At 50.9% G+C, this 69,717-nt stretch overlaps 2 protein-coding genes, 1 non-coding gene and 1 pseudogene across 7 annotated transcripts; 3 read left to right on the top strand and 1 right to left on the bottom strand.

Annotated features, from left to right (window-relative positions):
• Positions 1-9,645: 9,645 nt before the first annotated feature.
• Positions 9,646-26,818, bottom strand: DIPK1C (divergent protein kinase domain 1C). The gene is made up of 4 exons (XM_065935110.1): positions 26,621-26,818; positions 16,692-17,363; positions 13,354-13,518; positions 9,646-10,267 (listed from the first exon to the last, which is right to left on the bottom strand). Exons 1-4 carry the CDS (start codon positions 26,816-26,818, stop codon positions 9,965-9,967), a joined length of 1,338 nt encoding a protein of 445 aa, XP_065791182.1. The 3' UTR covers positions 9,646-9,964.
• Positions 25,356-25,428, top strand: TRNAR-CCU (transfer RNA arginine (anticodon CCU)). The gene has a single exon. It is a non-coding gene; the product is annotated as a tRNA-Arg (tRNA).
• Positions 26,819-49,792: 22,974 nt separating the features above from the next.
• Positions 49,793-54,158, top strand: LOC136166240 (nucleolar RNA helicase 2 pseudogene; annotated as a pseudogene).
• Positions 54,159-54,808: 650 nt separating this feature from the next.
• On the top strand, positions 54,809-68,191 carry CNDP2 (carnosine dipeptidase 2). Of its 5 annotated transcripts, none has more exons than XM_065932293.1 (12): positions 54,809-54,870; positions 58,014-58,104; positions 59,200-59,343; positions 61,454-61,616; positions 62,403-62,491; positions 63,812-64,012; positions 64,214-64,298; positions 64,949-65,109; positions 65,839-66,003; positions 66,851-66,992; positions 67,142-67,289; positions 67,667-68,191. In XM_065932293.1, exons 2-12 carry the CDS (start codon positions 58,045-58,047, stop codon positions 67,734-67,736), a joined length of 1,428 nt encoding a protein of 475 aa, XP_065788365.1. In that variant the 5' UTR covers positions 54,809-54,870; positions 58,014-58,044; the 3' UTR covers positions 67,737-68,191. The 5 variants fall into 5 exon arrangements, with proteins under 5 accessions (XP_065788365.1, XP_065788366.1, XP_065788367.1 ...); XM_065932294.1 differs by lacking the exon at positions 54,809-54,870 and adding an exon at positions 54,894-55,196; XM_065932295.1 differs by lacking the exon at positions 54,809-54,870 and adding an exon at positions 55,290-55,308.
• Positions 68,192-69,717: the final 1,526 nt, after the last annotated feature.

The following is a 69,717-nucleotide window of genomic DNA, read 5'->3' as shown; positions in this document are numbered from 1 at the left end:
TTCCCGCCCCCTGACCTTCCCGGCCCCTCCTCTCAGGAACACCGAGTGCTCCGCAAGCACGTTGGCTCAAAGGCTCCGCCAGCGCGTGTAGGAGCACTTGGCACCTGGCCCGGAGAGGGTCCGTTCGCTGCTGATCTGTCACTTACACTCTCAGCGCCTCTGTGAATTTCCTTTCCCTGCAATAGCACCATTCACCCAACACTTTCAACCTCCGCACAAGCTATTAATATTTTTAAGGAAATACTATTGTAAGTATGATAGATAAATAGACAGATGATAGACAGATAGAGATGATGGGTGGTTGGACATGGTCCTATGGACAAACGAATGGTTAAGATAATACTTTCTTTCTCCAAACCTAACACATTCCAGCTATTTCCTTGGAGCAGGCGCCTCAGCCTTCTGGCGGCTTATTAGTTGAAAAGGGGCCTCCCATGTGAATCTTCAGACTCAGCTGAAGAGGAGCCTTCGTCAAGCTGGGGAGGAGACGGCTGCACTGACGACTTCATCAGGGGGCTCAGGCCTCCGCGGCCCCAGGAAAATGCGCGTCAGAATTTGCTTCAAGCCCACGTGGACCCTGAGAAGTAGCAGCAGGAACAGCTGTCTTCTGAGGCCCTTGCTAGCCAGCCTGTGTCTTGAAAATTTTAAGGAAAAGCTTCACGACCCCGGTGTCCTTGATCAAGTATATTGTAGCAGCAATCAGAAACTCGTTGCACTGCTGGCCTCTTCACCCACCACACCATGAACTTTCCAAGTCACCATGGGACGCTTCCTGTCCTCCGTGAGCCCCTCCCCAAAGGGTCACCCTGCGGGAAGTTTCCAGTTCTAGGAAGCTTTGAAAAACAGAGTCACAGAGACGGATCCAAGAAAAAGGCGTGGCCAAGACACAGATGTCTGGTGCTGTTTCCAGCAGATCCTGCTCACCAGCTAACCCTGGACCCCCGCAGATGCGCTGAGTCATCACTTCCTCGGTCCAGAGCCTTCCAGAGATCACCATGGTACAGCCTCTGTGTTCGGAAGTAAATATAGTTTCTTGAGAATCTTTAAGCAGGAAAATCATCATGGAGCCAAAGCAAAATAATATATCAAAGGCCCCAAAGATTCTTTTGGTGAATTACCTTCAAAGTTTTACAAGCCTGATTTCTTTGTCTGCCCTGATTTTTTTTCTCCCTGTGTCTTGAAAATTTTAAGGAAAGGCTTCATGACACCAGTGTCCTTGATCGATTATGTTGTAGCAGCAATCGGAAACTCATCCCATCTTTGTAGAGAGAGATGGGTTTTAAAGGTGCATCATTTACCTCTACTTATATTTAGTTATGGGACTTCCCTGGTGGCTCAGTGGTAAAGAATCTGCCTACCAGTGCTGGAGACGTGGGTTCGATCCCTGGGTCAGGAAGATCACATAGAGAAGGAAATGGCCACCCACTCCAGTATTATTGCCTGAAGAATCCCATGGACAGAAGAGGCTGGTGGGCTACTGTCCATGGGGACGTGGAGTCAGACTTGACTGAGCAACTAAATAACAAATAACAACCTATTTAGGTGTGTAGTCTACTTGTCCCCACAAAATAAAACAGGTTAATTACTTCAGAAAACCACAGAGCAATTTTTTTAAAAGGCAATATCAGAAGTAAAGTCAAATTTCATCCAGTCAAAATATTTGAGTATATACAATGACTTGAATTTTAAAGCGTTCAAAGAATGAGCCTTTCAAATGATGCAGTTTTCTCTCAAACTACAAACCTAGCCCAGCATAGATGCTGTGTTTATGTGGGATCGTATTTATAAATATAAATGCTAAGTTTCAGAAAGCATGAAATCAAACCCCTTGCATGAAAACACATATCCACACCCCCCCCCCATGTTATTCAAAGACAGGGAGCTCATATTTTGAGTGTGAGAACAGAACTGCTTTGCGTACTAACTCACAGAACTATTCTGTACTAGGGATAGGAGCAAAAATAACCTTGATTTTTATAGACTTGTATTTTTTTCCAAGGCCTTGGCCTGTAATCTTATTAAATGTAACAGTTCAAAATAAGATTCCCTGGGAAACTTTGAAAACTGGCTCTTAGAAAATGTTGAAAACCTTGACATATATGTTATTAATTTTTAACTATCAAAAATGATTATTATCCCGAAGTCAGAAATAGTGCAGAAGGGTATAATTTAAGAAGTGAATGCATGCATATTAAGTCATGTCTGAGTCTTTGTGACCCCATGGACCCCTTCGTGAGCCCTGTCAGGCTCCTCTGTCCAAGGGATCTCCCAGGCAAGAATATTGGAGTGGGTAGCCATTTCCTTCTCCAGGGGATCTTCCCGATTCAGGGATAGAACCCGCATCTCCTATGTCTTCTGCATTAGCAGGTGGATTCTTTACCACTGAGCCGTCAGGGAAGCCCAACAAGTTAATATGTATATATGTATAGATATGTATAGATATTGGGAGTTTGGGGGTCTCAGCTGCTGGACCACCAGAGAAGTCCGAAGAAGTGAGTATCTATCCTTCCTACACTCTATTGGAGATCATCACAAGCCATAGTTTTGTGTGTATATTTTCAGAGTTTTAGATAGATACATTTGTATACACACACACATATATATATTCAAATATACATATGTACCCACATGTACGTAGAGGTGCTTTTTTTTCTTTAGCAGAATTTGCTTGGTAAGAGATTAGATATTAATTGTTCCCACCATGAAAAAAGAAATGCTAACTATGTAACATGATGGAAGTGTTAGCTAGCACTATGGTGGCGACCGTAACCCAGTACAGACAAGCATCGAATCAACACGTGGTATACCCTAACGTGCCCACTGTTCTGTGCCAATTACAGTTCAATTTTTCTTAAGTGAAAAGCAACTGGGGTGTAATATACCAACTGTTCTGCCGCTTGTCGTTGTCATGTAAGGATCTGTCAAAGTGTCTCTCCCCGATGGCGGCTGGCAGGAAGGTGATTCATAAGGGGCCATGTGCTCTGTGCGCGGCCGAGTGCTCTGTCCGGGGCCGTGTCCTCTGTGCGGGGCCGTGAGCTTGCGCGGGTCCGTGTGCTCTGCATGGGGCCATGTGCTCTGCGTGGGGCCGTGTGCTCTGCGTGGGGCTGTGTGCCCTGTCCGGGGCCGCGTGCTCTGTCCGGGGCTCTGTGCTCTGTCCCGGGCCGTGTGCTCTGCATGGGGCCGTGTGCTCTGCATGGAGCCGTGTGCTCTGCGCAGGGCCGTGCGCCCTGTGTGGGGCCGTGCGCCCTGTATGGGGCCGTGTGCTCTGTGTGGGGCCGTGTGCCCTGCGTGGGGCCGTGTGCTCTGCGTGGGGCTGTGTGCCCTGTCCGGGGCCGCGTGCTCTGTCCGGGGCTCTGTGCTCTGTCCCGGGCCGTGTGCTCTGCGTGGGGCCGTGTGCTCTGTCCCGGTCTGTGTGCTCCATCCTGCACTCTGAGCTCCCAGGCCGCAGTTCCGTCTTCCTGACCTTGCACCCAGATCCGGACACCTAACTGAGTCCTGTCCTTCATGATCCCATCCCGACCAGGTGGCAGGGCCAGAGGCTACTGGAGCTGCTGTTGAGAGGGGCTGTGGCGGTGGCAACACGAGAACCTCGGCCTGCAAACAGCACGAGGAGGCCTGAGAACCCAGCCTCCGCGGGAGAGGACTCGGGCTCTGACACTGCAGCGACCACTCCCCTGGGTTCCCTCCGGCACCCTAACTCTGAGAGAGCAGGCAGCCCTCCAGGGGTATCCCCAGGCCTCACCCCTGCCTGTCACAGTCAGGCCCGTGATCCCTCCATTTTCCGATGAGAAGGCCGAACCCCGTCGTGAACGATTGCTGCTCAGTTCGAGAGCTTTGGAGCTGAACAACGCGGGGCCCAGGCACCAGCCACAGCGTGTATGACCCGCGTGAGTCCAGACAAGCTCTTGGCCTTTCTCCGCCCTGGGCTGCAGCTCTGCGTTACGTGCGCATTAGTCATCCCTCCCTGTTAGAATTGAGAGGATTAAATGGCGTAGGCCCCGTGAGGTGTTCACTGAACAGACTTGCAGTTAGCGCTGAGACAGCGGCAGCACTGTCCTCCTGTGACGGATCCTTCCTAAGAACCTGTGCTGCTGGGACTGAGGTGCAGAGAACTTGACAGAGCAAACAGGATGAAAGGGGCGTGATTCGGCGGGGTCAGACACGGTCCTGCCTCCTGCAGACACAGACCCCAGCCACGGACGGCCTGCTTCAGTGTCTTCACTCTTGGCCAGACCCACCCTCCCAGCACAGCCTCACGGTCACCCAACCTGCATCCTAGACCTCCTTGGAGTTTGGGTTCATCAGCAGTCCCCCTAGCATCCTATGCACCCCAAAGATCCCAGAGCTGCAGAGAGAAGGCCCCCTGCAGGAGAGGCCCCTGGGAGAAGCATTGACTCGCGGCCCATCTCAGGGGCGCCCGCAGCTCTCTGAAGTCCTGGCATCGTGGCCACCGTCGGCCCCACACAGGACGTGTAGGTGAATTCTGATGGAGCATTTTTAATCTTGGTCCAGGGGAGCTGAAGGTCAAGAGACCAGGGTGTTCTGCCTTGGGCAGAAATCAGATCTGACCTCACATGTTGCTTTCTCTTCTCTAACACGAGCTCATTCCAGCCTCAGCGTTGTGGTGAGAATTAAACAGACCCGGGTTCACAGAGCCCTGGCACTGCGCGGGAGCCTGCTCTGGGGTGGCTGATCGGGAGGGCCCCAGAGCACCGCCGTGTAGTGGGCACCCCCACCCCGGCCAGGGGCCCAGCGGCCCGGCAGCCCCTGAGCCGGCTCTGGTCTCGGTGTGCAGACACACAGATCGGAAATGGATCATGACATGGTCATACAGCCCCGTCAGGATGCATAAAGCCCCCGAACTATACACCGGAAAATGGTCAATTATTCATATCTATTGTCTTTACCACAAGTGAAAAACGCCCTGACGTGCCCTGACGTGACCCGTCACGTGCAAGCTACAGGTGCCTGCCTGCTCCGCGCCTCTTTCTGTCCCGAGCGTTGCTGGAGAAATCCACCCCTTTGCAGGAAACCGTGTGGCTACGAGGCGAGGCCCCAGGCACACAGAACTCCACAAAACATGCGTGAAAGAAACGCAATAAATCAGAACTGCTTATAAAAGCTTCATAGTTTGCCTTCTTAGAACTTAAAGCCCTCAATGTTAACACCCTTGGAGCAGGACGCCCGGCAAGAAAAAGGGATCGGAGGCCCCTCAGCTCCCCCGCTGCTATGGACGCCCTGATTCTGTGAAGCTGTGCTTGGGGGTGGGGGTGCTGCCCCCCAGGGGACCCGGCCGCTCCTCACTGGGCAGCCCCCAGGTCAACCCTGGCTTCTGCACAGCAGAGAAACCACAGGGTCTGGGACCCCAGCTTGCAAAGGTGCGTGTTCAGTTGCTCAGCCATGTCCAACTCTTTGTTACCCACCCCATGGACAGTAGCCCACCAGGCTACTTGTGTTTCAGGCAAGAATACTGGAGTGGGTGGCCATTTCCTCCTCCAAGAGACCTGCCCAACCCAGGGATTGAAGCCACGTCCCCTGCATCTCCTGCATTGGCAGGTGGACCCTTTACCACTGAGCCACCTGGGAATCCCCCGGTTTGCAGAGGGTTCAGCCAAATACTTTCAGAGGAAAGAGGAAAATTAAAGATGTGGCAGGAGAAGAGGTTAAGCAGGAAGCTTTTAACAGTAAGTCAAAGCGCAGATTAAAAGCACTCATTCATTTTGTAGCCTTCTCATAGGGACACGATTCCTGGTTAGACCTCTCCAGTTTCATCTCCTTGCCTTCAAAGGCCAGTCAGAAGCTGGATAGGATGAAAGGAAAAGTGATTAGGCAGAAGGAAAGTAGTGGGTTTGAAGTGCTGAGAGTCTGGAGAAAAGAGGCTTGGGGATGATACTCTGCCTCCGACTTGGGGAAGTGGTGTGATGACTGATGTGAAGCGGAATGAAATGACGGAGCCTTGCCTGCTCTTTCCAGGCTCCGAAATGGAGTGCAGTGCCTAGAAGACGTGGTTGGAAAGAAGGTGAGGATCGAGCCAGTCAGGTCCCCTTCAGCTAGGCAGATAGCTCTAGAACACCCACAGGGGTGCCCTGCTCAGAAGAGAAACAGGTGAGAGGGGATGGGGGTTCATCTCATCATCGCCTCTGGGAAACCAGGTCCAGAGGCCTGTAGTCTTCAGGAATTCGAGGGAGAGAGCACGCTCCTGCTGAGAAGGGGGGCAAGAGCCTCCAGGGAAGGCCTCCAGAGCCACTGAAAATGGTCCTGCAGTTTCTAAAGACGTGTTTTCAATGTGACGCCTAGTAAGTGGACTCTGGACTCTGCCCTAGACCAGAGATTTCTTTCAAGCTTTGGCAGCAAAGGTGGAGGGAGAGGAGTGAATGAGTCAGAACGGTCCCAGTGGGGTCGGGGGCACCTTTCTCACTTAGCAATCACACACCCAGTGGGTGCCTGCATGTCTTCTGTTCTTGCCCTGGGCATTCTTGCCAAGGGCGTTCTCTTAGGGCTGTGAGACGGAGCAGCAAGGAGCGGCAGGAGGGGGCAGTTCCCAGCGAAATGGGGGAAGAGTGGCACTTTCCCTGCTAAGACAGGGGGCTGAAGGGCCGGGGCAGACACACCCCTGGAGCACCGGTCGGAAGTCTGATAAACCGGCTGATGACAGCTGACTCTGACGTCAGGAATAGGAGTTGGGAGGACAGAAGTCCTTCCATTTCTACTATGCAGAATCGCTCGGGCAGCCATTCTTACGTAAAGATGATCCTTTATGGACAAACCGACTCTATGCCCTGCAGCTCAGAGGAGCTTGCTTGAGCAAACACCAGCTGGAGGCCTCACACCCCAGCCAAGGCCCTGGGAGCCAGGCGGTTAGAGGCCTTCCCTAGTGCAGACGCAGATGCTGTCCTCCAGATCTTGGAGTGCAGTCTCAGCCCCAGAGACTCTGGCTCCACACCTGGGACCTTCCCACTTCAAAGGTGCTTCCAGATGCTTCTGGGACGACCCACGGAGGACCCCTGCTCCACCGTTTTCTGTCAACCAGTCTTATTCATAGGGAGCTGCCATGATGGCAACGCTTCCAATGTCTCTGCCAGCTCCGTTTGTGACTGAGACCCCCGCTTTGTGCCTGACTGGGTCCGAGTAGCATTTGGACCAATTCCCTCCAGGATTATCAGGGTCAGTTCTCCACATCAGCTACAGCTTTTTGTTGTTGCTTAGGGCTCAGTTGTCTCCAGCTCTCTGGGATCCCATGGACGGTAGCCCACCAGGCTCCTCTGTCCATGCGGGTTCTCCAGGCAAGAATACTGGAGTGGGTTGCCGTGCCCTCCTCCATGGGATCTCCCCGACCCAAGGACTGAACTTGTGTCTCCTGCTTTGCAGGTGGATTCTTTACCTCGGAGCCACCTGGGAAGCCCTGTTAGCTACAGTACAAGTGCCTTTTGTAGAAGTTTTAATAAAGATTGACTCATACTTGGAACCACTGCACTTTTCAGCATATCTTCTATGAGCCAAGCCTTACTCTTGACACAAGAGAAAGGGTTCTACAGTTCTAAAATGAAAAGATGAGAGAAAACCTGACTTTGGGGAGTTCAAAAATTAGTGATAAGTAGAAAAGTTTTCTGTGCCGATCATGGAATATTCATGAGCCTTTCCCAGCTCTGCTCCAGCCAGCCCCACCCAGGGCCATTCCAGAGACCCCACCGGCCCCCTCCCTCTTCTGCTGTGTCCTTGCTCTTTGAAGAGCCCCCTTCAGTAACATGGGCCAGAAGGGGATTGACTTAAATGGCTAAGTGGATTAATACACACATATTTTAGAGGGGAACGTTTGCATCTGCGCATTAATTCTCTGGACTACTCAGCTCGTTTGATTCCCAAGGAACATTTACATCACATTTTGCAGGTGAGAAAACTGAAGCAGAGGCAATTGCCTCATCTAAAGTTACACAATTAGTTAGCTTGAGAACCAGAACCTTAGCCCCAGGCTTCTGGCTCCAAGTTCAGGAGCCTTTCAATAAGCGCATACTTACTATTATTCAAACGCCAGGTCAATCTGTATGTTCTGACATACAGCAGTAAAATAAAACTGGGACCAAAGACAGAAAATAATGTAAGTGGTTAAGAGAAAATTCACCCTTCTTGTGAAAACCTATCCAGATGACAAGCTGCTTTGGAACAACATAAAAATAAAGAGCGGAGTGTTTCTCAAGGTGCTTTTCTCCAGAAAGTTCTCTGAATGTGCTGTGTTTCCTTGTTCTCCAGAAATGTGCTGACCAACCACCTGGCAGTCACCAAGGCAGCTGTAATTTCCAGTAAGTATATCCCTTTCCATAAATGGGGGCTTCCCTAATGGCTCAGCTGGTAAAGAATCTGCCTGCAATGCAGGAGACCCTGGTTCGATTCTTGGGCTGGGAAGATCCCCTGGAGAAGGGAAAGGCTACCCACTCCAGTATTCTGGCCTGGAGAAGTCCATGGGGTCACAAAGAGTCGGACACGACTGAGCCACTTTCACTTTTCATAAATGATTCAGTAAAGGTTTTACTTGTGTACTTAAAATTGGGATTGACCATCTGTCCTGACGCTTGCTTGATAAGGATGGTGCATACCATTCTTCTCCTCTCCAGTCTCTGCTGGAGAGAACAAAGGGCAAAGCAGCTGTCCGTGCCAATCCACTCAGTTTCTGCCTCTGTTGTGACCCCATGGATGGCAGCCCATAATCCCTCTGTCCATGGGATTCTCCAGGCAAGAATACCGGAGTGGACTGCCATGCCCTCCTCCAGGGAACCTCCCCGACCCAGGGATCCAATCTGCATCTCTTATGTCTCCTGCATTAGCAGGCAGATTCTTTACCTCTAGCGACACTGGGAAGCCCACAAAGAAGTCAAGTCAGCCCAAATATTCCAACTTAGTTTCTTTTTCCAAAACACCTTTATGGGAGTATGGGGCTTCCCTGGTGGGTCAGTGGTAAAGAATCCACCTGTCAATGCAGGAGACACGGGTTTGATCCCTGGGTCGGGAAGATCCCCTGGCTACCCGCTCCAGTATTCTCGCCTGGAAAATCCCATGGACAGAGAAGCCTGGCTGGTTACAGTCCACAGGGTCACAGAAGAGTCGACACGACTTAGCGACTAAACAACAATGATCTTTTTTAAAACTTCAAATTAATTAGTCTTCTATTTGTAAATCTTCAACAGAATCCCTTATCCTCTCTTGGCGTCTTTCTGGATCAATCTTCAGGGTGGCCTGTGGTTGTTTGCTGAGCTCTCACGATCCCCATACGTGGAGCAGAACTATGTCTCCCCAGGATGGACAGACGTCTGGCCTGGCTTCAGCTGCCCGACCAGGGAGAGACTGGCATGCGGTTCCTCCCATTTGGTCTCTTGCAGCAGAGCACAGTGGTCGGGAGCCCACCAGAAGCAATTCTGCCCACAGATGCCGGATGTTAGGTCTGCGGCCTGGTCTCCACTGGAGCGGCAGAAACGGCGTGCACCCACCACCTGGCCCTCCCGCCCCCAAGCACACCAAGCCTGCAGGCCCTGCTCTGAGGGAGGACGGACTGAGATAAGAGGTGCTCCCGATTTTACAATCCAGGAAAGCCATGCATTTCTCACAATGAAAAGTACAATAAACTGTGCTTCCACACGCTCAGAGTAGAGACTACAGCTCCCAGACTTGTGTTTTTTAATGTTTTCAATTCCAAAACAAAGGTGACTCTGCTCGGGAGGCCCAAGGCTCCAGGACCCACCAGAGACAACGCCTTCCCCGCCCGGAGGAGCACACGCCCCAGGCACTCACCTGCTCACACACGTCCACACACCTGCACAGCTCTCACGGGCATGTGCTCGTGCACACTTGCACACCCTTGTGCACATGCATGCGCACACCCCTGTGCACACTGTTGCGCTGGGAGTCTGCAGGGCCCCGTGGACACTCCTGCTCCCGCACAGGGGAGACCCTGGCGCCAGACCCGTCCCTCGTGTCACTCAAGGGGGTGATGGTCGAGGCCGACTGGGGCCTTCTGGGCCGTGCCCGGGGTCCCACGGTGAGTGTCCCTGCGCGGATGGCTCCTCGCCCAGGGGTGCAGCTCCTCGCCGTCCTGCAGCTCCCGCAGCGCGGCCTGGAGCAGGCTTCGCAGCCTCCCGAGCATGCGGGGCGCACCCTGGGCGCTGGGGGCCGCGCACTCCTGCACCGCTGCCCGCAGCTGTCCCCGCAGCGGGCCCGACATCGCGGAGCTGCCACGGGGTGAGGAGAACCAGTGGCGGAAGATCTTGTCGCAGACCACCTGGGGGCGAGGAGGACGGTCAGCTCAGGGCATGGGGGTGTTGCCTCCAGCGCCTGTCCCTCCCCAGGGACCTCTCCCAGAACCCCACCCGCTCAGCAACACTGGAGACTAGAAGGCTGCCTCGCAGGGGCAGAGATGTCGAGGGGGAAGCTCCAGGTGATGCTCAGAGACTATGGAGGAGCTTGCAGCAGGAAGTCACAGCCGGGAACCGCCGTGTAAGGAGTAGGCCCCAGGTGGCCCTAGGCTGCCAGCCCTGCAATCACAGGCCTCGCTTTTTCATTCAAGGTTGGTCACAGTGACAGTCATCACCACCTGGCAGGTGGTCCCCAAGGCCACGGGACACGCTGGTGGCACGGGGTATGTGAATGTGATAGCACTTTCCGGCTCCCTGAGAAAAAGGTATATTGGAAGGGGAGGCTCCTTCTTTTAAGGAGCCTTCGTGTGCTGTGCTGTGCTCAGTCACTCGGTCATGTCCGGACTCTTTTCCACCCCTTGGGCTGTAGCCTGTCAGGCTCCTCAGTCCGTGGGATTCTGCAGGCAAGAATACTGAAGTAGGTTGCCATGCCTTCTTCCAGGGGATCTTCCCAGCCCAGGGATCAGACCCAGGTTTCCCACATTGTAAGCAGATTCTTTACCATCTGAGCCACTAGGAAGCCCACGAATACTGGAGTGGGTAGCCTATTCCTTCTCTAGGGGATCGTCCCAACCCAGGAAGCCCAAGGAGCCTTTAAGATGCTTTATTTTAGGAGAAGTAAAAATGAAGCCTCTCTCTCACAGTCTTTAATTCTCCTTGGGTATGAAATTTACGGGGCTGAAGATCTCTTTAAATTCTCAATTTAAGCATTCTGTTCTGCTGTTTTACAGCCTTCCTGATTTTCTCACTGTTGGATGGAGTACAATTCATACATAATTAATATTCTGCTCTATTTTTCTACACCACACTTTATATCGGACTCATTTAACAAATGCCTCAATTTTATAGATCTATTGTTTCATGGGAGACAAATAATTTTGACTTGCATTTCCTAATCTCTGCAAGGATGAGGATTCTATTTAAAAACAAATGATCTTATTTCTCTTTTGAATTGATAATGCATTTTCAGGTGCAAACATTGAAAATGTCCCCCCAAATAGGCTTTAATCTTAAGCTCCATCCAACTCCTAAAAACCAGACACTCAGCTCTTAGCTCTGAGAGGCACCCACTTCCTTGAATGTCCTTCTGGAGAGTTATTTTTTCATGCATTTCCTTTTTCTTTTACTTAACATGGATGGGAGTATATTACACACACTGTTCTATAGCTTTCATTTAACCAAATATCAGAAAGACCTTCCAAATCACTATAAAGCTATTCCATTTGTTTTAATGACTGTACCTCAAATGCATATCATAATTTATTTAGCTTGTTCTCTACTGATGGAAATTTAGGTTGCTCACTAACTTTTGCTATTATGAAAAATGCCTATCTTACAGATACGTCATTTTCATTTTGAACATGACTAAACTTCTGGAAATGAAATTTCTGGGACAGAGGGTATGCACATTTTTGTTCTGATAGATATTACCAGATTGACCCCATAAAAGGTGTACCAAGTTACACTCTCTCAGCAATGTACATGAAGAACGCCCCCAACAATGTGTGTTGACTTTCATTTTTGTCCATTGAAAAATGATCTGATTTGTCTCACTCTTCTGATCAGTCAGGTTGAAAGTATCTGTTCTTCCTTTCCAGTGACCGGTCAAATTGATAGACTTTGCCCACACTTCTGTTAGGTTGTTGGACTTTTCACATTGATTTGTAAATGCTCATTATATATTAAGGACACTGGCCCCTTGTTTAGGTTGGTTTCCTTCGGAGCAGACTGTAAGACGGAGGTTTGCATGCAGGAGTTTATTGAGGGGTGTTCTCAGGAAACATCTTTCCATGGAACTGAGGGAGAAGGTGAACTTCTGGTGGTGGGATATCCTATAGAGCTGTTCCTTATAGAGGTCAAGGGGGCTGGGTTTTGCATCTCCCCCTGCCCCCTCTGACCAGTCACTAGACTGATCCTGGGATGTGGAGTAACCACAGTGGAGAATGTCTGGTGGGCCAAGGATGATCCTGGGGGACACTGAATCTCAGCAGTTGGGGGTAAAGGCCACCTCTGTCCTCTAGCCTCATCTGTGAGAGCAGCTGCAGACAGTTTGCCAGTTTTCTCATTTTTAAATATATTCAAATTTTTTGTAATTTTGTTTTGCTTTTGCCAAAGAGATTTTTTAAGATGGTTAAATGTGTCAGTTTTTCCTCTTATAGCCTCTGATCTTTGTTCTGTGCTTCGAAAGGCCTTCCAGACTCTAGGGTATCTTCAATTCTCCTAGTTTTTTCTGGAATATTTAGGATCTCATTTTCTAGGTGTAAGTATTTGAGCCATCCGGAATTTAGTTTGATCTAAAAAAGTGCTCATTGTGTGTGCGTGTGTGTGTGTGTGTGTGTGTGTGTAGATATAGAAATTGGGCCTACAGAGAACAGACACCCCCATGCTTGTGGGGGACCCAGTAATGGCCTTGATGGGAGCACCATCCATTAGCCCCCTGGGGTCACTTGGCCCACAGCCCCTCCTCCCGGTAGACAAAGAATGAACGATCCCCACCCCAATCCCTGCCCTCACTGGGTGGGCAGAGCCCTCGTGGTGGGGAGAGGGTGACGGCATCCAGGTGCGTCAGCAGGAGCCATGGTGAGGGGGCAGAGGGCCCAAGGAGACAAGGGCCCTCCCTCGGAGAGGACAGGGCTCCCCACAGAGCACAGGGCTCCCCCCACAGAAGACAGGGTTCACTCCCCCAGAGAGGACAGGGCCCCCTCCACAGATGACAGGGTTCACTCCTCCAGAGAGGACAGGATCCCCCGGAGAGGACAGGCCCCCAGAGAGGATAGGGTCCCCCCAGAGAGGACAGGATCCCCCAGAGAGGACAAGGTCCCAGAGAGGACAGGGTCCCAGAGAGGACAGGGCCTCCCAGAGAGGACAGGATCCCCCAGAGAGGACAGGGTCCCCCCAGAGAGGACAGGATCCCCCAGAGAGGACAGGCCCCCGGAGAGGACGGCCCGCTCACCTGCAGGTTGCTGTTGGCTCTCTGGGCCCCGCACCTGTGCACTCTCAGATCACACTTCGAAAAACAATCAAAGAAATTGCAGTCTTCATCCCTCGTGCAGTTTTGCTCGAGAATTTCCCTCATTTTAGGTTCGAAAAAAGCCATGTCCACATCAATAGCCACCACCTGCGATAGAAACAGCACGCGGCTCTCAGGAGGACGGGGCACAGGACTCTGGCCGCGGCGAGGAGGGCCGGGCCGGGCCACAGACCGGGCTGCACGGCTTTAACTGCAAGAGGACCGCTCTGGTCACTGGGGGTCGGGAACATGCAACCAGGATCGCTCTTCACCATTGAACATTTTCTCAGGTTTTAACGGTGAATCTCTGAAACTCTTACAAATGAATTGACACCCCCTCCACTGCTTTACCACTTGGCTTCTGACATCCAAGGCTAGGAATAAAAAAGCTATGAGACACAGGTCATTTATTCCTATGAATATAAGCAACAAAAGAAAACTACATTCAAGGGGCAGGGCGAGGGTGTGATGGGGAGAATGAGGTGGGCAACGTATACCTCGTCTATTTACAGTCTGTTCTTTGAACTGACTGGTTTCCAACTGCCAGGGGCAAGTGGCAGGGCCAAAGTTGTCGAATTAGGATCAATACTTATGGACCCAGATGCAACAGCATCAAAAACTAAGTCCCACTATCAGCATGAAAATGTGATGACCCCCTGGAATTTCAGATTTATCTTCCTGGCTTCAACCCAAACAGGCTTCAAAACCAGAAAAAAAGAAGAGCATCTAAATTATGCAGATTTTCCTCCACCACCTGAATTAGGGGAAAAAAAAAAAAAAGATGAGCTCAAACCTGAGAAAACCTGGACTCTGCCCAAATCAGGTAATGTATAGCTTCAAGGTATTAAAAAGCTATTAGAAGACTGGATGAGTTTGATGGAGTCTGTGGCATTTCACAAGCCTTCACAGGTCAGCCTCAACACACCAGCTTTTTCCCTTTGGTAGCATCTCAAAAAAGGGTTCATTTTCTCCTCAAATCTATGCAAAGTCAGGAGGTGCATTCCCAGCTTGTTGTTTCTCTTCTTCCTTCAAGATTGATGCCAGAAGGCAGTAAAGTTTTGTGGGGACTATTCAGTAAAACACAGGAGGGAAAATAATTTATTTCAAGATATGTGGAGAATAAGGGGGAAAATGAACAGGGAACTTTTCCCTATTTGAGAGCTTTGCCTAATTACTAATTCAGGGACTGCAAACAGAAATTATCATTTTAATTGATTTTCTCTATCTCTATTTAGCCAAAAGAATAGCTCATTTCATTATTTATCCTGGTTAACACACTAAAAATACATCAGTGGTGGTTTATTCACTAAGTCGTGTCCAACTCTGCAACCTCATGGACTGCATCCCTCTAGGCTCCTCTGTCCATGGAAGTCTCCAGGCAAGAGTACTAGAGTGGGATGTCACTTCCTTCTCCAGGAGATCTGCCTGACCCAGGGACTGAACCCAGGTGTCCTGCATTGCAGGCAGATTCTTTACCAATAATGAGTCTATTGTCTTTCATAATTTATTTTTGGAGCTGTGAGACCCTTCTCTTCTTTTGATAATCCCTGGTCGTCTCTCCAGCTTCCTCCAGGACCTTTCAGCTCTGATTGTTCCCTTCTCATCTCCCAACAAGAGCCAGATTTATTTTTTAATTTTTAGTGTAGTCCACAGAATGGATTATAGCTACTGGAAGCATAACTCTAGGCACCTACAATAAGAACAGTAACAAAATGAGCAGAAAAACCTGCACGAGGCTTCTTAGATCACATCAGAATGAATTGTAAAGTTCTTCCTGCACAAAATTTCCTAACTTGCATCATCATCAGACTCCATCCTAGCATCAGACAGGAAAGGACTGGTGAGAATTATCTCCTTCTCTACTTAAGACTGTGCCTCTAGAGTAGGAAATCTGTTTGAAAAGCATGCTTTCTGGCAGCATTTTGAGAACAAGAAGTAAAGAGGGGTTCCTAGTTCATTTGAAACCACTGGACAAATTCTCAAGACCTGCAAGGGAAGACCTGAAAAAAGTGAATGACTGCGGGTCATCAACTCTCACAGGTTACCTGGGAGACATGCCCCCATCCACCTGGGCAACACTGCAACATGGCCCAAAGGGGGGCCCATCTGCTGGTCCCCAAGCTCACTAGTTCTCACACTGAGTGCATCAGTAACTGCCTTGAGGGCTTGGCTTCCAAACTCAGATGGCCACATCCCACCACTGGGGTCTGAGTCCTACTGCTGCTTCTGCGCCTTGGTTAATTCTTCGCACACCGGCACTGCCTGGAGTCAGGACGTCCCTGGCGGCTCAGCGGTGAAGAGTCTGCCTGCCAATGCAGGAGACTCCGGTTCGGTTCCTGGCTTGGGAAGATGCCCTGGAGGAGAGCATGGCAACCTACTCCACTATTCTTGCCTGGGAAATCCCATGCACAGAGGAGCCTGGTGGACTACAGTCCACAAGGTTGCAAGAGTCAGACAGGACTTAGTGACTAAACTGCACAGCCTGGAGTGGGACATAAAATTCACCTGCCACTCGAAGGCAACATGGAGGCTGACGTGTCCACCGGGGGGCAAATCTTCTCGTGTAAAGCAGCAAAGATTCATCTGTTCCTCTAGAAGAAGTCCTACCCAGGGAAGGGAACGGACTAGAACCTCTCCAGAAGAAAGAACTAGAGACCTGGCCTGTGGTCATAGAGTGTGGGCGGCTGGAAACCGGTGTCCCCATCCCCTGGACCTTTGTACCGAAGCCCCCAAAGGTCGGCCTTCCCTCATCTCCTGAAACTGCAGTTGCTCAGTCCTCTCTGACTCTTTCGTGACCCCATGGACTGTAGCCCTCCAAGCTCCTCTGTCCATGGGATTTCCCAGGTGAGAACACTGGAGTGGGTTGCCATTTCCTTCTCCCGGGGATTTTTCCCACCCAGGGATGGAACCTGGGTCTCCCGCATTGTAGGCGGATCCTTCACCGTCTGAAGCGGATTAGCCCGAAGGATGGAGCTAAGCTGCTGGGAGAAACCAGGGCAGCAGTGGAGGAAGACCCACTGAGCCTCTGCTGTGACGGCTTGCCTTACCATTCCCTTCCCGGGATGCCAGGCGCCTTCCTCCTTTAAATGAGCTCATTCCCACTCGCAAAGGTCCGGCGGGTCAGAGCTGTCCAGGCCAGAAGGCGGCATCACGCAGCAGGGTTTCCCCGGGGGGCGGGGGAGAGGAGGGGGACGGGGGCTTCAGCTCCCTCTGGTCTAGGACCCCCCCGGACATAAGTCCGCCCCCCGCGAGGTCCAGAGCCTCCCCCGGCCTCCCCTCACCGTGAAGTCGCTCCGGATGGCGAAGTTCTCGGGCTTGACGTCGCAGAGGTGCAGGCGGTGGGCGAAGTCGTGGTCGAAGTGGCGGACCATGTCCAGGAAGCTGAGCGCCACGCCGCTGACCGCGCGCGCCTGGCCGCGGCGCCCGCCGTCCGGGCCGAGCGGGAAGAGGGCGCGGTGGCCGGGGCTGCCGGCCGCCAGGTGCTCCACGGCGTAGAAGTGGCCGCAGGAGCCCAGCACGGGCGGGGCGTGCGGGCTGCGGCCGCGGAGCAGGCTGAGCAGCACGAACTCCTCCTGCTGCAGCAGTGCCCACAGGCTGGCCAGCTGGCCCCGCCGCCGCGGGCCCCGCCGCGCCAGCCCCAGCCGACCCAGGCCGCCCTCGGCCGGCTCCAGGCCCAGCGCGCTCCGGGCCTCCCCGGCCGCCAGCACCAGCAGCTCGGCCTCCGGCAAGTCCTGACCGCCAGCCCCGGGCTGCCCGTCCAGGAGGCCGAGCGGCGGGAAGCTGGAGAAGGCCTCCTCCTTGGACTTGAGCACCACGGGCCGGCCGCGCCAGTCGGCTTGCAGCACCTTCTTGCCGCGCTCGTAGTACAAGCAGCGCCGGTACCGCAGCTTCCCCGCCTCGCACAGGTCCTCGCACAGGTCTCCGCCCAGCGCGCCGCCCCGGTAGTCCTGGCACTGGAAGGAAGGGGCACGCGTCACCCCGCGGAGGCTGGGCCCCGCGCCGGGATGCTCCTGACAGTCCCGGAGAGAACCCTGGGGCATACGGACCACAGGGCTACTCTGGGCAGAGAAGAATTATGAAGTGAAAGGTTTGTGATAGAATCTCACGTGTTTGTTAGTTTCTCCATCAGGCCCAGGACCAGGTCTTAGGAAGCAGGTGCCCCCCACTGACCCGCCCCTGCCCCATCCTTTCTGCGGAGCTGGGTGATGCTGGCAAAGGCCATCTGCCTCTCGGCTAGGTGTCCTGGATCATCAGTGGAAGGACGGAGCCAGGCCAGTGGTTCCCCGTTCTCGGGTTCACGCTGGGTCACCTGGAGAACTTTTAATAGCCCCCAGCAAAGAACAGCACAGTCAACCCTGGAGAGTGACCCCAGGAACCACCCTTCAGGTGGGACGGCTCAACAGCACCTGCAGCAGGAAGCAGGGCTTAGAACTGGCCTGGAGCCTGGCAGCAGGGTGACGCGGGGTGAATCCTGCAAGCAGGTGGTGCTGGATTCCTGGTGGTGGTGAGGAAGGCTCTCAGGAGCCCTCAGGAGGGGAGTTTCTCCTAAGCTTTGGGGCTCACAGGCCCTCCTGTCCTGAGGGGGACTGGTGACCCCCAATCCCACCACACTGCAAACACCTCTCCTAAGAAGATGGTCCATCCAGGCCCTGCCCTTCAGACCTAGTAGAGGAGCTGGAGAAGCTGGTGTGAGACTGATTCAAAGGAGGACGTGTGACTGTTCTCTCTCTCTCTTTTTTTTTTATCTTTTTCAGGAAACCTAAACCTCTGGACCCACTTTTATGAGGGGTTGAGCATATTTTCTGAGCCCACCTGTTCCCCACAACTCATCTTCCTTCCACATGGGCAAAGGCGGGTCACATAGACTTGGTCGTTCTGTGCTGCTTGGCTTTATTAACCCAAGTGGATTATAAACAGATCCTTCAAGTCAGACAATACGCCTCCAAAAATGCCTGGATATGTGATTAATCCCAAAGTCCAAAAGACCCTGAAAACAAGTTTTTCACGACTCATTCACTCTCATGGAGTGTCAAACCCCATCTAGAAGATGAGGCTATCTATAGTCTGAATGTATTTGACCTGTGACTTTGCATATACTTTGATGCAAAATTATTAATTAATTGGATCTGTTTGATTCCTGGCATATCCTCGTGTTCACCAGAAGATATAAATATATATACTGCATATCATCTAACACCCAAAACAGTGTGAATTCCAAAACAGGCCTGGCTGCAGAGCACTGGCCAAGGGATGATGGATCTTTGTAAATACTCTCAGAGAACTGTTCAAAGCATATGACCAAAATGTTTATTAAAAAACTATACTCCTGGTTCTTAAAACAAGTATCTGGATTTTAGGGACCCTTTCAGGCAGTAACTGGACAACAGTCCAAAAGGCCCAAGTCACGCTATCTGACCTGACCCCTTACTGAGGGCGCTCCTGCAAGCCGATGCTCCTCTGCCCAGCATTAGATCTCCGAAGACTGTATTAGGTGGTGGGGGTGTCACACTTGCCAGACTCAAAGGTGCAAGTGGTGGAGTCCTGACCCTGGAGCTTGGGAACAACGCCACCCTCTTTTCCTAGAGCTGGTTTTTTTGTCTTTGGAACACCAACAGCCGTAATGCAGCTGTATTCATAAACACCCACGAAACTGCTCTAAATATTCGTAGTACAGTGTTCATCTTGCAATTTAATGTAACACAACTTCGGTCAAATGCCTGCCTTTTACTCTTCATCCTGGTCCCTCTTTCCAGGTTTGGGGTCCTGAAAGGAGCAGCTGAGGATCAAGACCCTGTGAATGGCAGACTCTCTCTGCTTGGAATCGCTTCCATATTGTGGTGCCTTGCAGGAAAGTACCCGCCCATTCCAGCTCCTCTGAGCCCTTTTAGGATAATCTTGGAAGGTGGGGATGGAGCTACCCGGTGGCTCAGCAGTAAAGAATCTGCCTGGGATGCCAAAGATGCAGGAGACACGGGTCAATCTCTGGGTCAGAAAGACCCCCTGGAGGAGGGCATGGCAACCCACTCTAGTATTCTTGCCTGGAAAGTCCCATGGACAGAGGAGCCTTATAGGCTACAGTCCATGGGGTCACAAAGAGTTGGACACAACTGAAGTGACTGAGAATGCATGCAAAGTGGGGATGAAAAGTGGGGATGGAGAGTCTCAGGAGTAGAAAGACGTGAATGACAGAAATAATATGGGGTGTTCATGTTACTCATTGCAACTTTTTCCTACTTTATTTGGTATTTACAGTTTCATACCTCTGTAATAAGCCTGATAAGAAAAGGCAATATTTTTTTCTTCTCGATTGCCTTATAAGGCCCCCATCCCCTTTGAGTAGATCCAAAATGGTTTAATGCAATCCCATAGTCATCTTTAGGGTGTCATCAAAGTTGTAGTGTCATCAACGGTGCTTTTCTATGAGGGAGAGAGCAGAACTGTGAAAAAGAAAGAAAAGTGGGTGATAGAACCAAGATGGGCAGGAAGAGGTGGGTCCTAACCGTCAGAATCCTGCAGGGGGGCGGGGTGGGGCAGGACATGGGGGAGGAGACACACGTGGCCTGGCCCAGCCACGGTGCTGCGAGTGGAAGCCCGGAAGCTCAGGTGTGACCGCTGGGGCCTTCACTCTCTGCATCTGGAACCGTGAACAAAATTGTCACTGCCCGTGAAAGATACCTGTGGCGGGGAGTGGCCATGGGCAAGCTGCTTCGGCCGCCCCTGGCCACCCTCCAGTTAGCAGTGCTGTGTATGAGCTGGGCCACGATCCGGTGACAGACCCGGGCTCGGGAATCACAGCGAGGTGACTGCCTCCAGGACTCCCAAATGACAGCAGCGTGAAGCGCTAAAGGAAGGTGGCCGGGCTCGGCTCTGGGGCAGAGCAGGTTTGCCTCCCACCTGCACCTGGGGCTGGCGTGTGGCTCGTTTCCAAGTCTGTAACGTGGGAGGACGACGCTGTGTCATGGGAGACCTGTGAAGGTCAACCAAGGTCACGGGTGCAGAAGCCTTGGCAGTTTGCATGAGTGTTGTGATAGCTCCCGCCTGTCCTTTCTGGCCCTGGTCATTAGAAGGCAGGGGACCGGGGATGCATCTTTCTGGGGGGACACACCTGAGCCCAGTGTTGAAAGGTGAGCTGCAAGTCTGCCTAGCGCATGAGGAGGGAGAGTTTGGGGAAGCAGCTGCACAGGGACCCAGACGTGCAAAGTCGCTCGTGTGTTCGGAGGACCAGACGGTTCAGGGGAGTGGAGGGCAAGGTTAGAGCAAGTGCCAGTTTGTGTCCTGCCAAAAGGCCACAGCTGACAAAATGCCTCCCCCCTGCGAGAGTCAACTCCACCTTGCCCAGGAGGCCGCCTCACCTGCCGCTGGGAGTCCTTGCCCCCACTCTGCCCCACGTTCCATCCAGTAAGCCCCCTCCCCGAGTCTCTGTGCCATCCCCACCCCACTGGCTCCCCACAGCACTGTGTTTTCAACAAAACTGTACCACGTCCATGAAATCAAATTCAAATAGAATCTATATGAGATTCACCCCTGCACATTTAGAAAGCAATTCCACACAAGGGATGCAGGAAATGTGGCATGTAGTCTACCGGTGATGATGGCATCACCAACTCAAAGGACATGAGTTTGAGCAAACTCTGGGAGATGGTGATGGACAGGGAGGCCTGGTGTGCTGCAGTCCATGGGGTGGCAGAGAGTCGAATGTGACACAGTGGCTGAACAATGATAACAGCTACTGATTTTGGGAGGGGAACATTAATTTTGGCTGTTTTTCTGAAGATCGGCATGTTGAGGTGTAAGCCTGCCTCCCAGATGCCTGGGGGATGCTCTGAATCAGGAAGGGACGAGGCTGGGCGGGGTGCCTAGAACCCTGCCTGGTCCGCCAGCTACTAGAGGGGATGAACTGGGTTTCTCCCTCATTTGTCGTAGGAGAGAGTCTACACTAAAGCAAGGTGTCCACGAAGTAGCACAGAGCTACTCTGTGTCTTCCTCCTTTATGATGAGGTATTTTTGGCACATCAGTCCCTGCTCTTCAGAAGCAGAATGTAGGATTCATCTCTTCTGTGGCCCATGTGGTTACCAGTGTTCAGCGAGTCTGTAGGATCAGGATGCGTGCCTGTGCTTACTAAACCCAGAGAAAGACTGAATTTAGCACTTAAAAAACAGTAAATTTACAGATTACAATTTTACAGGCTAACTAAAAACAATCATCATGTTAGAGACAAGAGAAATTATTTTCTTAGCAGCATGCCCTACTGAGATAGTTAATTTTTTAACTCAATAGAAGTACTTTATATACTTTAACTCCATTATAAAAAAAATCACTTTCCTCTGACTAGATGAAGGCCCTAAGAACCAACTTGAACAGGTATACTTCTGTACCCAAATGCACACAAAATCTGCAGGTATCAGATTTTAAGATAAGCTGGGAAAAAAACAAGTTAATAAAGTGTCATTGTAGTTAACTGGCATTTTTTTTAAATTAATGAAACAGTGAATTTGTATTTCTTATAGTCTTAGTCACTCAGTCGTGTCCAACTCTTTGTGGCCCTGTGGACTGTAGCCTGCCAGGCTCCTCTGTTCATGGAATTTTCCAGGTAAGAATACTGGAGAGGGTAGCCATTCCCTTCTCCAGGGGATCTTCCTGATCCAGGATCAAACCTGGGTTTCCTAGGTTGCAGGCAGATTCTTTACCATCTGAGCCACCAGGGAAGCCCATATTTCTTATAGATTGTGTACAACTGTGAGAATGCATACTCCTAACAGCCCCAGTTCTTGTGGGAAGTGTTGTTTTGGTGGTGGATAGTAGAAGCTCTCCAGCTTGTATCATGGTTCTCAGGCAAAAACAAAACCTGTCCTCTCTAGTCTGAGAAACCGGTGACAGAGAGAGTTCTCAGAGGTCACGCCTAAGGGCTGGGTTTTCTTTTGTGTGTTTGCTTTCTTGTTTTTCAGGAGCATCAAGTTCCTATGTGGTTCGTAGCATTCATCTCTCACAGTGGATTTCCCCAATGGAACGGTTACGCTGCGCAATTAGCCAGGCCACTCTGCAACCCTTCTTGACCCCTGACAGCTTAGAAAACAGACATTACAGACATGGCCAGAGTGCTCAGGGAAGCAGGCTCAGCCCCTGCGATATGATCTTTCTTGGTGAGTGCCCTGGATGCCGCAGTCCCGCTGGGCCAGGGTTTCTATCAGAGCAAAGACAGATAAGCCAGTCCTGTTGAAAAGAAAGCCCACATGCAGGCAACTAAATGAAAGTACATCAAGACCTAACTAGCCGAAAGGGACATAAAACCTTCTGAATAACAGAGTCTGTGGGAATCTTTCTGAGATGCTTTGAAAGTGACGTGCTGTGGGAGGGTTGTTCTTGCTGCTTGGCCTCTAGGTAGCGTCCATCTCTTCTGCAACCCCATGGACTATAACCCACCAAGCTCCTCTGTGCATGGGATTCTCCAGGCAAGAATACTGGAGTGGGTTGCCATTCCCTTCTCCAGGGAATCTTCCCGACCCAGGGATCAAACCCAGCTCTCCTGCATTACAGGCAGACTCTTTACCATGGAGCCGCTGGGGAAGCCCACGCCCAGCTGTTTCCGGGTTTTCAGCGCTGGGGAAGCCAGTGGCGTCACCCTGTCTCTACTATCAGAGTCACGTGCTGGCTCCATAGCACAGTCACTGTGTGATTCGGGACAAGTTACTCACCGCTCTGGGGCTCGATTTCACCATCTGTGAAATGGGGGAATAAAAGCACTTGGCTCCCAGGGGTTGAGATTAGACGGAATATTACCTGTGAACGGACTGAGCGCAGGGCCCGCCCCCTGTAAGCATCCGCGGCTCCACAGCTCACATCCTCACCGCCCCAGGAAGTGCTCCGCCTGCAGAACCGTAACCCAGGCCTACCAATGGCCGGACCCAACGCTCCGGCACAGCCTTCTGACTCAGTTCCCTGGGAAAGCGGGGCTATAGAAACCTCACAGAGATGTTTTGATTATGCGATGTGCTGAAAAGCCGCAGTAAAAAGGAGGGCTGCTGTCTGCCTAGAAAATTCCAAAGCTGGAGGACCCGAGATCAGCTCTGGAAGCACTCCAGTTGGCTCTTCCAAAACTCCCTCTTGAGAGTGGCATGTGGGGGCCCCCTCCAGGGATGGGGTGTGGCTCAGGAGCACAAGCACCCAGGGGCCTCAGCCCCTCAGCTTCATTCACAGCCTCCAGCCTGCCGCAGGCCAGCAGCGTCACCTGCCTGGTCGGAGGGTCCAGGAACTGCTCAGAGGCTCACAAGGCCCTTGGCTCCGCCCCAGAAAAGGGGGCTCCCGCTGGCTCAGCTGCAGCCATTCTTTTGGTGTCCTGGGACTCAGAGTGAAAGCTAATGAGAGTCTGGAGGGCCGTGAGAAAAATAACAGCCAGTTTATTATGAAGGATAAAAGCCAGGCAGGGTGAATTGAAAGGGCTGGGGGAACCAAGAGACAGAGGCTCAATTCAGTCCTGGGAGAGCACGGTGCCACAATGCCCGCCTCTGCATGGCAGCCAGGGCCCCGCAGAGTCTACAAGGTGGAGGGCAGGGTCCTGTTCAAACTCCTGCATCCTGGGCCAGAGGGAGTCCCGGTGCTCCGCTCAGCAAACCCAGGGTGGAGAGGGGACAGGGCAAGTCGGACCCTGAGAATAGCAGCCTCAGAGGGGCCCCTCCCGCTGAGCCCCCCTCAAATCAGGCCCCTGATTTGAGAGCAGGGCAGGTGAACTTGAATCAGACAGACAGACACACTACTTCAAGTTCTTTTGACAGCTGGAAAGATTGCCAGCCTTCAGAGGCGGAGATGAGAGCTTGCTGCTGCAAGCCATGTGTTCATGACCTCCGGAGGAGAGGGTTTAATCCTGGGTCAGAGACGAGGCTTGACTACTTGGAGCTTTTTGTGTAGCCAAGTTTTACTAAAGTACAACAGAGATAGGGAAAGCTTCCGCTGTAGACATCAGAAGTGGACAGAGTGCCCCTTGCTAGTTTTTAGCAAGGCATTTTATGTCTGTTAGTGAGCTTTTAATCAGATAAAAGAAACACCTCAAAGCTGAAGGAGCTTCACCAGGCCCCTCTCCCACAACGTGCATTTTTGAGATAGGATGGCACAACGCGTGTCATTCCTGGCCTTAAAACAATTGACATGAATAACGGTTTGTTGAGCCATTATCAGCCCAAAGTTTGAGAAAAGAAAAAGGTTAGTGTTAGGCAGAATGGATTTCTTCAACAGAGAAGGGAAAAAAACATCTGCCACTTGCAGTTTATTTCCTCCTACCGCTTGGGACCCTCTGGCCTTCCTACCTGTTACCCTCTCATTACGCATCTCTTCGGACTAAAAAAGATCCATCTGGCTGCCACGGGAAGTATACTGGTTCAGCCTCGAAACAGAATTGGTTTTAACTTATGAGCCGAAGTGCTGGGAAAGTTAACAATTAGTAATTACTAAAGTTATAATAGGCTATTTAATTTCCATTAGGCCTTCTCTCACTTAACCAAACATAAAGAAATGAAAAGAGTGTTTGCTTTTCATTTTAACCTAAAAAGGCTGTTATATTGTTTTTGCAAATGAGTGTTCCATCCTGGCTAGACTATTAATTTTTTACTGTAATTAGTCAATCTGTCTCCCCAAAAAGGAGGGGGAAAAATCTTTACCAGTTAAAGGAATTTTTAGATGAGTTACTGAGAAAACTGATGAGCTCTTGCAACTTAAAGAAAACTTGATAGAATGCCAGTGTAAAGGTGAACAGATAATTTGATAGATGATAGATTATTGATAGGTAGGATGGAGGGAATCAGTGAGTATCTCACCTCTCACCAATGTGAGATGATCCATTCATGATGACACGTCAGGCTCAATCACGGAAAATGATTCGGTTCAGCCTGCCCATTTCACCTCATTTCTTTAGTTTTTACAATTTCACTTTTAAAAAGCCATTTACTTCAGGACTTCCCTGGTGGTCCAGTGGCTAAGACGCTGCACTCCTGATGCAGGGGCCCTGGGTTTGATCCCTGGTCAGGGAACTAGATCCCACAAGCCTCAACTAGGAGTTCACCTGCCAAGCAACTAAAGATCCTGCATAACAGGTGATTATGTCCTGAAATACAGCTGCTGCTGTTTTCTAAAAGAAAGAAAAACAGTCCTGCATGCTGCAACTAAGACCTGGAACAACCATAAATAAAATTTTAAAAATTACTTCAAAGCCTTTATGCTGCCACGTTTTCAAATCCTGCAGTTCCCAAAGGCTCACCCATATGTAAACAACTGGGCTGAAAGCTTCCCGTGCGTTTTGAAGATTTCTTAGAAAACAGATCCCTTTTCCCACCAGAACAGGTTACTGTTCTGGGAAGTGAGTAATCAATCAATACAACAATAGTTGCCTGTTACCTTCATCTTTTTTGGCGTTCCTTCTAGGGATTCGTAGTTTTATCCAAGTCTCCTAATGCGCTTAATCTTCCCAACCAGAGAGACCAAGGAGCAGCCAACGTTTGGAATCAACCAAGAGCGCAACCGGGCCGGTGAGCTCTGCGGCCCGCCAGCGGGGGCGTTTCTTTCTCTCCCTAATTAAGGGTCTTGTCTAAGGGGCGCGCCCGCCCTCGCCTCTTAGCAGACGGCAGGCAGGACCCCAGCACCGAAGTCTACGGGGGTCGAGCCGCCTCCCTCGCGCTCCGCTCGCCGGACCGCGCTCTGCCTTGGGTCCCGCAGACCGCGCCGGAGAGAGCCTTGGCTCTGCGGCGCGCGGAGGAAGGGGCCCCACTGGCCGTCTGCAGGGGGCTCGGCGAGGTGCAGCCCAGGTCGGAATCACAGAACCGCGGCTGAGAGAGAGAACCGGGACCCCAGGGGCCGAGGCGTGGTCACCGCCCGACCCAAGCGCCGCGGTCCGAGTCAGAAGGCTGGGAGCGGACCCGTAAACTTTACTTAGGAGCGGGGTCTCGGGGCCGGCGGGAGAACAGTCGGACAGGAAAAGCATCTTTGGACAAAGGACCAGTTGGGCGACATGGGGGAAGACGTCCCCCCAGGCGCTCAGAGGACTCCCGGACAGAGTCCCGGGCTGGAGACCGGGTGGGACGCGTCGGGCATTCCACGCCCGGTGTCCGGACCCCCTCCCAGTGGATCCACGGCCGCGCCCGAGTCCCCGGCTCCCAGGACCCTCAGAGGGCGCCCCACCCCGGCCCCGGGGCGCTCGGCGCGGGGCAGTGCGGCCACAGCACCTACCAGCGCCGCCAGGATGCGCCGGCTCTTCTCGTCGCTGCAGCGCTCGGAGGGGACGCCCGGGTGCGCGCGGAGCAGCAGCGCGGCCGCCAGCACCCAGCCCGCGGTCCACGCGACGCAGGCCAACAGCGCGCGGCGCCCGCAGCGCCCGCCCAGCCCGCAGCGCCCGGGCCGGCCCCGCGCGCCCGCCGCCCGCGCCATGGCCCGCCCGCCGAGCCCGCCCCACGCCGCCTGCGCCCCACGCTCGCCTCCGGGCTCCGCGGCTCCACCGCGGGGGAGGGGGTGCGGGGGAGAGGCAGCGCGAGGGGAGGGAGGGGAGGCCGCCGGGCGGCCGGCGCCCGGCCGTCAGCGGGGTGGGTTGGGGTGGGGAGTCCTGCGGGCACAAGCCGCGCTGGCCCGAGCCCCGGGGGGCCAGGGGTGTCCGCGCGCCCTGCTCTGCGCGCCGCACCCCGCCACCATTTCCACTTTTTTTCTTTGCACCTTTTCCCCAAGAAAACCGGTCCCTTCTTGAGCAGAATTCAGGCTTTCCCGAGTTTAGACTCCCGGCTCCTCTGTCCACACAACTGTAATTCAGACAGATGCTGGCCCCTTCTCCGGGCGACTGTTCTTTTTACGGATTCCCCCACCTCTTAGGTCCCTGATTGCTGTGGCTGCACCCACTTTTACCTCTACTGGACTCCTCCGTCCCCTCTACTTGGGTCTCCTCCGAGCACTCCCCGGGGTGAGGTTCCGAATCGGGAGTCCAGGACAGTCTGCGAAGGTCGTGGAGACCCCCGCCCACCCTTTCCAGGCAGCTCCTGAATCCCACGGCCGCCCCCCCAAGGCTGCCCAGAACTCCAGGACCGCCTTTCCTGGGGTGAAAAAGCACCGCACTCTCTAAACGATTCCCTTAGCCAGTCGAGAAGAAAGTGTTCCCCGAATGTGTCCCTAAGTCTGTGTGTATGTGTATTTGCGGCGGCCTTTGGGGAGCAAGCTTCAACGTCCAGCGGCAGTGGTTGACATAGAATGGGCAGGAGTCCCTGGCCTGCAGAACTGTCCTTGGTTCTTGCCAGCCCGCCCCTACCCCACCCCGGCTGCTCTGGGCTCCCTGAAAGCGTTTCTCCCCTAAAGAGACAGGGTCCTGGGCGGGTCATCTGTCACAGCTGAAGGCCCGTGAAAGCCGCCCCGCCCCAGAAGTTCAACAGAAGCTTATTCACCGCCCGTTGTACAGGCAGCGCGCCCTGGTAGGTCAGACCCCACCTGACTGCTGCGCCTGAATTTCACCTATTCCCCGCCCCACCCACAGCGAGGAGCTAAGAGAACTGTTTTCACCCTTATGAAGAAGCATCCTGTAATTACCCCTGAGAAACTGACTTCTTAATGTCGTCTGTTCTGCAACTCTCTGGTTTCACTCTGAGTTTCATGGCTCACTGGTGGAGTCTCCAGGAATTATGAAACATCCAATTAAATGTTCAGCCCTAAGGAACACTTTGGGTACACCACAACTGTTCCATAATGCAATAGACACTTGGCATTTGGGTTCACTCCCCTGGTCGCGGTAGTGCCTGTTCTAGTTCCTTCTTATTTTTGTCCAACTGTTTGTGACCCCATGGACTGTAGCCTGCCAGGCTCCTCTGTCCCTGGGATTTCCCAGGCAAAAATACTGGAGTGGGTTGCCATGCCCTTCTCCAGGGGATCTTCCCTACCCAAGGATCAAACCCACATCTCCTGCATTGGCAGGCAGATTCTTCACCACTGAGCCACCAGGGAAACCCACCCACCAGAAGAACTTTCTCTAGGCTGCTGTGTCAGAACTTGGTCTCGTCTTTCTTTCAAAACAGTCGTGGAGCAAAGGAGGCATCCTTTAAAATCCTTTAAAATCTCTTTGATGATGTAAAGCTGATTGTCTTTCCCAGGAATTTTATGGAATGCGGCAAGGATAGGAAGAAGATTCAGATAAAGAAGTGTTAACACGTATCCTTTAAAATCTAGGAATGAAAACCACAGGGAAAAGCAAAACATGAAATCAAAACTAACATTAGGATTTTCAAGGTAAGTTCTACTTTGGTAAGTTTTTAAAATACATTTTTAATACTACTTCTTTGGGCATTTTATAAAGAAAAGTATACCAAAGAAAGAAAAGGATAATCCCCCAGTAAAGAGAGTATTTAAGCATTCAGCATTCTTTAAATGGAAATATAGTTGATGTACATGAGTGTTGTTTTAACACAGAAGTGATGGTTCTCTCTAGAGCCTGCAGTACAGAACCCAAGCCAGCTGTCACGCTGTTGTGCACTGCGCACTGCATGAAGCCAAGGAGGGCTGGATGGGGCTGGGGTCACCAGAGCTCAGGCCACCGGACCCTTGCCCTGGGGCCTCCATCTGACCAGAGGGGGTGCCTTTTTAAATGACCTGTGCAAAGGGGGCTTTTCTGGGGAGTCACATGATGGTGCCTCACAGGCCAGCCGTACCCTTGGTGCTAGATATTCCCCTGGAGCAGCAGGCAACTAAACAAATAACCACACAAACAATGAAACACGAAGCTTTGGCTTGACCAACAAGGAAGGACGAGTCTGGTCTCCTCTCCCCTGAGTCCTGCCTGCCAGGCGCACCAGCAGGAACTCCCAGTGCCCGGCAGCCTGAGGGGGCATGGCGGGGGTCTGCAGGTCAGGGTCAGGTGCAGGCAGAGCTGTGCTGGGAGGGACTTGGCCCAGTGCGGGCTTCATGGTGATCTGCATAGTGTCTGACTCCTTAAAAAAAAAAAACAACGAATGAAATCCAAGAGCCGCTTTCCCCCACTCCCTTACCCAAACTATGAAAACTGAAGTCAACATGAGAACAGGCTTGAGGGCAATGATCCTGCCAGTCACACTCTGTTCACAAGAAATGCACAAGGTGGTTTTCCTTTGTCTTGAAGGAGATGGAAGCGTGGCTTTTTATAACCAGACGAGGCAAGAAGTCCTTCCAGCCAAAGAAAGGGACCCAGGTCGCAGGGCCCTGTGCCCACACTCAGGCAGCACCAAAGCAGGCTGACAGGTGGCCCATAGAACCAGGTGTGTCTGTTTTACCTCTGCAGTTAGATGGCACTGTAAGTATTCATTTAATGTCCATTACACCAGAGGCTACTTGAGGGTCCAGCATCTGATCGGGTGCCTTAGTCACAGGAGGTGCTTAAAGAACTGCTAAAAAGTGAGTGGAATGTGCATCCAAGCTTCTCCTCTGAAAGATCAGAAAACTTTGAGCTCCCTTGTGGAATTTTTCTTGAGAAAGTGCTTTTAACACAGAAGTATATCTTTCTGATTTCCCTAGGCTAAATGGAGAGATCCAGACACGTCATGGGGTTAGGAATATGTTTGAACATATCTTCTGGGTTCTGAACTCATCTACTGACAGTTGAACTTGTCACTGAGAACAGAGTATGAATATTTTGCTTATAGGCCTTTCCTGGAAGAAAGAGTAAAATTCCACAATTTTGGCTGTTATTGTACTAGGTATATAGGTTTATTAGTGCTCACTTCTGGGAGCTGGTGATGGACAGAGAAACCTGGCATCCATGGGGTCGCAGAATTGAACATGACTGAACGACTGAACTGAACTAAACTGAACTGAGTGCTTAATTCTACTACATCTTGGGGCTTCCATTGTGGCTCAGCTGGTAAAGAATCCTACAGGAGACCTGGGTTCGATCCCTGAGTTGGGAAGATCCGCTGGAGAAGGGACAGGCTACCCACTCGAGTATTCTGGCCTGGAGAATTCCATGGACTATATAGTCCATGGGGTTGCAAAGAGTCGGACCCGACTGAGCGACTTTCACTTTTCATAAATAACTCGACTAAGCGGCTTTCCCTAGTACATTTTTATGAGCTTTTTAAAGTATTTTTTTTCCTAAAAGGACTTTGACAACAACAAATAGACCTCAGAGTATATAATGCTTGACATGTTCCCACACATTAACTCATACAATTCTCCCAGTAACCTGGCAGCATGTGAATGTTGTTATCTAATACTTTACAGAAGAGAGTAATAGACTTTAAAAAAAACTGATCTGTTAGTGGGAGTAACAGGGTTGGAGGCCAACTTACCTGCTTCTAGGTGTGATATTCTTTTTCTAAAACAATATTTATGGATTCATATTTGGCTGCACTGGGTCTTCACTGCTTCGTGAGGCTTTCTCTAGTTGTGGCGTGCAGGGCCGCCCTGCCTTGCAGCGCCCGGGCTTCTCATGGGGCGGCTTCTCATGTGTGGACCACGGGCTCCAGACACACGCGCTTCAGTGGTGGCAGCATGCAGGCCCAGTATTTGTGGCGCATGGGCTTAGCTGCCCCGAGGCATGTGGAATCTTCCAGACCAGGGGCTGAGCTCATGGCCCTGCATCCACAGGTGGATTCTTATGCACTGTACCACCAGGGAAGTCCTAGGTGTGATTTTCTAATTCCTGTTTCCATGTTGGAATTGCCCACTTTGGGAGTCAGCGGGTGGAGTGTTTGTACATCTCACCATCATTTACTGACGTATCCTGCCTCAGGCCAAGAACATTTCAGATATTTATCTGCTTTACCAGCCTTTTGCAAAACTGTAAGAATAAGATTTTAGCTCATGCCTAGCTTGGCCTGAAATGCGGTTCTATCATAAAAGGACCAAACTGCAGGACAGGAAGGAATTACCACAGAATCTGTGGGGCCACTTCTGGCCTTTGGAAGTGAAATGACAGCTCTTCATGAGGAAAATGCACTTTCAGGGCCCTGAGTGCGGCTCCTTGCCCTGCGGTCTGGGGCACCAGTGGTGCTGGTTAAGTCCATGAGCTGGAGACCTGCACGCTCGCGGCATGATTTCCTGTGCAGTACTGAAGAGGAGACTCTACAGCCTCCCTCTGCAGCCTTTGCTGTGCTGTTCTGCTGATGCCTTTGCTGTGTATTGAGTTTGGCCTGAAATCCTCACACAGAACGCATTGCCGTGTTCCTTGCAGGGTTCGCCTTGGTGTGTAAAGCCCCTGGGGTCTCCTGCCCACCCACACACTTGCACTGCACTGTTTGGGACAAGCTTGAGGAGCTTTCCAACCATTTTTGGCCTCCTTTCTTGCATTTTCATTTCGGTTGGAGACACAGCTGCTAGTGGGGATTTCCTGCCAGTGCAGGAGGGAGATGGGGGTGATCATACCTGCTCCCTGTCCGTGGACACCCCTGCTCCAGTCCATGCCCCGGGTGCAGGGCAGTCATCACGGAGCTTGCGGGAAAGAGGAGATCAAGTCCATTCCGTTCCTGTGAGAACTTCTCTCAGGGAAAGAATGCATCCTGAGATTTGGCCTTGGGACTCCTACCCCAGGGCTCTTAGGAAAGGGTGACGTGCCATAATACTTCCCTTTCGGCACATGACAAGCTGCGCCGCATGGAACGTGCTGAGAGTAAACCGTGCCGGAGTCATCTGCAGCTCCACCTGCTCGGCGAGCACGGAGCTGGGTCCTGTTGGTGGGTCTCTGTCACCAACAGGTGAAAGCAGAAGGCCGTCGGCTCTGGGGGGCCCGGGCCCTTGAAGGCGGGAGAGCCTGAAACCTCAGCTGCTGCTGCTGCGCCAAATACGCATCCTGAAAATACTGATGGTTTTGGAATCAGGGTCTTCTCAGCAGATTATTGGGTGTCAGCCTATGAGAAACCGTGGTGTTGTCCATCACCCCGTTCCCCTCCCCGCCATGAACCTTGGCTGTCCAAGCACTGACAGACGGGGTGGCCTCGTGAGAGAAAAGACCGTGCAATTGCATCCAGGAGGCTGTACGCCCTGAGCCTGCAGCCCAGACAGCGTCTCCCAGCCTTAACCTCACACAGCTTTCAGCTCCTTGGGGCAGCGGGCTGGATGCCAAGGAATTCAAGAGGAGGAGACACTGCTCTTCCCAGTCAGGGAGAAGCAGGTCTGTGAGACACGCATGTGCTCGGCATTCAGATACGGGCAGGTGGAGCCAGGGGAGGGGCATCGGGTGAGACCCTGAGGGGCCGTCCTGGAGGGGAGTCTAGACGGCTGGGCAGGGGCCATCAGTAGTGAGGGAGGTCTCAGGGCCCCAGGGGTAGGACTCAGAGGTGCAGACGGTGGGGTGGGAGGGGTGGGGGCCCTGTGTCAGAGGGCATGGGGCAGCCCAGCATGGAGCCATCCGGGGGCCCAGGACCCAGAGCGCGGCAGTCGGCTTCCTTGCCCGAGACGACAGCTCTCAGCGCCGTGCGGTGGGGCTGGATGCAGCTGTGGGGCGAGGATGGGCCGTCATCCTGGAAGCGTGGCTGAAAGGCCTGAAGGGCCCGCGACTGGAAGCGCGGTCCCGTCCCCTAGCTAAGGGAGCATAAAGATAACCCTCGGCCCTAAGTTAACTGCATGGAAGCCTAACAGATTTAGCTTTCCCAGTGATGAGTATTCTCCTGCTTCTCATGAGCTCTCCAAAAGAAAATTAAATCACATTCGACAAATATCTTGAGTTTTCGTGTCATTCAAGCATGTGCTCACAAACTTCACTAAAAAATACTCACTCCACATCACGTGTCCTCAGGGGACTGCAAGCTAAAACAACAGTGAGATATCACTACACACCTACGAGAACGGCCAAAACCCAAAACACTGACAAAACCCAGTGCTGGTGAGGATGCGGGATAACGGGCACTCTCGTGCACCGCTGGCGGGGACGCAAAGCGGTTCCATCCACTCGCATGACAGTTTAGCAGCTTCTTACAAGAGTAAACATATTCTGACCACATGGTCCAGCAGTTGTGCTTCTTGGTGTTGACACAAAGGATTTATTTCCACACAGAAATCTGCATGTGGATGTTTATGCCAGCTTTATTCCTGATGGCCGACACTTAGAAGCAACCAGTATGTGAAAGGATAAATTAACCTGAAATGTATATAATTCTCAATTGGAAACAAATTTTTTTGTATGGTAAAATATATAGAACATTAAAATTTACCATTTTAGCGATTTTTGAGTGTATAGTTCAGTGGCATTAAGGACACCCATTTTGTTGTGCAAACAATACCACTAACCATCTGTAGAACTTTTTATTTTCCTAATCTGAAACTCTGTCCCCATTAAACAATAAAACCCCATCCCTCCCTGTCCCCAGCCCCTGGCAACCACTGTTCTACATTCTGTCTCTAAGAGTTTGACTACTCCAGGTACCCTATCGATGGAATCCTGCAGCATCTTTCCTTTTGTGCCTGGCGAACTTCGCTGAGTGTGATGTCTTCAAGGATCATCCACGTTGCAGCAGGTGTCATGACCGAGTCATGTTCTGTTGGAGGGCTAGCCCACATCTTGCTTGTCCATTCATCTCTCCACAGACACCTGGATTGATTCTACAACTCAATGGCTGCCGCGAATAATACTGCTGCGAACATGGGTGGACTAACATCTGTGCGAGTCCCTGCTAAAATGCATGATTGTTAATAAAGGAAAACATCAAACGACAATGAAAGTGAGCCCTCTGATAAAGCGCGGCGGCTTTTGTGAAATCAGAAAACAGATTCTCTCCAAAGCACAGTTTAGGGCTGTTCTGATTGCAGCTAACAGATACCAGCAATGTTTTATCTTAAGTTACAAAAACTATGTTTCACATGCTTGCCAAGGTACAGGATTACTCAGAAAGAAAATCTCATACAACAAGTGCCGGTTGATGCACATAGTCGAGTAACTCTGGCCAGAGGGGAAGGAAAGTTGTCTTTCATCACGCACACCAGTTAACTCACCTCATTCCCTCACCTGCAGCTTCCGCAGCATCCTGGCTCCCTGTTCAGTCCCATGTCAAGGTCATCTAGTCCTCTCACGTCATTTTCTTCCCTTATTCGCGCGCTCCTTCTGCCAAGGGCACTTACCCTTTTGCTTCTACAGGTCTCGGTTTTAGTGCGGAAGATCTAGGCTCTGAGACTCGCCCACCACTCACATCACAGTGGTCTTAGACTGTAAATTCCAAGAAGGAAGGGAAGGCACTGGTCTTGTTTACTGTGAGCTGGGACATTGCGGCGTCTCCTGTCTCTCTCGGCGGTGGACGGTGGATGTAGTGAAGGCGTCCAGGGTGGGGCGGTCTCAAGTCTTGGCCCCAAGCTTTTGTTGCTTCCACATCTCCTCACCGTCTCCTCACCGTAATGAATGGGCTTGTCCCATTCAGAGCAATCAGCAAGCTGATTTCCTGGTCTTTTTTTCCCCGCATAACATGTGGTGTTTTCAATGTTTCTGGCTCCTGACCATGGTCTGGCAGTTCTCACAGCTTAGTCAGTTTCGGTGCTAAAACAATAACCTGTTTTCTAAGTAGTAAAGTCTTTCATCCTGTTAAACACAAGGGTCCAGAGGTCATCCACAGATGCCCTCTTTCTTGGCTCAGATCAGCCTCGGTCCAGAACATCTGCGTTGAGGAGGGGGTGCACCCCTTTACTGTGTGTTTCTTAGCCTCCCTCCCCCCGACTTGCAAATGATGATAATTTGCTTTCTTCCCTTCCAATCCTTCTGTCTTCTGTTTTTTGATCTTCCCATCAGTGTTGTTCAGAAGCAGTAGTAATAAGTATCCATGTCTTGGCTTCACTCAGTTGTGTCTGATTCTTTGTGACCCACAAACTGTAGCCTGCCAGGCTCCTCTGTTCATGGGATTCTCCAGGCAACAATTCTGGAGTGTGTTGCCATTTCCTATTCCAATCCATGTCTGACTCCTACATTATTTTTTTCCCTGTGAATAAATCAAATTTGTATAACTGAAGAAAATAGATAACTGATATTGGGCACTTTAAGGAATTCTGCTATAATGAGGACTTTGGAAATACTTATATCATTGAAAGTACCTGGGAATAATCATCGGTGCAAGTTCCAACTTGCACTCTTAGCTTCTTCTATTTGATTTTTAAACCAACTTACAGTGGAACTGACTTTTGTGTGGGTGTGTGTACCAGTCTGAGAATTTTCACAAGTGTGTGGAGTCATGTAACTGTGTATGTGGAATAGTTCCACCATGCAAAAACCCCTCATGCTGCACTTCCCCTCCCACCTCCCCTGGGAATTGTTAAACTTTATCCTTTTGCTCCAAAATCACCGCAGATGGTGACTGCAACCATGAAATTAAAAGACACTTGCTCCTTGGAAGGAAAGTTATGACCAACCTAGACAGCATATTAAAAAGCAGAGACATTACGTTGCCAACAAAGGTCTGTCTAGGCAAGGCTATGGTTTTTTCAGTGGTCATGTATGGATGTGAAAGTTGGACTATAAAGAAAGCTGAGCACTGAAAAATTGATGCTTTTGAACTGTGGTGTTAGAGAAGACTCTTGAGAGTCCCTTGGACTTCAAGGAGATCCAACCAGTCCATCCTAAAGGAGATCAGTCCTGGGTATTCATTGGAAGGACTGATGTTGAAGCTGAAACGCCAATACTTTGGCCACCTGATGAGAAGAGCTGACTCATTTGAAAAGACCCTGATGCTGGGAAAGATTGAGGGCAGGAAGAGAAGGGGATGACAGAGGATGAGATGGTTGGATGGCATCACCAACTCGATGGACATGGGTTTGGGTGGATTTTGGGAGTTGGTAATGGACAAGGAGTCCTGGCGTGCTGCGGTTCATGGGGTCGCAAAGAGTTGGACACAACTGAGTGACTGAACTGAGCTGAACTGATCCTTTTGAGACAGTCATAAGAGTGGAACCGTGGATTTTTGAGACTAGCTTCTCCCATGCAACATAAGGCTTTTGAGGTTCATACAAGTAGTTGCTTGTGTCAGTAATTTATTCTTTTTGTTGTTGGTGTTCAACCTCATGGGGACAGAATGGATGAGCCATCTTGGCTCATATTTCAGGCTGGCATTTATTTTATTTACATTTTTTATCATTTTATTTATTTATTTTTGGCTGTGCTGGGTCTTCATTGCTGCATGGGCTCCTCTAGTTTCAGGGATCGGGGGCTATGTCTAGTGGGTGTCACGAACTTCTCAGTGGCCGTGAGATGCAATGGCTGGTCTTGCTGTGGGCTCCAGGGTGCTCAGACTTGGGCTCAGCAGTTGCAGTTCCTGGGAATCCCAGGCGGATTCCTCACCACTGAGTCACCAGGAAACCTAGAAACTTATTCCTGTATATTACTGAGTCATATTCCACCGTGTGGATATATCGCTGCTTATCTGTACACCTGTGGAAGAAGATCTGAGTTGTTTTCCAGTTTGGGGTGAATATGAATAGACCTGCTGTGAACAGTCATGTCCAGGATTTTGTGTGAACATGAATTTTTATTTCTCTAGGAAAGTCATACCTAGGATTGGGATTGCTTAACTTTATAAAGTGAAGTGAAAGTCACTCAGTTGTGTCCGACTCTTTGCGACTCCATGACTATACGGTCCATGGAATTCTCCAGGCCAGAGTACTGAAGAGGGTAGCCTTTTCCTTCTCCAGTAACTTTATAAGAAACTGCCCAAATTGTCTCCTGTGGTGGCTGCACCATTTCCCATCTCTGCTAGAAGTGCCGAGAGTTCTGGGGGCTCTGCATCTCTGCTCAGACCTGCTGTGGTAAGGATTCCTGTATTTCAGCCATTGTAGAGGGAACAAGTCCCCTGCCCTCCTGGAGTTTACAGTCTGAGATGACCTTGCTGTGAAGAGGCCTGCAAGGCTTGTAGACCACACATAAGGCCTTAGTTTGCATGTCCCTAATATCTCGTGATGTCAAGCATGTTTTTATGTGCTTATTTGCTGTCTGTAGATCCTCTTTAGGGAAGTGTCTGCTCAGAGTCTTTCCCTAATTTTTAGAGTTTTCTGACTATTGAAGTTGAGGCTTCTTTATGTATTCTGGATAAAGTTCTTTAACGGGTATGTGGCAGGTATTTTCCCACAGTGAGGAACTAGCCTCTCATTCTCCTAACCACGGATTTCAGTCTTGCAGTTAATTTTTTAATAAAGCCTCACGATAAGGTCCCTTTTCTGCATATGGACGTCCGATTGTTCTAACACTGGTTTCTGGAAAAGACAGTCTTTGTTCCATTGAACTGCAGTTTTGCCATTGTCAGAAATTAACATGGCTGTATTTATGTGGGCCTAATTCTAGACTCTGTTCTCTTCCATTGATTGATATGCTTACCCCTTTGCTGATATACACTGATGTGATTTATTACTGTAGTCTTTACAGTAAGTCATAGAGTTGAGAAATGTGATTCCTCCAATTTTCTTCTTTTTCAAAACTGACTTTTCTAATTCTTTTGCCTGTCTATATAAATTTTAAAATTAAATTGTCTATATCTGCAAAATAATCCTTCTGGGGTCTTGCTTGGAATTGCATTACATCTGAAGACTGTTTGGGGAAGATTTGACACCTTTACTATTTTCAGTCTTCCAATCCATGTACATAATACATTTCCTCGTTTATTTGGTATTCTATGATTTCTTTCATCACATTTTCAGTTTGCAGCCTACAGATTCTGTATTTTCAGCACACACATCCTGTTGTTTCTGACTTTGTTGTGTCTGCCTTTAAAGGGAATAATTCTATTAGTTTCCCATTTATAATGACTTATGTTGTACGGGGTTTTTTTTAAGATTGTTTTTCGTCTGTGGTGGTGTTGCTGCACAGAGTGGCGTTCTCCAGTTGTGGCAAGCACGGGCTTCTCCCTGCAGCGGCTCCTCTTGTGCCGGAGCACAGGCTCTAGGCTCATGGGCTCAGTCTCTGTGAGACGCCGGTTTAGTTGCTCGCCAGCACGTGGGGCCTTCCTGGACCACGGATCGAACCGGTGTCCCTCGCATTGCAAGACAGATTCTTAACCACTGGATGAACAGGGAGGCCCCTGTTGTAAGTTTTTAGACATATTCTTTATCAAGTCAAGGTGCCTTTTTATCATGAATGGATGTTGAATTTTATCATGCTTTTTTTTCTGCATCTGTTGATATGATCATATATGGTTTTACATATATGTATATATATGTATATATATATATATATACACATATATATATATATATATATGTATAACCACTTAGGATCATTTGATCTCTTAATATAATAAATAAAATGTATAGATATGAAAATATTAAAGAGCTTTTGAATTCCTATGACTCCAACTTGATTGTAGCATGTTATTTTTTTTCATGTGAAGTTAGATTCAGTTAATATTTTATTAGAACTCATCCATATTAATGAGTAAAATAAGGCTCTAATTTCTTTTTTGCCTGCTGTTTTTATCTGGTGTTGGTATCAAAATTATACTGGCCTCCTAGAATGATTTGGAGAGCATTTCTTCTGGGAGAGCTTCTATAAGATTGGAATGATCTGTTTCTTGAAAATTTGACAGAATTTTTTGGATCTGCCAAAAAATTTTTGTATTTTCTTGGGAAAAATTTTTAATTACTCCTACTTTTCTATAATGGCTTTAGGATTATTTGAGCTTTCTATTTTTCTTGCCACATGTAGTAAATTTTTATAGTTTCTAATAGCTGCTCTGTTCAGTTACTATTATTATTATTACTATTTATTTAGTATTATTATTAATTCATATATTTTTTCACTATTACTCTTCTTTTTTTTAAGGAATCTACCAGAAGTTTTAAATGACCAATGTTTGGCTTGATCATCCTTCTTATAGCTTATGGTGACATATGGTTTTTCTTTTTTTCTCTTCCTTTTTAGATATTTTGGAGTTCTCTTGTTCTTTTCCTGACATCTATTTTATTTTCAATTGATCTATAGATAATTTTTCCTAATGTCTTAAGTCTGAAACTTAGTTTACTGGTTTTCTACTTTCTTCTTTTTAAAAGATGCAAGTAGTTCAGGCAATAAATATTTATATAAATGCATATTATAGTATACACATAAAGGCTCTGAAGCATCTTGTTCATTCTACCCACAACCTTACTTGGATAAATCCCACTCAGTCATGTGATATAATTCTTTTTACATATTGCTAGATTTAGCTGGCTAGCATTTTGAAGGTTCTTGTGTTAATATGCCTTATGCTATCATAAGATATGTTGGTCTGTAGTTTCCTTTTCTTATGATCTTTGGTTTTGGTGTCAAGGTAATACTGGCTTATGATACTGGAAGTGCTTCCTCCTCTTCTGTTTTTCGGGAAGAGCTATGAAGTTTTGGTATTCATTTGTCTTTTAACACATGGTTGAAATCACCAGTGAAACCAACTTGGGCTTGTCTTTGTGGGAAGTTTTAAAATCACTAATTCAATCTCTTTACTTTTTATCAGCATATTCAGATCTTCTATTTCATCTAGGCTCATTTTCAGTGGCTTCTGCCTACGTAGGAGTTTATCCATTTAATTTAGGTTGTCTGATCTGTTTGCATATGGTTGTTCATAGCATCCCCTATGGTCCTTTTTATTTCTGTAGAGTTGACAATGGTGTCCCCTCTTTTATTCCTAACTTAATAGTTTACATCATCTCTTTTTATCTTGGTCAGTCTAACTAAAGGTTGTTGATTATACTGGTCTTTCCAAAGAACCAGCTTTTTGTTTTGTTGATTTTCTCTGTTGTTATTCTAGTCTTTATTTGATTTATTACACTCTAACCTCTAATTGCTTCCTTTCTTGATTTAGATTTTGGATTTGCTTTTCTTATTCTTATTACTTAATGTAGAAGATTAGATTATTCATTAGAGATCTTTTTTCTTTTTTAACATAGACATTTGCATCTATACATTTCACTCCTTCCGTTGCTTTATTTCAGTGCTTAAGTTGCAGCCTGTAAGTTTTGGCATGTTGTGGTTTTGTTCTAATTCATCTCAGAGAGCTTTATAACTCTCTTATGACTCCTTTGATTAATTAGAAGTATGGTGTTTAATTTCCACATATCTGTGACTTCCCCAAATTATCTTCTCTTATTGATTTCTCATTTCACACCATTGTGGAAGAAAGGTGAGAACTGTGGCTCAGGTTGTGCACTGCACAACTCCTTGGGGTGGCTTTCACACATATATGGCGGCCATGGAAGGAAGAGGGCTCCCTGGATGAGGACGGTTGTCATCTGACACTGGGGCCCTTGTGATGTGGTGAATTTCAATGCTGATTTCTTTCCTCAAAAGATGCTTTATATTCAGAGATAACTCTCCCAGGGCTGTGGAGGTGGGGCTGGTCTCTGACCCATGATTTCCTCCGCTGTCTGAGACTCCGTCTGGCACTCACACTCCATCCTCTGCCCTCATCTGGAAGCTCTTCCTTCTTTCCTGCCCGTGGAGAAGCAAGTCCTCCTGGCCTGGTCCTTGGCCTGCTCCCCACCGGGGCTCAGAACACATCTACACTCAGCACCCTCTGTCTCCTGCCCCATGCCCCCACCTGCTCCAAATCCTCGCTGGATCCACAGCTCCTGAGGAAGAAGGGCCTTCCCTAGGGATCTCAGCAAGGAGGAGAAGGATGAGACCATCCCCACCACCTCCCCGCCATCACCCTCCCCAAGCGGACCACTCTCCCAGAAACCCCCCACTGCCCCCCACCAGCCTCTCCTGATGACACCGCCACAGCAGGTAAACTAGCTTGGATCCTATCCATGCCCTCAACCTAGGAGCCTGGGGGCTTTGGGGGTCCTGGGGCTCCCATCCCAGCCCCCACCCGCTGCGTGAGGACCCCCCCCCCCCCGGGAGACAGCTGTGTTTCCTAAGGTTTCCCAGGGAATGTTCCATAGGCTGAGGTCATTCTCGAGGATCACCAAGAGGCCAGGCTAAACACAATAGTGGAACTTTGGGCACCTGTGGTTTCTCTCTTTTTATTTTCTGTAAAATTAAGTAGAGTGAGAAGATAAATGAGTTTTTTAAAAAAAAAAACAGACAGGACAGCTTGAGTCAGGAGGAGCCGGCAGATGCCTCCGGAATGCAGCCCCCGTGGCGTCCGAGTGGGGATCCGAGGCAGCAGCTGGGATCCAGGCTGGGGGCCCGAACGCCTCACCTGCTGGGTTTGGGCGGCTCTGCCGTCGCTCCTTCACCCAGCCTGGACCCAGGTTTGAATTTAGGTCTTAGAATTTAGGGGATCTCCTTAGGAAAAGGAACAGAGAACTGGGAATAAAAACTCAGCACAAAAGTGGATACTTATTTATTTAGCAGGCGCCTGTGGGAGAGGAGCCCTGGGCTTTGCATGTCACTAACTCCAAGGTGATCTTCTCAGGTTTGGCCCGGACACCCCATCATGGCTCTGCTGGTGGCAGCCAGCCAGGTGCGGGCACAGGGTCCAGGCCTGACTGCCTCCTCCCTGTGATGCCTTGCATCACCTGTGATGCCTTGCAGGGTGGCCTTAACTCTCTGGGGAAGGACTGACATGTTCGGTGTTTACTGCATTCTAGAAAGTGGATGGTGAGAGGCTTATCTCCCAGGAGCTCCTGGGGCTGCTCCCAGTACATGTGGTGGGATGTGAGGAGGAGCAGAGGGCTCTGTTGAACAGATGCCCCCGTCTGAGTAGAAGCTCCACCCTGGGGAAGCTCCACCCTGGGCATCATTCGTCTTGCACGTCCGGGCTCCAGAGGCTCGCCCATCCCCTGGGCCTCCCGCCCAGACACTGCGGCCACTGCAATCCCTGCTCTGCGCTCTCCTGCCTCCATGCCTCCTCTCCACTAGACAGTCCCTTTCCCCATTTCTCTTCTTCTTTCTATTTCTCTTCTTCCTTCTGGAGGTTCCAGCGGGGGTCAGAGACTGCTCGAGACCCGGATTGTCAGGGTGTCTATGGGATGACTCAGTGGACGGAGGCCTGGCAGGGTGGCATCGAGGGGCCACAGGTCCTGGGGGCAGCAGCGGCTTCCTGTAGGAGGGGGCCTGCCAGTGGGGGTGTCCAGCCTGCGCGTAGCCCGTGATGGTGAAACGCACGCTCACTGGTGCGAGTTGTGTCCTCTCAAACTCACGTCCGCCTGGACCCTCCGAGCCAGGCCTTACTTGGAAACATGACTTTTGCAGGTGCAATAAGTGAAGATGAAGTCTTATTGAACTCAGGTGGGGCGCCCTAAATTGGTGTCTGGAAGAGGAGAGGAGAGGCCACTGGAGGGCAGAGCAGACCCTGGAGGCTGGGGCTCCAAGCCTGGGCCCCCAGGGGCCACCATAGTGGGAGGGGCAGGAGGGGTCCTCCCCACCGCCTTCAAAGAGACCACGTCCCTGCCGAGGCCTTGACACCTTGGCCCCCGACTTCTCGCCTCCAGAACTGGGAGATGACCCGTTTCTGCTGTTTGTCAACTGCTCCGATTGCTGCAGCAGCCCCGGAACCTAACAGGCACGTATGTATAAAGAGTCTCGGGGCAGCCGAGTACCCGTGCAGCAGTGTGAGAGGAAAAGCCCGACCTGTGTTGGTGCCTGGAGCTCACGGACACGGTGTGTCCGAGAGCCCGTGAGCCCAGGAGAGGTGCACACGACTCACTCAGGCCAAAACCCTGTTCTGCCCAAGCAGCCATCTGACATCTGCCCTCTGACACCGGAGGAGGCAAATGTCTGAACGCGAGCAGAAATGTCTGTCACGTAGCTGGACGTTTCTCTGTACGTTTGGTTATTTCGCTTGTCCCAAGGAAGAAACTGAGAATTTCAGCCTGTGTTTGCAGAGTTTGTGCAGTGGATACAGAGAACTATTTAGCAGACTTGACCTCTCCCGCATCATCTATTTTTCCAGCTTTAGACAAATGGCAGTTGTCCAAAACACGCAGAATTCTTGGTATTTGCTAGAACATTAGATCACAGTTCTTGATATTTGCTGAAATGTTCAATTCCCCTTTGCTTGTTGAGGGGCTTTAGACTGCTTATATTCTGAAACAGGATAGGTTTCGTTGCTTTGTTTTCCCTCTCACTTAAAAAATAAGCTGGGAAAGTAGCCTTAAACTGCCAATGAAATGTAAATAAATCATGAATTTTTACAAATCCCCAAGAATATGTTTTGCTTCTCAAATAGGAAAATGAAAGGTATGGAGAGTCAGTCAAACAAAAAAAAGGAAAATGGAAACCCTTATTACCTAACTGTACTTACTTAGAAACAGGTGAAAATGTAACAGATCATGGACCACAAGATAGAACGTGTATTTAGAGAATTGTTTTGGCAGAAATCTACTGTGAATTATTGGTAAATGGGTATACGTTCTGGTGAGCAAACATACTTCTATCATGCTTAATACTCTTTATTTTAAATCTGAAGTTACAACAAGTGTTGTATGCTTTTAATTAGACTCAGCATCTGGATCCTTTCTAGGTTAATCTGTGCAAGATGGGGCATGCTGTAGCAGGCTTAAACATTAAAAACTTTTTTCTTGATTAATTAGTAAATGTAATCCCTAAATATTTGGGTATTTTAAAACTATGATTCAGAAGTTCATACTAGTCTTCTTTCAGCCAAGAGAGATGATATACACCCAGAAGGCTCATCACCAGGTCACAGGTGAGTCCTGACAATTTATCATTGTATCAATAATAAATCTCAATTGGTATTATTAGTGGCAAATCTCCAAAGTCAGTATCAAATTCCCACAGTGGTGTGGAAATTGACACACCTGGAGTGGAATAAATGCAAAAGACCAAGATGAAAAATAGAGATCATTTTTATTGAGGTTAGTGTCATAATAAAGGGAGAGGTGTAAATAGAGCCCAGGCAGGTAAACTTGACGAGCAGTTTTTCCAGACTTTTACACCCTGACCTGCTGTGATCCGGAGCCCCGAGTCTCTAAGCTCACCCCTGTGCTGGCAGGCGGGGCGGGCGCTGCTTACATGTCAGTCCGTCGCGCAGTCGTTTCCGACTCTTTGCCAATCACAGACTGTATCCCGCCAGGCTCCTCTGTCCACGGAATTCTTCAGGCAAGAATACTGGAGTGGGTTACCATTCCCTTTTCCAGGGGATCTTCCTGACCCAGGGATCGAACCCAGGTCTCTTGCAGGCAGATTGCTTACCAGTTGAGGCACCAGGGCACCTGGTACTGCTTAGGGTTCCACTTCCAGACCTCCAAGTGTTTTCGAAAATTTCCATCCATGTGATGGCCCACAATGACTTCAATTTTCTTTTTTCTTCTCCAGATATCTACTTACAAATGCTGGGCCATTGTTTCTCTCTACTGGATAAGAAGTTAATGTTTTTCTCTGAAGTATAAAAAAGTGAACGACTTTGTGAAGTCTTTACTTAAAAAGTGCCAAATGGAAATTGAAATGCTTTTTGAATTGTTTCCATGTCTTGGCTGTTGGGATTAATGCTGCAGCGAACATGTGAGTACAGATATCTTTCTAAGATCCTGATTTCAGTTCTTTTGAATAAAATACCCAGAAGTGAGCTTGCTGGATCATATGGTAGCTCTACTTTTAATTTTTTGAAACAAGCTAAATGTTCAGTGACAGATGAACAGATGAAGAAAATGTGGTGTGTATATATATATATACATATGGGAATATTTGTTATTTAGTCACTAAGTCATGTCCAACTCTTTGCAACCTCATGGACTGTAGCTGACCAGGCTCCTCTGTCCATGGAATTCTCCAAGCAAGAATACTGGAGTGGGTTGCCATGCCCTCCTCCAGGGGATCTTCCTGACAAAGGGATTGGACCCACATCTCCTGCATTGCAGGTGGGTTCTTTACCACTGAGCCACCAGGGAAACCCATAAGGGAATAGTATTCAGCCATTTAAGAGGAATGAATCTTTTTTATGTGTGCAACAAAGGATGAACCTTGAGGACACTATGCTAAGTGAAAGAAGCCAGACGCAGAAGGACAAATGCTACGTGATTCCACTTACATGAGGCATCTAAAATAGTCAGACCCATAGAGAGTAGATGGGTGTTAGGCAGGGGCTGGGGAGGGGAAGGTATGGAGCTATAATTCAGGGGGTGTGAGGTTTCAGTTGTGCAAGATTAATCAGCCCTAGACATCAATGTGGTACCTATTTGTGCTCTTACAAATCTGTCCAGAGAATAGACTTCATATTAAATGTTCTTACAAGTAAAAAAGGAACTTTTTGGAAATTCTGGCAGTTAACTCTTTTAGTATATTAACAGTCATACTTAAAAAAAAAAGTGAAGCCCTGGATTCCATTGCCTTTCAGGGTTTCTATAAGAATCAAGGTGATGCTATCATTACTGTAGACAGAGAAATCCCTTCTCTTTGTCAAGCTAACCCCCCACCCCCCAGCCCCAACCAGCTTAGCTCATTATAAAGTTTGAATGAAAGTAAGCAGAAAGGTAGCAGGACATAAAGGGGAAAAAAAAAAGCTGCCTCTATGTCTGCTCTGAGGAGCAGACATCCAATCAAGAATGTAACTGTGCTTTGTGAGTGTGTAAATATTACAGGCTTTGGAAATAGCGCTTTTAAATGAATGTTTATGTACTTTTCCTAGATATAATTAATGCAAGACCTGAAGGGATATTACTACCTATTGAGGTTTAGACTAAACCTGGAGATTTCATTCAAGGATTCCTGATAATGTAAAACCATTTGGAGACTCTTTAAATAGATGTCACATACCAAGCTGGTAATAATTCATAGCATCTCAAAATCTGTAAAAGAATTGAGGAGGAGGCTTTTTTCCCCTTCTGTCCAATGACCATGTGTATGGCAGAAGTTTTGGTTTGTGTTGAAATTTTGCTGGAGGGTGAAGCGGGAGTGGAGGGAATCATACTTTTTATTTTTTTACTTTGGATGCAGTTTCCAAGGCATTCGATTGCCTGTGGACATTTGTAACTTTTAAAAGTAGAATTTAATACATTTATTCAGAGACTTAGCCTTGGATGATGAGTAAGACTGAGTATTCAGTGCCCTGCATGTATAATTTACCGTATGTATAATTTTGCTGCCGATGCAGGGTATTTGGGGGGAGGGACAGCATTGTGACTTTCCTTCCAGGTCACTCCACCTGTAAGATACACCTACTCAAGAGGACCATCCCAGGCAGGGGAGGACAGAACAAAAGGAAGAATAGCTTTATCTGTCCATTCCTTTGTCCACTCACTCTCCATGTTTAGTGAGCACCCGCTGCGTGCCAGGCACTAGACTAATTCAGGGCTTGTGACCCACATTCGGTGTTCTCAGTTACAGCTTTGTGTGGTTGTGACACAGCTGTGATTTTCAGAACACTCTTTCCAAAAGTGTTACAACATGAAGATCTGTGTGGCAATTGAGATCATCAACAAAACCATCTCTGAAAAGGCAAACATTAAAAAAGAAAATTCAGAGCTTCCCTGGTTGCTCAGTGGTAAAGAATCCCCCTGCCAATGCAGGAGACACAGGTTTGATCCCTGATCTGGGGAGATCCCACATGCCACGGAGCAACTAAGCCCATGGGCCGCAACTACTGAGCCTGTGCTTGAGAGCCCTGGAGCTGGAACTTCTGAAGCCCGCGTGCCCCAGAGCCTGCGCACAAGAGCGCGATGGGGAGCCCGCGTGTCACCGCTGCACTGGTCGCAGCTGGGGGAAAGGGCACGCAGTGAGGAGGACCCGGCACAGCCAGAAAGTGAGTTAAATCATTTAAAAGAAAGCAGAAAATTCAGCCCTAAACTGACACACCCACAGCCAAACTCGGTCTCCGGTGAGAACTACGTGGCTCAGAATACATTCCATAAAGCACAGGAGACTGCCCTGAGAATCTGGACATGACGGCACGAGGCAAGAGCCAGAACCGTGGCTCTGAATGTAAATGTGGCACATGGATACTGTTACAGTTCCCCATGATGGTTTCACTGTAGAAAGCTCATAAATACTAGTGGGAACCGGAGAGTCTTACATTTTGAAGCTCTTTCAAGCTCTTTGACCTTGAAAATCTTTGGCATAGTCAACGTAGATTTCGTTGGGTTAGAAGAGCAAATGGCAGGGGTTTTTATGAATTCACTAAAATGATATTCTTAAATATACTCCTAGTTAAGGTGTCATATCGTTACAGGTCAGAGAGCAGGAAATGCTGATTTAAAAAGTGAAGACCAGGTTTGGCAGCTGCTGCTGCTGCTCTAACTATTGTTTATTTGGGGCTGGAGTCATCAGAATAATTGGAGTGTCCTTCAAAGCAGTGACTTAAAAGCTGTCGCTTCCACTTCTGCTCATACCTCTCTACCCAGGTTGGCACCTCTAGATTCTTGGATGAAAGTGCCTTCTTGGAAACCATGAGTCAGGAAGTTGGTGCTAAGTCAGGGGGAGATTTTGTCCTGAAGAGAAGGGCAGTTCTGTGTTTTCAGATGCAGAGATGGCATCCTGACCTGACCCCACATGGGATGGAAACTGCTGCCACTTCTGCCAGAATCACCGGAGAGCTGGAGCAGGCCGCCCCAGAGTTCCACCGGCTAAAAGGTTCTCCTATTCCGTGCCTGTGCGCTGGGAGCAGGACGGGCTGGCGGGGCCCCTGGTGATGCCCCATCCACGGTCCTGGGCAGACTGAGTCCATCTCAGCCCCTGCAGCACAGAGCACCCTGCTGAGCTGTGATGTCGCCCCTTGGCCAGGCTGGGGTCACATCCGGTGGGGTGCACAACCCAGAAGCAGCCATCAGCATGCGGGCTGCTGGCCTGGATAGAACCTGGCCGGGCCTTCTTCCTGGCAGAGAAATTGACTCCTCGTGGTGGCTTGCTAAACCAATCAAATGCTGTCTTTTGAGAAATTCCAACTTGAGACAAAGGAAGTGAATTCTCAGAGTCCAAGAAGAAAGTGGATGCAGACTCACGCAGAGCAGGAACCAAAGGCATGAGTGCTGTGGCTCAGGTAACTGCTGGGCCGTCAGGGTGGATGCCAGCATCCAGGGGCCGTGGCCGTGCATGCCCCCAGCAGTCTGTGGGCGCCCCCTCTACAAAGCCCCTTCCATCTTAACACCTGCGTGTTCTCCCGCCCCCTCGAGCTAAAAGCCTAACCCAGGGCTCAGAAGACACACCAGCCATGGCCCTTAACCTGGAGTGATATGCCACTGGTGGGTCAACAGAAAATTGTGGTGATTGGAAGCAGGATCTAATGTTTTATCAGTGGATCTGTAATCGACAGTAACTTTCATAATGCTTGTACTCCCTGAGTTCTCAGAAGTCACATCATTTCTCTTCATGAAGTATCCCTCCACATACCTCATTCTTTATTTTCTCTTACAGTGTCCCTGTTCCCCCAAAAATCCAGCAGAGAAGAGAAACTTGCTTACTTAGCTCCTCAAACAAAGATCAGAGTTGTCCAGACCAGTGAGGTCGCTCAGTCGTGTCCGACTCTTTGCGACCCCACGGACTGTAGCTACCAGGCTCCTCTGTCCACGGGAGACCAAGCAGGCCGCAAAGCATCCTTTACCAAGGGCGGGATTGCAGCGCCACCTGCTGGAGATTCCCAGCTGTGCGCCCTTAGATTTAAAAACTAGCTCATCGCAGTCTTCAGACTGAGACCCCCACGGGCACAAAAGGTTTAAGGGCACGAATTCCCAGCTGCCCCGATTCCACGTGTTCTCTCTCCTAGAGCAAGTAAACCTGGGACGCCGCCGGCAGTGGCGCCCTCTGCTGGCCTTCCTTCTTGTCTTCCTGCTCTCCTTTACAAGACACTCAGAGGGACCCAGACCGAAGGTTTGTGCGTCCCCAAAATTCATGTGTCGAGACCTAATACCCCAAGGGATGGTATTTGGACGTATCTGGGCCTTTTGTAAGGTGATAAGGTCATCAGGGCAAAACCGTCGTGAATGGGTTTAGTGTCCTTAATAGAAGACCCCAGAGAGCTTTCTGCCATGTGAGGTTATATCGAAAAGATGGCATCTATGAACTGGGATAGGCTTCCCAGGCGGCGCAAGAGGTAAAGAACCTGCCTGCCGATGTGGGAGACAGAAGAGACGAGGTCAGGAGGATCCCCTGGGGGAGGGCACGGCAACCCACTCCAGTATTCTTGCCTGAAGAAGCCCATGGACAGAGGACCCTGGCAGGCTACCCTGGGGACACGACTGAAGAGACGCAGCGCACACGTGCACCAGGAAGTGGGCTGTCAGCAGACACAACCTGATGACACCTAGAGCTGGGACTTCCAGCCTCCAGAGCTATGAGAAATGAATTCTTGTTGTTTATAAGCCACCCAGCCTGTGGCATTCTGCTACAGCAGCCGGAACAGACCCAGACACTCAACACCAGGCACTGTTCTAAGTGCTAAACTGCTCCAAACAAAGGGACAGCTTGAAATACAGTTTGAAAGTATGTTATTGGAGAACACCTCCTCACTCAAGACCACCTGTCTGTTGCATATTTTGCTTTATTTCTAGGGGCAAGAGGTAGAAAGTTCCACCTCTGACAATTAACATTGTATTTCCCAGTAAAAGAGTTCAATATCAAGAATAAAATTTGCATTTTCTTAACTTTTATTCAGATTTTCAGGACAAACATTTTCATTAACTCTTGCCAAATTAGGTACTGTAAATGCATATTCTTTTTTTACTTCCTCTTTGACCTTATTAATTTTCACCACACCCGTAACATTTTAGTAAACAGGTAATGTGTTATGGATTCTACTCTAAATCACCTTTATGCTGTATTTTCACCTAATCCTGTCTCATTCTAGCAATAATCTCATTAATAGATATCTAAATTAATTTTTAAAAAACTTAATAGATATGAGTAAAGGATTCATTTCCAATAAATTACTTTAAGTTGCTAAAAATTCTTTACCAAAGCATATATGTTCCTACACATATGTAGAATTTTATCAGTTGTATTTTACTAATAATTGTAATGAGAATTTGTTATTGTTGTTGTTCAGTCACTAAGTCATGTGTGACTCTTTGCGACCCCGTGGACTGCAGCATGCCAGCAGACTTCCCTGTGCTTCACTACATCCTGGAGTTTGCTTAGATTCATGTCCATTGAAGTCGGTGATGCCAACCAACCATCTCATCCTCTGCTGCCCTCTTCTCCTTTTGCCTTCAATCTTTCCCAGCATCAGGTCTTTTCCAGTAAGTCAGCTCTTCGCATTAGGTGGCCACAATATTGGAGCTTCAGCTTCAGCATCAGTCCTTCCAGTGAATATTCAGGGTTGATTTCCTTTAGGATTGACTGGTTTGATCTCCTTGCAGTCCAAGGGACTCTCAAGAGTCTTCTCCAACACCACAGTTCAAAAGCATCAGTTCTTTGGAGCTCAGCCTTCTTAAGGTCCAACTCTCACATCCATACATGACTAATGGAAAAACGATAGCTTTGACTAGACGGACCTTTGTTGACAAAGCATTCTCTTTGCTTTTAAACACACTGCCTAGGGTGGTCATAGATTTTCTTCCAAGGAGCAACTGTGTTAATTTCATGGCTACAATCGCTGTCTGGAGTGATTTAACCCAGAAGAAAAATTTAACACTTAGAACTTTCTAGTTATAGGGAAGTAAATACTAATTTAAATTTTATACATATTCTGTTGCAAAGTATGATAGCATTATCAATAAAAGACGTGGATTTGGAGTCAGACGCAGCCATGGCAAAACTGGAGATGCTGCGAAAACAAATTGAGAAGAAAGGTAAAAAGAGAAGCCAAAATCTAGTAAGACTGAAGAGGCAGCAGAAGAAAAGGAAGAAATGATTTCTCCCAAAACTAAAAAGGTTAAAAAGAAAGCAGAGCCTTCCGAGGTTGATGTGGATTCTCCTAAATCTAAAAAGGCAAAAAAGAAAGAGAAGCCAGCTCAAGATGAGACTATTTCTCCTAAAACCACAAGTTTGAAAAAAATCAAAGTAGCCCTGTGAAAAGACAGTTGTTTCTCCTAAAACTAAAAAAGTTATAAAAAATGGAGAGCCTTCTGAGGAAGAATTGGGTGCACCTAAGCCCAAAAAGATGAAGAAAGAAAAAGAAATAAATGGAGAAATTTGAGAGAAAAGCCCCAACCTCAAGACTGGATCCCCTGACTCTGGACCTAACTACAACTCCAAGGAAACTGCCAGTGAAGAAAACAGTGAGTTGGAGCAGGAATGACTGTGGGGCAAAAAGAAAAAGCTTCTTCTAATTTCCCTATATCTGAAGAAATGATTAAACTTCTCAAAGCCTGTGGGGTGACCTTCCTGTTTCCTATACAAGCAAAGACGTTTCACCATGTCTACGGTGGGAGGGATTTGATTGCACAGGCGCAGACAGGAACTGGAAAGACATTCTCCTGGCTATCCCTTTGGTTGAGAAACTTCTTGGAGACCTGCAACACTGGAAGAGAGGCGTGCCCCTCGGGTACTGTTCTTGCACCCACAAAGGAGTTGGCAAGTCAAGTAAGCAGAGACTTCAGTGACATCACAAAAAAGCTGGCAGTGGCTTGTTTTTATGGTGGAACTCCCTATGGAGGACAAATTGAACACATGAGGAATGGGATCAATATTCTGATTGGGACACCAGGTCATATCAAAGACCACCTGCAGAATGGCAAGCTGGATCTCATCAAACTTAAGCATGTTGTCCTGGATGAAGTTGACCAGATGTTGGATATGGGCTTTGCTGATCAAAGTGGAAGAGATTTTATGTGTAGCATACAAGAAAGATTCAGAAGACAATCCCCAAACATTGTTTTTTTCTGCAACTTGCCCCTACTGGGTGTATAATGTTGCTAAGAAATACATGAAATCTACATATGAACAAGTGGGCCTGATTGGTAAAAAGACACAGAAAACGGCAATAACTGTAGCGCATCTGGCTATCAAGTGCCACTGGACTCAGAGGGCAGCAGTTATTGGAGATGTGATCCGAGTGTACAGTGGTTTTCAAGGGTGCACTATCATATTTTGTGAAACGAAGAAAGAAGCCCAGGAGTTGTCACAGAATGTGACTGTAAGACAGGATGCCCAGTCATTACACGGAGACATTCCATAGAAGCAAAGGGAAATCACCCTGAAAGGTTTTAAAAATGGTGATTTTGGAGTTATGGTTGCAACCAATGTTGCTGCACGTGGGTTAGGCATCCCCGAGGTTGATCTGGTTGTTCAAAGTTCTCCACCAAAGGATGTTGAATCCTACATTCATCATTCTGGGCGAACAGGCAGAGCTGGGACAACTGGGGTTTGCATCTGCTTTTACCAGCACAAAGAAGAATACCAGTTAGTCCAAGTGGAGCAAAAAGCAGGAATTAAATTTAAATGAATAGGTGTTCCTTTTGCAATAGAGATAATAAAAGCTTCTAGCAAAGATGCCATCAGGCTCTTGGACTCTGTACCTCCCACTGCAATCGGTCACGTCAAGCAATCAGCCGAGAAGCTGATTGAGGAGAAGGGACATGTGGAAGCCCTGGCAGCAGCCCTGGCCCACATTTCCGGTACCACATCGGTAGACCAGCGCTCCTTGATCAACTCAGAAGCGGGCTTTGTGACCATGATCTTGTGGTGCTCAATTGAAACGCCAAACATTAGTTATGCTTGGAAAGAACTTAAAAAGCAGCTGGGTGAGGATATTGATTTCAAAGTGAAGGGAATGGTCTTTCTCAAAGGAAAGCAGGGTGTTTGCTTTGATTTCCCTACTGCATCAGTAACAGAAGTACAGGAAGAGTGGCATGATTCATGGCTCTGGTAGCTTTCTGTGGCCACGGAGCAACCAGAGCTAGAAGGTTCATGGGAAGGATATCGCAGCTTCCAAGGACAGCGGGAAGGCAGCCGAGGTGTCAGGGGACAGCAGGAAAGAAGTAGAAGCTCCAGAGGACAGCAATCAGGAGGTGGCAACAAAAGTAACAGATTCCAAAACAAAGGTCAGAAGCGGGGTTTTAATAAAGCTTTTGGACAGTAACATGAAGTAGAGGATTTATTTGGCAAAAACAGAACTATGTTCAGCAATGTGGAACTGAACTTTATTTTTCATACAAAGTTAAAAGCACATTATATTTCCTTCCTGACCACTTGCCCAGTCCGCATCTTTTGTATAGAGAAAAGCTTCATCTAAATTATCTCATCTGATTGATGAATGTCATTTATAACTTTATTGCTATTTCCGTCTTGGGTATTCCTTTGGAAAAGGTGTATGGATTCATTACATATTCTAATGTATTGTTTATAGATTTTAAGATAAAGTCAAGCATGTATCTGCTGATAATTTTTAAGTTGACCTGTCTTTATACTTAGAAATGTCTCTTAATAGCAGGCTTCCCTGGTGGCTCAGATGGTAAAGACTCTCCTGCAATGCAGGATCTCTGGGTCGGGAAGATCCCCTGGAGAAGGAAATGCAACCCACTCCAGTAATCTTGCCTGGAGAATTCCATGAACAGAGGAGCCTGGCAGGCTACAGTCCATGGGGTTGCAAAGAGTCAGGCATGACTGAGCAGCTATCACTCAGGTAGATACGTGTTACAACTTGACAAAATTCTGTGAGAGATGTTGATAGAAACAGGATTTTGAAGGAAAAACAAACCATGTTAAAATTTAGGTAAATTTTCTAATAAAATTTTGTAACATATTTACAGTATGTGGGAAACTACATCTCTTGCAACCACTAAACTTGTTATTACAACAACAATACAGAATGTAGGGGCGGTAAAACTTTTGCCAAATATGGGGGGTAGTACTCTAAGAGAAGGAGAAGAAGGCATCAGAGGATGAGACGGTTGGACGGCATCACCGATGCAGTGGGCGTGAACTTGGGCAAACTCCGGGAGACCGTCAAGAGCAGGGAGGCCTGGCGTGCTCGGTCCATGGGGTCGCAAAGAGTCGGACACGACTGGACGACTGAACAGCACCACCACTCTTAACAGATAATCGTACCCCCAAGGATCCTTGGAGGGCTTAAAAAGATGATAGCAGACGCTCAATAAATAAAAGTGGCTCTACTTCCTTCATTAGTCCCTGTGATTACTGAATTTAAATACTAAAATATTTCCTCACTCAGTCATGGTACTGGCGAAGGACTGGCGAAACAAGTGGCAAAGCGTGAAACCGCTGCACGCTCCGCACGTCCCTTAGGAGCTGGGCCGCGGGAATGAGACTGTCGGCGGGAGGTCTGGGTTTTTTTTTTCCCCTCTCCCAAAGCCTGAGGGTTCGGGGGGGGTGGGAGCCCCAACTTCAGACGCCGCTGCACCAAAGACCACCTCTCAAACCTCATCGTGGAGGCACCAGTGGGTAGAGGAAGGTCACCACCCGGGCAGGTGCTCTGGAGCCCCGCCTCCCCGACTGCAGCCCCGCCCCATCCCTGCCCAGCCTCCCCGGCCTCAGCCCCGCCTCCCCGGCTTCAGCCCCGCCTCCCCGATTTCAGCCCCGCCCCGCCGCAGTCACGTACCGCGTGGTGAAAGGCGGGGCGACGGCAGGGCGGGGCGACGCTATTCCCAGAAAGGCCCAGGATTGATGGACGGCACGGAGGCGGGGGCGGGGCGACGCCGGCTCTTCCGGAAGGGATCCGGGATTGGCGGGCGGGGCGGGCCCGGTGGGGGCGGGTCCGTCCCGGGGGGCGTGGCCGGGGCACGTGGTGCGGAACCGGCGCTGCAGCTGCGGGCGGGTGAGCGGCCTTCTCCCGGCGGAGAGGTCCCTGAGGGCGGCGGGAGCGGGGCGCGATGCCGGGATGTGGGGCCGCGGGCCGCCTCCGGAGAAGCAGGGGAGGCCGGGCGCGGTTGGGGAGCCGCTGATGCCGGCCCGCCCCGAGGGCCGGCGCGTGGCCGTCCCAAATGGCAGGAGAGGGTGTTGGGTCAAAACGCAGCCCGCTCCGCCTGGGGGTCGGGGCTCTGAGACTGCGGGGGGCGCGCCGGCCTGTTGACCCTCCCGCGGCGAGGCCCGCAGAGAACGAAAGCCTGGCTCTCCCCGCGGAGCCCTTGGCGGTGGTCGAAGGTTGGTGCTGCGCCCGCGGGGCAGAGGCCCGGAGTCGGGGGTCTCTAGCCCCCCGCCCGCACTTGAGGCCGGAAGGTTGCTCTGAGGCAGCGTCCGCCTTCCCACCGGTCAGGTGCGGTGATGCTTGGTTCCCGGTCGGCCTACACTGAGTCCTTGAGACCCTGGTCCTCGCGGGCAGGGCCTCCGACCCGCCCCCGCCGCCCTCACAGGATCCTGGTGCTGACGCAGCGATCTGGTGGAGGTTTCTGCATGCCTTTGTCGTCCCTGGTGTTGGCAGGGAGGAGTGGCCGAGGGTCATTTTGTAGACCTGTATGTTTGCGATTGGACAAACTAGAGGGTTCCGCCCCGTTTTAGTGGTTTTTACGCAGACTTAAAGCCAAGATTCTGGTGTGTGTTAAGTCTCTTCCTGTGTCTTGAGTTAATGCGGGACAGGATGGGGCACTCATAACTGAAGGAATCTTTTATAGGTGTCACTGGATGGTCCCGGGTGCTACCCTGTCACTCCTTCCTCTCACACTAGTTCACTGCCGAGGCTGTTTCTCCCTAGAATTTTAGATTCCAAGAGTGCAGTGTGCCTGGCACTCTTCAATTTGGTAATACTTGCTTTTATTCCCTCCAGCTCAGGACTTTTACCCTCCTCAGTGTGGTTCACCAGGACATATAAAAGTGGTCCCACTTAATGGATTTGGTGCTGGCAGTAGTGAAACAGGAAAAACTTGAACTGTGAGTGGGAGGGAGAAATGGACCCGGCCCCACCCCTCTGGGTGAGCAGTTCATAACAGCAGTAGCTTTTCACCCGGCCTGGTGAGGTGGCAGGCCGTGCTGAACAATCTGGTCTCTGTTTACTCTCCTTTGGTTTAAAAAAAAAAAAAGAAGTGCAGCTTTGATAGTTCCATCTTTGACTTTAGCTGGAAGGCCATTGCTTAATCAGGCCACAAAGAACATGGTATTAATGAGAATTTATCACAGTGAGTGTGGGATCTGTGCTATTTAATGACCAGAAACTCAAATGAAAATTACCTGACTTAGCGTATTTTCCTGCTAAATAGAGGTTTCTTTTGTGATTGAAAACTTTGACTTATGTGCAGTGCCTCAGCATTTTTGACCCCATCATTGAGATACGGGAGAAGGCAATGACAACCCACTCCAGTACTCTTGCCTGGAAAATCCCATGGATGGAGGAGCCTGGTAGGCTGCAGTCCATGGGGTAGCTTGGAGTTGGACATGACTGAGCGACTTCACTTTCACTTTTCACCTTCATGCATTGGAGAAGGAAATGGTAACCCACTCCAGTATTCTTGCCTGGAGAATCCCGGGGACGGCGGAGCCTGGTGGGCTGCTGTCTATGGGGTCACACAGAGTCGGACACGACTGAAGCGACTTAGCGGCAGCAGCCGCAGCTTTGAGATAAGACCCTCAGCTGAAACAACCTGAGTTGGCTGGGAGGTCTGTGTGCTCTGTCGCTGATATTGGAAGAGGATTTTCCTTACTGAACTCTGACTGCACATCCACAGTCTGCTGCCAGACTTTGTGATTCTGAATTAAGTCCGTCGTCTGTTTAGAGCTCCTCATGGCTCTGACGGTAAAGAATCTGCCTACAGTGCAGTAGACCAGGGTTCAATTCCTGGGTCAGAAAGATCCCCTAGAGAAGGGCATGGCCACCTACTCCAGTACTCTTGCCTGGAGAATCCCATGGACAGAGGAGCCTGTTGGGCTACAGTCCACGGGGTCACAAAGAGTCAGACAGGACTGAGCAGGTAATACTTTCACTTCTTTCTGTTTAGAAATGACTTCAAAGTCCTAAACCGAGAAAAAGATACTCTTTAACTACAGTGTGTCCATACGTGGGTGCCTGTCTGGTGTCTCCTCCAGAGATCAGTTGGCAGGGTCTTGTGACTCTGAGCTGCAGTTGTGAAATACTTCCCGTCCCAGCGGTGCCGAGTTTGCTCCTGGTCCCTGAACTCTTCTCAGTCACTGCTGAGGCTTGAATCTTGCCACGTGATGGAAGCTGAGTTGTTACTTGGAAGGAGCGAGGGGAACCCCCTCTGAAAGTCCCAGTTCTGGGATTTTCTTTATCCCACGTGGGTTCCAGTTTTTAAAGATGCAGAGTCAAGTGGCACCTTCTCCCCTGTGTCAGTAAGGTAGAGCAGGATGTGTTTGGTCTCACACAGAAGCTGGACGTTCAAAAATGCACCTGGGGAGGTGGACGTTTCTCTTCCCTAATCAGGCCCCGGTGGACTTTCACATGCTGTCCTGGCCGTTTCTGGACCTGGGCTGTCAGTTTCCTTAACCTGAACCCACGTTCCTCTCCTTGGATCTTGGGTGCTATGCTGTTGGTTTGCAGTGTAGGGACACATGTGACATTTTTGCTGAGCGCCTTGGAGTGATTCTTTCCTCTGTGGTAATAGTAAGTGGCAAGTTCTCTGTGTGCTTTGAGAGTAAAATTAAGTTTTTTTTAAAAAGTGTTAAGAACAGTGGTATATCAGTACTCCTGGAAAGTACCTGCTTTTAATTATATCAGATTGTCTTCAACTCAGGCCCTTGCTTCAGTTACCTGCCATTCTGTCACACAATTCCTGGGTGTGTTTCCTTCTGAAAAAAAAAGAAAAAAAGAAAGAATGGAGATCAGCCTGAGCCTCTGATTGCTTTCCCGAGCCGTTGTCTCTGCTGAGGTCACTTCCTGGAGCCCTCGTGACGGCTGTGTCCTGTGCTGTCGGGGCGGGGTGCAATTTATGATCCTTAACAAGTGCCTCCCGGGTCTGGGGATCAGTCGGGCCCTGTCTCGAGGCAGCACTGACAGGTTCTTCTGCCTTCCAGGAGTCTCCAGGGTCTGCGGTCTGGTTGAAAGATGTCGGCCCTCACCACCCTGTTTAAGTATGTGGATGAAAATCAGGATCGCTATGTTAAGGTAAGGGAATGTTTAGTGACTGTTCAGGTCCAGTTTAATCCCATGGGACCCAGAGAAACTTCCAAGGAGTTAATATGATTGATGCTGTTCTAATCGAGTATTAAAATTGCTGTCTAGGCAGAGAAAGACAGATGCTAGTGTGATCTCACTTATATGTGGAATCTGAAAAAGTTGAACTCAGAGAAGTGGAGAGTTGAACCCTGGTTGCTAGGGACTGAGGGGTGGGGAGATGGGGGTTTGGCCTAAGGGTTCAGACCTGTTACGGGATGAATAAATTCTGGGGATCCAGTGCACTGCGTGGTGAATATAGTTATCAGTACTCTGTTGCATGTTTGAGTAGATGTTAAGTCTTGCCCCCCAACCAAAAAAGAAGGTAACTTAAATTGTATATTGTCGAGAGGTCTTTTCCTCTGCTTTCTCATTACAGTATGTAAGTTACTGTTTCGGCTTTTGATAGAAACTTTTAATACATGTTTCTAGAAACAGCAAAGCTAATTCAGGATTTTTGTCTGTTCTTGTGGTAGATATAAAGAACTACCTTACATTGCATGTTTTAAATGATTCTGTAATCTTATGTGTTAATCTGTTTCTTGATGTTAACCTAAAGAGCCATGCTTTAAAATCACCTTTGGTAGACATATTTCAGGTGAAATCTTTCGAGTTCTCATTTGAAAAATTCTATTTTAGAGAACATGGCCATTCTCAAGATGATAAATAAGGCAACTTGGACTGTGAAGATATTGGGTATTTTCTGTATCTTTCAATTTTGTCAGAATCAGATATAAACGTGTTTATGAAACTTACACATTTCATAAAAAAAACTTACATGTCTTGCAACCACATCGTGCTTGGTGGTCAAGGAGTCTCCTGTCATTTTGTATAGTCCTTGATATGGGGTCAGTGCAAACAGTCCTTATATCTTAAACAGAAAGTAGACGCCACAGATCTCTTCCCCCATGTCTGGGCAGTGGGATCCAGATGGAGCAGACAGGTAGCGAGTGAGCTCTGTGGGCCTGAAGATGGCCCACCTGTGAGCACCTTCCTCCCTCCCAGAGCAGCTTTTCCAAGTCCCTTTTGCTTGTTCTCCACCCACAGAAGCTTGCAGAATGGGTGGCCATACAGAGCGTGTCAGCGTGGCCTGAGAAGAGAGGCGAGATCCGCAGGATGATGGAGGTGGCAGCCGCTGACATCAAGCAGCTGGGCGGCTCTGTGGAGCTGGTGGACATCGGGACCCAGAAGGTGGGCGGCGGGCCGGGCCGGGGGCTTTTCTGGGTGGCTCCGTGGAGCTGGTGGACATCGGGACCCAGAAGGTGGGCGGCGGGCCAGGTCGGGAGCTTTACTGAGGGGTTGGCAGGACTCGGCAGGTCCTCACAAGTTCTGAAGGCTTTGCTGCAGATAAATCACTGGCCTTTATTGTTTCTTAATAATTTATGTATTTGTTTATTTTTGATTGCACTGCGTCTTGGTTGCTGCGCGGGCTCTTCTCTAGTTGAGGCGAGCAGGGTTGCTCTCGAGTCGAGGTGCACAGGCGTCTTACCACGGTGGCTTCCCTGGCTGCAGAGCATGGGCTTTAGGGTGCACGGGCTTCAGTGGTTTGGCTCCTGGGCTCTGGACACAGCTCAGTAGCTGTAGCACACGGGCTTGGTTGCTGCAGAGCACATGGGATCTTGCAGGACCAGGGACCAAACCCGTGTCTTCCACATTAGCAGCCAGGTTCTTTTATCACGGACCCACCAGGGAAGCCCAACTCGCTGGTCTTTCAAACAAGCAAAGGTGGCCTGACTTGGATGCTAAACTGGGTGGCTTCTTGAGTCAGAGTGGACCGAGATTCACGATACCTGTCGTGTTCTTCCAGGGAGGGGAACTGTTGAGGGTTATCCAGGAGGAAGTGAACAGAATGGTCCTTCCTACATGAGCTGAAGTTCCTCCCCCAGAGCCAGGCAGACTTCAGACCAGGAAGGTACACTGTGCCCATTAGCTGCAAAACTAATGAAGATGCCCACTCACTCATACCCACTGTGTCCCCAATGTCACGATTGATAAAACAGTGCTTTTTTTCATGACTCGCTTCCTGGGAAAGAGTGACTTTAGGTGTGGGGCACAGGGCTCAGTTGTGTTTTAACGCAGGAATCTGACAGATTCTAACTTGAATGAGTGATCTCACTGTGTGGTACCTTATTCTACTGTTTTCGTTTCAGATGATGTCAGCCCCGTGTTAACTACATGCTTCGTGCCTTGCATTTTCAGCGTTTGTAATACTCCTTTATGTTGCAGGACTGACTGTGTTTGGTTTATCTTGGTTCTCTTGTCTGATGATTTAGGTGTCCTTTGAAATCACAGTCCTGGGATTTTAGGAGTGGGCGTTCAGCCCAGTCTGCTTTTCTCATAAGTGGAAGGACCCAGAGGCTCAGACAGGCTCTGTCTCCCTGGGAAGCAGTAGTAGGTCCATGGCAAAGGAGGTTACAGTCTGGGCCTTCTGATTCCAGTCCAGTTTGCGTGTGAGGCTTCTGCTGACTACAGACTCAATAGTTAATTTAAGGTTACTTAAGATATCTTGCAACTTCCTGGCACTTTCCTCACTCCTCACTGTAAGAGGACAGACCAGTATTCCTGGAGTTGTTTTCTGTTAGGATCATACTTGTCTTGCTTCCTCTCCCTTTTTCCTAATATGCTAAAAAAAAAAAAAAAAAAACCATAGGTGGCAAATAATTTTTAAGAGTTGTTACTTTAAAACAGGCAAAACTATTCCGACTGAGCACGCACACCTTAGCAATGTATTTTTCCTGGAGAAGGAAATGGCAGCCCACTCCAGTGTCCTTGCCTGGAGAATCCCACAGACAGAGGAGCCTGGCGCGCTGTGGTCCATGGGGTTGCAAAGAGTCGGACTCAACTGAGCATTTTTAAAGATCATCTTTTAAAAATTGAGCAGGTTGCCTGCGGTTATAAACATAATTGTCACTGTGCTCTGGATTATGGGGACGTATATTCTTGTTAATTATTAACTCCGTGGAATGATGTGATACTGAGCTCTGTAATAGAGGGTGATTGATGAGAACAGATACACTTGCCCGGGGCGTGCTGATAGCACCTGCTGTAAACCCCACTCTCTCCTTTTTTAAAGTGGTGTGTAGTTGCTTTCCAATGTTGTGTTGGTTTCTCTTGTACCGCAAAGTGAATCAGCTATAGGTACACATACATCCCTTCTGGTCACCGCAGAGCACTGAATAGAGCCCACTGCACTCCACAGCGGGTTCTCATGCGTTACCGTGTCTGTGTATGGGAGACTGGGGTTAGCCCCGCACTCCTTGACCAAGGACCATCCCCCATGGCCTCCCCTCCCCACCCCCAGCTCCCTGATGGCTCCGAGATCCCGCTTCCGCCCATTTTACTCGGCAAGCTGGGCTCCGACCCGCAGAAGAAGACGGTGTGCATCTATGGCCACCTGGACGTGCAGCCAGCGGCCCTGGAGGACGGCTGGGACAGCGAGCCCTTCACCCTGGTGGAGCGAGACGGTACGCCGCACCCTGGAGGAGGGGGCCAGTGACCACAGGCTTCAGGAAGTGCAGCCTGGCCTCTTGGTTGCCATCTCTCCAGAACTAGCTATTTTCACGGAACCTAGAAATCGGGTTCTGGAAGCTTCACGTCTGTGCTCGGTCCTTGAAACGCCAGGTAGCCTTACTTTCCCAGCAGAGCCTGGTCTCCGTGGCCTTGGGCATGCTGGGCTTCCCGCACCTGCCGCCGTTTTCCCAGGAAGCCTGGCCTGAACTGAGCCAGCATGGCCCCCAACCCCGGACCTGAATCCAGTCCGACTCTAGGGGAAGCGTCAGCATTTCCCCAACCCCCGCCCCCGCCCCACCTTCATCTCTGAGCCTTCACTTTTCCACACCGGATGCGGCCTTTGGCCCCTTGGAGCAGCCCCTTGTGTGTACCTTGTCCCCTTGGGCCGAGTCCAGGCTGTCTTTAATTGCAACCTTTCCTTGGGACATGTTGCATTTCTGTTGAGTCCTCCCCAGCGGAGCAGGGGCAGTCAGGTCATCACTGCTCACGTGGTCCCTGCGGTGCACTTGCCATCTTGTCCCTAGTCAAGAGCCTGGCCCCCCACGCTCCACCATCCCCCCTCTTGTCCCCTCCTCCCCTCTCAGCCGCTCCCAGCAGCAACCTGCTCCCCACCCTGCCCCAGGCAGCACCCAGAGGTCACTCTTATCTCACTCTGCTCATCTGCCTTCCCCACACCACCCCCACCCCACCCCCCCCAGCCTGTGACCATCACCCAGTGAACCTGCCGATTGCTATTCTAGGCAAACTGTACGGGAGAGGAGCCACCGATGACAAGGGGCCAGTGGCCGGCTGGATCAATGCCCTGGAAGCCTTCCAGAAAACCAAGCAGGTACGTGGCCCACGCCCTGCCACCTGCTTCACCCCTTCCATCTGGTGGTGCGCAGTGGGGCTTTCTGTTCCCGGAACAGCCATAAAGATCAAAGATGACACCCCCCCAGCCCCCCCCAAGCAGTATCAGCGCAGCTGGGCCACGCTCCGCTTCATAGCCTGTTTTCTAGTTTTAGGAAACACTGAAGGTGCAGTGGTTTATGGTTGTCTAAGGTCACCCCGTTGGTGACTCAGCAGGGACCCAGCCAGCAGGGGAGGCGAGAGCTCCGGGCACAGACCGTGCCGGGGAGGGGGCGCTCGCCCAGGGGACCCAGGCTGTGATAGCGGACAGACCCCTTACTTCCTGTTATTCTCTTACTTACCCATCTTTTCAAGAATTCTTTTTAATCTAGTTGTGATCATAACGTATAGACAGTTTCTGCATCTTGCTCTTATCTTGCGATGAGATAAGAAGCATTTTTGTCAGGACGTGGAGGGGTAGATCTGAAAAGGGTTCAAACGTGCTGTGCTCAGGGGCCCTGGGGTCTGGTGGCTGAGGGGAGGGGCGTCCATTCGCAGACCCAGCCCGCAGCGCACTTCTGTTCCCCGGGAGAGGTGGAGGGGCGGGGTGTGTGGTGAGCGGCGCTTCCGGGGGGGCTCTGAGCTGGGACCCCGCAGACGGGAGTGCACATGGGCCGACCGGCCATGGCCTTTAGCATCAGCTCACTCAGGTGCAGCTCCATGGTCTCACCTGTGGAAGGGGGCCACCCGCCTCAGGGCACAGTGCCGGGGAGACCTGGAAACCCCCGGAGAGACCTGGAAACCCCCGGAGCGGAGCAGGAGGCGGCAGCGGCCTCTCAGAGTCGCTGTCCGCTCTGGAGGAGGGGGGCCCGCGCTGGGTGGAGGGCAGGTCGTGCAGGAGGAAGGTGCCCGCCCGCTCACTCCTTCCAGGGGTGCACGGCATGGCTACCACAATTCGGATGGAGGCTCCAGCCAGGTTTGTGTCCCGGCCTCTGTCTTCAAGCAGCTCGGCTTTGCCAGAGATGCCTGATCTATGCTGGGTGCTGGCAGAAACCCTGCAAGTGAGCCGCGCGATCAGGCTGGGGGCCCCTGGGAAGCAGTCCTTGCAGGTGACCGGCCGAGGCCAGGCCCGTGTCCTGGCGGCCCGGCGCTGGGGCGGAGGGTCTCTGCCAGTCCCCCTTACCCGCCCCGTGGTCAGCGCGGGGAAAGTCAGTTGGGTATTTGAAATGCACGTTTTCACAACACTTGGTGGCTTCCTGTCCGTTGTTCTAAGAAATAAAATCCGTGTGCGCTGACTGCCTCCTTCACCGCCCCCTCCCAGGAAGTCCCCGTCAACGTCCGCTTCTGCCTGGAGGGCATGGAGGAGTCGGGCTCCGAGGGCCTGGACGCGCTGATCTTCGCCCAGAAGGACACGTTCTTCAAGGACGTGGACTACGTGTGCATCTCTGACAACTACTGGCTGGGCAAGAACAAGCCCTGCATCACCTACGGGTTGCGGGGCATCTGCTACTTCTTCATCGAGGTGCGCAGGGGCCGTGCCTCCCCCAGGAGGGTCTCTGGTTGCGGCCAGAGCCTTGTGATTTAGGGAGCGCCTGGCCGGGCCTGGGGGGCAGCAGACTTTGATTTTGGAACGTGCCGTGTGAGCCTCCTCTGCCGGCTCTCCCGCCAAGGAGTGAGGGCGAGCTCCGGAGAGCAGCCCGCAGAGCGGCCCATGTGTCCGCAGGTGGAATGCAGTGACAGGGACCTGCACTCCGGTGTGTACGGCGGCTCTGTGCATGAAGCCATGACCGACCTCATCATGCTGATGGGTGAGCGCAAGTGGGCCCCTGCAGCGATTTGGGGGTCTTTTCTCCCTCCCTCTCTGGCTGCTCCCTCTAACAGGCCCACGTGGTTCATGTCTGCCTCCCCTTCCCTCCCCACCCCCGTCCCCCGGTCATCAGACCCCGCCTCGGGTCGCTAGAATCACAGCCGTCCTTGCCCTGGACGCGGTGGTGTCTCCCCTTCCTGCAGGGGGTTGCTCTGGTCCAGTTGGCTGTCATTGGCCATGGCGGATCTCCTGTGAGGCTTGCTCTCCGCCCCACTGGGGGCCTGGCCTCACTCAGGGTGTGCTGAGTCACGTTTTCCTCCTCTGTGGGCAGCGTGTGTCATGCATGGAGCCGACTTTCCAGGGCCTGGAGTACACTCTGTCTCACTGGGTTTTCCCTTCTCAGCGCGGGAGTAGGTAGCTTCTTAGGGAAGAGGCGTCAGAAAGGAAACAGGGGCCTGATGGTGGGCAGGCCGGCGGGAGCCAGTTTGCTCTGTGTTTGTCCTGCCCTGTGACCGCGGGTGGTTCCCCTGCCGTCTCTGTGGCCATCTCTTTACCTTAAACGGGAGGCAGCCCCACGCCTCCTGGGTTGTCACGGTAACGGATGACAGGTGGTACAGGTGCTTCTGCTCACCCCCACTCGCCCACCACCAGGCTGCCTGATGGACAAGAAGGGGAAGATCCTCATCCCCGGCATCAGTGAGGCCGTGGCCCCGGTGACTGAGGAGGAGCTGGAGCTCTACGATAAGATTGACTTTGACCTGGAGGAGTACACCCGGGACGTGGGCGCCAGGACCCTCCTGCATGACTGCAAGGTGCCCCCCACCTGCCAGGCTCGCACTGCGCGCAGCCCTGGGGCCCCGGGGAGGGGGCTGCAGGCTGGACAGACCCGGGCATACCCCGGTCACGTGAGCGCCAGATGCTGCTGATGTCAGCAGGCAAGACGCGCCAGGCTGGGAGCTAGGAGCTCCCTAACATGTCAGGGACCACCTGTGACACCCCGGGGACCAGGCTGCCTCCAGAGGGGGAGCTTCTCCTGGTTTGCACATGTCGGGAAATGGCCCATCTGCCCAGGGATGTCTGTTTCCCAGAGAGCTAGGTGCCAAAGTGGAGACTGATTGCACAGAACGTTTACTTACCTGTTGGAAGAATCAGGTCTGGATATAAATTCCAGCTTTAAGTATCTGCATCCGCAGGCTCTGGGGAAGCAAGAGGAGCTCGCCAGCTGCCTTGGGGGCCAGCTCGCCCAGCGGCCCTGCTGGATCAGTGCCGCCTCCCTCTGGGCATGCGGTCCCCCAGCCGCCTGGTCTCCCCCGCGAGCAGCTGGTGCTGACCCTGACCCACAGTGCTGACTGCTGTTGGCAGTGCTGACCCCTGACAAGCTGGTGCTGACCCCCAAGTCACAGTGGGGAATCCCCCAAACCACAGTGGGGACTCCTGATGAGCCAGTGGGGACGCCTGACCAGCCGGTGCTGACTGCTGACCCACGGTGCTGACCCCTGACCCGCAGTGCTGACCCCTGACCGGTGGCTGTCTCTCTGCAGAAGGACATCCTGATGCACAGATGGCGTTACCCATCCCTGTCTCTCCATGGCATCGAAGGTGCCTTCTCCGGGTCAGGGGCCAAGACCGTGATTCCACGCAAGGTGGTCGGCAAGTTCTCCATCCGACTCGTCCCGAATATGACTCCGGAAGTGGTCAGCGAGCAGGCACGTAGACACGGGGGTGCGAGGAGGGCTGCTGTGCCTGAGGAGATGGTCACTGAGGGCCCCGGGGGCCTCCCGACAGGGAAGGGTGCTCGCCTCCCCCACACAGCCCCACCCCTGGCGCTCCCCAGCTCAGCCATCTCTAGAATAAGCAGGTCAGATCCTAATCAGAGATAAACAAATAAATCAGAGATATGCCAAATAAAACAGCATCCCCCGTGCACGACCTTTGTCCCTGCTGAGGCGTGCTAAAATTTGATCTCTGACCTCATTCTAAGGCTTTGAAGCAAAGGCTGACTCTGGGCTGAATATGTTGTGGTGAGAGTCCAGGGTCTGGTCCATGGTGAGCAACAGAGAGGGCTGGGGTGGGGGGTGGGGGGGTGTCCAGAGGGGAGAGGATCGGGGAAGGAGATGAGACCCAGTGTTCACCCACAGACTCACTGTAGACCCCGTGTAGACCCTCATAGACCCAGTGTAGACCCTCGTAGACCCAGTGTAGAGCCTCGTAGACCTAGTGTAGACTCACATAGACCCCGTGTAGACCCCTCATAGACCCCGTGGAGCCCCCTCATAGACCCAGGATAGACCCTCATAGACCCCGTGGAGCCCCCTCATAGACCCAGGGTAGACCCTCATATACCCCATGTAGACCCCTCTTGACCCCATGTAGACCCCTCATAGACCCAGTGAAGACCTCTCATAGACCTCATGTAGACCCTCATAGACCCTGTGGAGCCCCCTCATAGACCCAGCGTAGACCCACCCCCCCGGAGACTTGTCTCAGAGTGGATCCCCACCCCTGGACCAGAGAGGCCAGGCTTGTGAGACGTCCTTCCTGTCTGTGGTTCAGGTTACGAGCTACTTGACCAAGAAGTTTGCTGAGCTTCACAGTCCCAACAAGTTCAAGGTGTACATGGGCCACGGCGGGAAGCCCTGGGTGTCCGACTTCAACCACCCTCACTACCTGGCTGGGAGGAAAGCCCTGAAGACAGGTGGGATGCATCCCTGGAGACGGGCTGGGCCATGCCGCCTCCCACCCTGGGAGTGGAGCCACTTGCAGAGGGCCTGGGCTCGGGGTTGCCGGGCAGTGAATGTGTGGAGGGCCCCTAAAGGTCCGTTTCTTTTGTTCCGTCCTCCTCAGTGTTTGGTGTCGAGCCGGACTTGACCAGGGAAGGCGGCAGCATCCCGGTGACACTGACGTTCCAGGAGGCCACGGGCAAGAACGTCATGCTGCTGCCCGTGGGCTCGGCAGACGACGGAGCGCACTCCCAGAACGAGAAGCTCAACCGGTGAGCACGGAAAAGAGGGGCTGCCTGCAGCTTGGGGGGCTGCTGAGAGCAAAGACAGACCCTGCCGGAGGGCTGGGGGGCAGCCAGATCCCTGGGTGTTAGGACGCAAGGTGGAGATCTCGGCCCAGACAAGGGGGTGGGGGGGCGGGGGGCCGTGGTCGCGGAGAGGCGCTGCTCTGAGTCCTGGGGGTAGCCCGTAGTCCAGGAGGCCAGGATCAGGGCTGGTCCCGATGGCGTGCTGGGCTGGGCTTGAGAACCAACTGGGGTGGAGCATTCGGGACCAGCAAGCCAGGGCGCCGGGCATCCACTCCCGAAAGGAACGCGCGCGTGGGCCCAGAGCTCGGGTGCCCGCCACTGACCCCCGTTCTCCCGGCCAGGCGCAACTACATCGAGGGGACCAAGATGCTGGCCGCGTACCTGTACGAAGTGTCCCAGCTGAAGGACTGAGCGCCGCCCCCACTGCCCCTGCGCGCTCCCCCGCCTCTCGGGGACCGCCCGCCGCTCCTCCCCTTTGTCAGGTTCTGCAGACTTCCAGCGCGGACGTGAGAGCGCCCCCGCCCCGTCTCAGGATGGATAAGCGGTCAGGCCCGGGGCCTGTCAGCGACCCTGGATCAGCTGACTGCCCCCTGGTGGTCAGCGTGAGTTGGTCTCCAGAAGATCGCATGCATTCCTCCATACAAAGTGCTGGATGGTGTCCACAAGGGCTGAAGCGGGGTTCGGGGTCTCCTGGCCCTGCCTCTGTCCCCAAGTCATGGTCGTGCCCGCTCGGAGCATCCCGTCCCAGGCCTGGGGCCTCGAGGGCAGCCTTCCCGATGGGTGCTGTCTCGGGCACATCCTGTCCTGTTTTCAAGACCTTTCCCTTACGATGTTCCATCTCTGTATTAAAATCCTTCAAAATCTAACCTGAGCCGGAGGGTTCTTTGGTCTCAGTCTGTGTTGCCAGAATTAACAGTAAAAGTGGAGCCTCCGGAGGAATGGGTGCCCGCGCATCTCACTCCATGCAGCCGCGTGTCCGTGTGAAACTGGCTGCAGGAGAGGAGACACGGGGTCCGGCGCGGGGGTCGGCCTCGTGAGCTCTGTCCCGAGCACATAGAGGAACCGAGTATGTAGCGTTACAGGAAGGCCTCAGGGAGCGGCATTCCCTTTTCAAAGAGGACTGTGCCATCAGCCTCCGAGGCTTTGGGGTGGGGCGGGGCGGGGGGGGGGGGGGTGTCAGGACGACCTCCCCACCCGCCCGCCTTTCCCCTCCCGCCATTCCACGTCAGAAGGTGACCAGGCGCTGTCTCCGGCTCAGGGCAGAGCCCGGAGCCATCTGTTGCTTTCGGGTTCATGCTCACCATCAGGCGCCAGCTCCATTTAGCAGAACCTGTTAGCCCACATCATAAGAGGAGGGCCCCAAAGTGGACACGTGTGTGCCAGGCTCCTCTGACCTGAGTTCCCTGAGCCTCCCAGAAGAGGCCGGTTCAGTGCGCAAGTCGAAAGGGACAGTCGTCGAGGAGGAGCTGGAGATCCTCGGGACCGCAGACGGCCCAGGCCAAACAGCCGGGAGGCGACAGTGTGGATGCGGAGTCAGATGGATGGACGTGGTCCTGCAGCTGCGATTGTTCCTGTGGGAGAAACCAGGGCTGACCCCCTCCCCCTGGGGGCGACCAACTCACAGCCTGTTGGGATTTAACCACGTCCCCTCAAAGTCCGTATGTTAGAGGGTGGCCCTTGCTCAGTGTGACTGGAGTCCTTATGCAGGGGGGCGTTTGGACAGCAGTGCACCCAGGGAGAGGGCAATGTGATGGTGAAGGCAGAGGCCGCCTGGTGTGTCTGCAAATCAAGGAACTCACTGGGCAGGTGTCTGCGGCTCGTGGAAGCCGAGGGAGGCCAGGCACAGATTCCCCACCCCCCAGTCCACCCTGGGGGGCAGAACCAGCCCCACCAAAGGTGACAGGGCATGATCTCGGTGCCTCCCTCCAGTCTGCCGACCTCGGGCGGGTGCCCCTGCTCTATCTCCAAGGTGACACCCTCTACATGCGCCCAGCAAAGGCCTGGGCTGTCACAGATGACCTGAACCAGCCGCGATGGCCTCAGTAACGTCAGATGACTTCCCGGCCACTACCTCATCCTCTGTCTGTGCACACGCCACGCATTGTTCCTTCCTCCGCAGCCAAACTGAATGAATCTCTCTCAAGCATCTTTGTTTTCCGTGTGTGAATAGGCCCACTATTTCAGCCTTGTGCTCCCTCTGGGGGCGAGGTGGGGGATGCCACCCAACACATTTTTAGGGGGTGGGGGGATATTTAATGTGATCAGCTGGGGGCCTTGGTGAGACCTCCTCTTGCACTTTCCTCTGAGGCCCGGGGGAATGGCTGAGGTCCCCTGAACTGCCACCCAGTGCACCCCCAACTAGGAAGAATGGTGAGTAGACCCTCCACCGCTT

This window comes from Muntiacus reevesi, chromosome 4 (genome assembly GCF_963930625.1).
Source record: "Muntiacus reevesi chromosome 4, mMunRee1.1, whole genome shotgun sequence".
In the NCBI taxonomy this organism is placed as follows: Eukaryota; Metazoa; Chordata; class Mammalia; order Artiodactyla; family Cervidae; genus Muntiacus; species Muntiacus reevesi.
The sequence above is the reverse complement of the archived record's forward strand: the minus strand, read 5'-3'. Positions and strand labels throughout refer to the sequence as shown.

What these genes read in the sequence shown, in the direction of transcription:
- DIPK1C (XM_065935110.1), bottom strand. Translation starts at nt 26,818, where the DNA reads ATGGCGCGGGCGGCGGGCGCGCGGGGCCGGCCCGGGCGCTGCGGGCTG. An exon ending in GGCGCATCCTGGCGGCGCTG is followed by an intron (nt 17,364 to 26,620) that starts GTAGGTGCTGTG and finishes CCTTCCTTCCAG; the next exon opens with TGCCAGGACTACCGGGGCGG. An exon ending in CCATCCGGAGCGACTTCACG is followed by an intron (nt 13,519 to 16,691) that starts GTGAGGGGAGGC and finishes TTTCTATCGCAG; the next exon opens with GTGGTGGCTATTGATGTGGA.
- CNDP2 (XM_065932293.1), top strand. Translation starts at nt 58,045, where the DNA reads ATGTCGGCCCTCACCACCCTGTTTAAGTATGTGGATGAAAATCAGGAT. An exon ending in TGGACATCGGGACCCAGAAG is followed by an intron (nt 59,344 to 61,453) that starts GTGGGCGGCGGG and finishes CCCCACCCCCAG; the next exon opens with CTCCCTGATGGCTCCGAGAT. An exon ending in CACCCTGGTGGAGCGAGACG is followed by an intron (nt 61,617 to 62,402) that starts GTACGCCGCACC and finishes TTGCTATTCTAG; the next exon opens with GCAAACTGTACGGGAGAGGA.